This window comes from Pelecanus crispus, chromosome 9, assembly GCF_030463565.1.
Source record: "Pelecanus crispus isolate bPelCri1 chromosome 9, bPelCri1.pri, whole genome shotgun sequence".
Taxonomy (NCBI): Eukaryota; Metazoa; Chordata; class Aves; order Pelecaniformes; family Pelecanidae; genus Pelecanus; species Pelecanus crispus.
Genome location: NC_134651.1, coordinates 32,850,554 through 32,905,351, shown reverse-complemented (window position 1 = coordinate 32,905,351; position 54,798 = coordinate 32,850,554). Strand labels below are relative to the sequence as shown.

The window sequence follows — 54,798 nt, the reverse complement described above, 5'->3', positions numbered from 1 at the left end:
GGTGTCCTCACCTTCCCTCAGCCCCTGAGGGAAGTGGGTGTTGAGCCCCAACACACCCGGCAACGCCCTCTCAGCCAAATCCTCAGCAAGGTCCCTCCCTCTACAGTATACCCACCTCCTGTCCCCAAAGCACCCAGAAGCAGGACCAGCCCCCCCCGCTGGGATCTGCCCCCTCCTCAGGACAGGGCAAGTCCATCACGCCCAGAGCCCCTGAGCCTGCTGTCCCCCATGGAGCCCAGAGCTTTCTCATATTTGCCCTTCCTGCGCCCAAGGCAGGCATGTATGTGGGTGCAGAGGACAAACATGGTTTATTTTAGGCCCCGAGACCGAGCCAGAAAAAAAACCTGGGAGCTACATGCCTGGGTAGAGGGAGGTACCAACATGGGGAAGCAGCTATGTTACCTGCCATGCCTGCTTTTAGAGGGACAAGTTTCAAATCTCAACTCTTGCACCTTAATCCATGCCCAGAGCAAACAGGCACAGCTCATAGCTGGGACTCCTGCTGAGCAGGCACCCTCCTGTATCCACAGAGCCAGCTCAGGAGAGACCAGGCTGCTGCAAAGCCTTGTGAGATGCAAGCTCCCTGAAAGCCCAATGACAAACCACATGCATGGCATCCCTGTGTACATCATGACTAACTTCTGTACTTCAGTTTCTTGCACCAACACTGCAAGGTGACAGCCTCACAGGAGCTGCAGTCACAGCACAAAGGGACTGTCTCCTCCCTTCCCAGGAGAGGGGTTTAATGACAAGAACATTCCCAGAAGAGTTTCTACATCAAATTAGTCCTGATTTGAGTCAGAACTAAGTCAGTTTTCAAGCGCACAGAAATAGATCAAGTTGGACTAAAGTAAAACCCATGCAAGCAAAAAAAACCCACCCATGTTTAATTGCACTTTATTTTTCAAGAAGTGAAATGCAAATCCCTCAGGTTGTCTATCTGTAACAGGAAACATAAGAGGAATTTGTTAGCATTAGCAACGACCTCCACTAGGACACTGCCACAGATGGGGGGTCCAGAGGCCACATCAGGGTACCTACACTCAAACTGGCACAAGGAAGGGGAGCCCCAGAAAATCTGGGTGTCACACACCGTCACATTCAGCACCAAATAACTACTTGGTGCTTTGACTTCCATCACAGCTCCCTGGGAAACCCCAGCTAAGCTCACCCTGCGAGACAAGCATTTGCATGGCAGCAGGTCAGCTATTCACAGGCTTTGGTCTCTTCCACAATTTTAGCTGCATTTGGCAATTTGCCACACTGAGTGTGCAGTGCAGGAGCAGGGATGCTACACTGCCTACACTCCAGAAGAGGAATGCCGAGTGCTCTTTTTTTGTTTTCCTCCCAAGAAATTGCTTTTAGGAGGGCACAGATCAAATTCAGTTCAGAGATGGTAAGAGGCAGTTGTAGAAACTAAACTGTAGTATAATTATTTTAAGCACTTCAAACTTCCATTTTATTAAGTGAAGGGGGGGTTTATTTGTTTTAAAGACATAAAGACTTGCTCATAGTTTTAAGTTGCATTAGTGCCAATGAGTGTAGAAATAAAAGTGCTATGAGAAATCCAACGTGTTTGCCCAGCTGTCTATCCTCACTGCTTTCCCCTCTTGGTCCACTTAGACTGAGAAGTTATAGCCCAAACCCCTGGCTGCCTGGCAGAACCAGGTGAGGTTGGGTTATAGCTTATGTCCCACCATCACTAAGTTTTAACTTGTCACACTTGAAAGAGCAGCAGAGAAAAAGGCACAGGAGATGGGCTTGGCTGCCTATAGTAACTCCCTCCCTCCAGACAAGAAGCACACCACACATCTGTATTGCTGCTTTCACTGCCTGTGAAACACAATGCAGGAAAAAAATCCCCTCACCTCTGCCCACAGAGAAAAGACGAGCTGGATCTACAGTGGATCATTTTTGTGAGGCCCCCATGAGCCTCGGACTCCTCCATAAAACACAGCCAGGGATTTGGCTTCATAACAACAGCAATTACTAGATGCTACATCTGTGCTTGGAGCATTGGTCTAACAGAGCCCCGACTTTCAGTAGCGCTAACAGGTGCCCCTGCCTAGCAGGCTGCAGGTCAGCGAGCACCATGTGTGGCGCAGCTCTGAACATAAAACAGTGCTGACCTGAACCATCTCAGCCCCTGGGGTTTCCACAAGCTGCCTGTGCAGAGCCAGTAGCTCACAGGAAACACCTGCCTGGGGTCTCTCGGCCAACTCTCCCACTGCACATTGCTAATACATGGTGATGAGATGGTGTAGAGTCCCTGGGAGCCACCTTGGGGACTAAGAGAAATATTCCAAGATGATCTTCACTGGGGAAGGAGGAGAGATTTTAGTCTGTTTTTTTAAAAAGTAGTTACCTCCTGCAGAGTCCTGCCAGACTTGTTCTTCTGAAGCACTTTACAGAGTTCACATTTGCATAAAGTTTCAGATTAATGAATCAACAGTTCACAGAAGTAGGACAGCAATACAAACGTGCAGTAAGACTGGTTGGTTCCTTCAGCTCATTCCCAACGTCTGTGCATGTCTGTCAGGTCAGAGCAATGGGTCTGGGTGCCCATGAGTGCAAAAAGACCCACCTGCTCTCAGGCCCCATCAGTCTGCAGTACAAGAGCCTGGGGAGTCCCTGGTTGTTCACAACTGTCCTATGAAGGCAGCTCATTAAGCACTAAGTGCACAGGAAGAGGCCATGCCCAGAGGATAGGGCTCACAGGCTCACCAGCTGGCTCTTCATCCCAGCCAGTCCAGATCATCATCGTCATCATCACCAAAGAGCGGAGCTGGAGGGGGACGCCCCTTCATGCTCTGGAAGTAAAACCAGAGGGCAACCTGTCAGTCTGAACAGCTTCCCAGTATTTAGTAATTGCTACACAGTTCTGGCTCTGAAATCTCCATCAGCTTTAGGGAGATGATATCAAGAAGCCTCATGACTGATGGTTTTGCACTTGTCATATAATGGCTTAATATTCCAGGAGAGATGCTTACAGGCTAAAAGGGATAGGAGAGGGGCAAGACATTAAAACCTTTCAATTAACCTGGCAAGTCTCACTAACTTCATGCCAGCCAGAGTTTGTCATAACTGTCTCACCCCAGACAAGCCCTCCAAGCTCAACAAGAAACAAACCCAGATGCTCTTGATTTATACAGAGAACTTAGGGGAAGCTCTGAGCTTCGCTAGCAGGAGCCGAGCAGTCCCCCACTGCCACAGGAAGGATTTCACAGACAAGCTACAGGTTAACACCTGAACCAGTTTAGGAGGAGTGGAAAGATACACATACATACCACTTCCTCCTCATCCTCCTCTTCAGAGGGAACTCGAGGCTTCAGCGGTTTCTGAGATGCTGTTTCAAAGAAGTTGTCTTCCTCAAAGAGGCTAGAAGAAGATAAAGAATTAACAGTTTGCTTGCAGCTGATGGGATCTTGGTTTTACAAGTTCTATTAAAGAACAATGGAAAAGTTTTGTCGCAGAGGCAAACTTAAGGCACATACTATTCACCAGTGCAGAATGTTTCAGTAATGAGACCTGGCAGCCACCAATATCAGATGCTAGAGAAGCTGCACGCTCCCCTCTGTGCTCAGCTGGGAACCGTTCACCAGGGGTAACCTGTTCTGCAACTGCTCTCCCAGCAGAGCATGCCCTGGACAGCCGAGTCTCTGCCAGCACCTGGCTCATGCTGCCCAGGGCTAGCACCGTGATGGTGCTTCAGCCCGACCACATGTGCTGCCCTGCAGTAGTAGCACAACTGAACCAGCCTCTGGGTGTGTTGCTGTATCAGACTGAGCTGATCAACAGGGAAGTGGGACTGTGGCTCCCCCAGCAGTCACACCTTACCTGCAACCTTTTTGCCTGTGGCTGGAGCCCACTTCCTGCTGTCCTGGGGTTTCTCTGATGATAGCTGAGCTCTGCTCTGCTGTGGCAGATACTGAAGCAGGCTCCTTCTCAGAGCTAGCGCTATCTGATGGGTCTGTGCAGTTCCCTCCCTCACCATTTAAGGGAGGGGGCTCTAAACCTCCAGCAGGCTCCTCTGCCTTCTGCTCCACAGCTGGCTTTTCTAGAGGCACTGCCACATCCGCTTCTCCTGGCTTGGCTTCGAGAACAGAAGGTTCTGCAACTTCTGCCTGCAAAGAGACTCTGGAGGGACTGCGTTCAGTCTCAGCTTTCCTGATGGGACTGCTCTCCTGCCTTTGCTTAGCTGAGACAAAGTCTTCATCCACCTCGGGAACAGGCTGTCCTGCAAGTACAGGCCCCTTATCAGGATCCAGGCAGGATTCAGCTGTGGAAGAGAGATGCTCCCCCTGGACCTTCTCATCTTCTGACACCATGCTGCTCTGTGTCGCCTGCTCCTTCTCAGGAGTTCTGGGCCTGGCAGACAGAGGAGCACACTCGCCTTCCTGGTCAGATACCGTGGAGCCTGTGGTTGCTTCCCCAGGATCAGCTGGGAATGCAACACTCTGTGCTGGGCTGTGCTGCATGGGCTCTTTGTGGTCAGTCTTTGCTCCAGGAGATGCCTCCTGTCTCACTGCTCCTGTTCCAGATTCCTCCTTTTTAGTATCATCATCTGGTCTCTCCTGCTGCCTGTTGAGTAGCTGCAGTGTTACAGTCTAAAAAATTGAGCAGAGAGAATGTCTGTTATACACTAAACATAAACTGTCACAGATCCCTATATCATCTTCTACTACTGGGCTGCTTTGCCACCCACAACAAATTTCTGCTTCATAGTTATTTCAGACTCACAACATAAATTTGTATTTTTAGCCCAAGACTTGTTCTCTCAAATTGAACACCTTTTCTCTCTCATTGCTGTTGTACCTTAATAGTGTTCATGACAACACCCAGAACTGTTCTGCCACTGTATGTCTCTTCCAGCTCAAATTCGCCACGAAGAGATTGAAATACACCATTCATTATCTTCTTTACCTGGAAAAGAGCAGGACAGGAAACAAAGATACAATTCATTAATACGCAAAGCACTGGACTCAGTATCAGATACTCCTCCAGGTGAAGGAACAATAAACCCAAATACACACGTGGTTTTCAAAGAATCCACTTTTCAAATCAGAAATTCCTGTAACAAAGCAGAATACATTATGCCATCTTAATTCAGAACCATTATATATACACCAAACCCATCCCTCCAAAACTGAGGCAGGTTGCACAAACCCAAGGCAGACTGACACTTATTTCTTACTATTCTTTCAATTTTAAAATCTAAACCACAAATCTTAACATTTAAAATAAATAAATTAAAATATCAAGCAACAAAGTGGGCAGCAGGAAGATCACATTCTTTCTTCCTCTATAGACCCTGCTACTAGAAACACAGTCCTTCCGTGAAGGAAATCTTTTTCCTTCTTATCTCTGCTCAAAGAGAAATAATTCAAGGCAAATAGAATAGATTTGCTTAGTAAGGTGAAATACTGGATAGTCAAGCTCACTTCTTCTGTGAAGTCCGCAGGTAAAGATCTGTCCTGATCCTTCTCCAGGTCTCGGATGCGTTCTTCATAGCGAGCCTTCAGCACCACAGTATCAGACTGCAAGGCTGAATACTGCCAAAGGGAGACCAAAAGTTAGAACAGCTTCAGACACCATCACAATGGATCTTGCAATGGATGGGTTATCTGTAAACAGTTTTTTAGTGAGGGGTAAATTGCTGAGTGAAGTTTTAAGCAGGGCTTTGATAGAGAGTTGCAAAAGACTTGGCAGAAATTAAGAGCACCAAACTAAAGATATCCAACCAAGCTAAAACCTTGGAGATCCACAACTGTGTCATTAGCTCTTCAAGTTCAAGTAACACCAAGAATGGGCACAGCATTACTGAGATCCTAATGAAATGAGGGCTGAGTCCATCATAGGACCTGTTCTGGTTTGCTGGAAGCAACATGAAGTTATTCCTCCCCTCCCATATTCTGGAACTCGTGTTCCTGTTATTCTGGACACAGGTAGCCTGAGGCTAGTGATTACTGCACTCCAGTTCATATTCAGCTGCTGTGTTATTCCCTTTACCTTCTCTTTGATAGGCTCTAGTTGCTCCAAACGTTGCTGAAACTCAGACAATTTTTGCTCTTCTGCTTTTTTTGAGTGTTTTAGTGCTGCAAGCTGAAAGACAAAGAACTAGAGCCCATCAGTTTACAGCCCCTTTCAGTGTCACCCACTTCAAAACAGTTTCTGCTCAAAAACAGTCACTCAGAACAGTGCAGATAGGCAGAAGAGATTGTAGCTGTTGCTTTAGTCCAGGACTGACATCATCTTGGCTCTCCCTCATTCAGAGCTGCAGTAGTAAATTCACTAGCCCACCAACCCACTGTAACAGATGCAAGTACGGATGCATTCTGTGGACAAGACCAAATTCCGTAACAGTCAAGAAATTAAAAAGTCAAGCCACAATTAGGCAGGACAGGACTGTTGGTTACAGTTACTGGTTATTTGGAATTACACTTCAGCAATGAAGAACGGCCCTTTACCTTCTCTTCCAGCTGGGACACCTGCTGCTGCAGGGAATCTCTCTGCTCACACACCTCCTGGTACTGTCTAACATGCTGCTCCTTGGCAGAGGCCAGCGTACGTTCACATTTGGCTTCCCACTGGGATTCCAGTTCTGCCTGGATGAGTGACAGCTGCCCATCATGTAAGAGAGATCATTAGGAACACACACACACAATCTGTATTTGCACAACATATGGCTGAAAGCTTGGGGCTGGACAACATCTCCTGTCCTAGGCTGGAATACCTACATGCAGGTGGCAGCCCTGCAGCTGCCTCCAGCTCCTGCCCACACTGCTCAGAGTTCAATTCCGGCCACAATCCCTCAGGCAGGCCTGAAGGTCTGGCTCAGATTTCAGATCTCTCAGCATGTTTCTAAGCAGTCTTTCACTCATCAGCAGTCTTTTATTCTTCTCTCTACTATGAACTCAATTGGGTGCCTCTCCTTTCCTCAATTTGACACACTCTTTTAACAGTCTAAATCTGATGCTGCATGCCAGCCTGCATCAATGCTGCATTAATGCTGCACCAAAACTCTGCAGCCACGTCAGTGGCCTGTGATTTGAGTCAGAGAACAACTGGGACCTAGCAGCCTTCCTGCCTACTCAAATTGTGCACTTCCTTAGAAAGACATCAGTGTAAATCCCGAAGTCAGAAGCACGGCCAGCAAACACCAGCAAAGACATTTAGAAAGACAAAGTGAACTCTGTGTTAAAGTTAACCCCTAAAATCAATTGGATAATTTTTTCATTCTTCCACTACCTGAGCATTTTCACAACTATTTCCTACCTGTAGGTTCCTACAAGCCTTCCAGACATTTGTTGGAGAAGCTCCTGTGACTCCTCACCTGCTCTGCTGCTGCCTGGTCAGTTGAAGTCCGTGCCTTTTTCAGCAACTGTCGAAGCTTGTCCAATTCCTGCTGGTATGATCTGCGTATTTCTTCCATCTCTTCCTCTGCTTGAGCTTTCTCTGAGAGGGATTTCTTCTTCCTCTCTGCAAGATTCTGCAATACAGAACAGTACATAGAATAGGTCAGACTGCACCAAAGTAGCATCTCTTTCTCGTGAGAAAGAGCTTCTTTGAGCAGGGAATCTTATCACTTTAAAATCAAGCTGAGATTATTTTAGAGGTAGGAAGGTTAACATATTACTGGCTAAGACATTTAAAAAAAAAAAATCACATAAGCATAAAGGATCCACCAGCACAGAGAACTTTGCCTGCGGATGAGTCAAGGTTTACCCAACTTGCATATTTACAAGCAAGAATGTTGGGTTAAATTTCAGCAAACAACTGAAACCCTGCATCTCTCTGTAATGCTGGCACTGGACATACCCTTTCAAGAGTCTCCTTTTCCACTTTTAGGTCCGTTAGCTCTTCTTCCAATGCTTTAATCTTCATGTCCAGCTGTTTGCGGCTCTGCTTCTCAGCTTTGAATCTAGTCTGAGTGTCCTCAGAGGCTTCGTGGAGCTCTGCAAGAATACACTTTACTGTGGGTTTCAGTGTTACACATATTTCAGGTTAGCGCATTTGGGGGCTGATGGGAAGGAACACTGTCTCTTGCACAATGAAATCAACAACACAGCTTGCACCTGTAGTGGGAACTACAATTTATCAAGAGCCTCTTCTGTGAAATGGCAATGCTTATACCACAGCTTTTACCTCAACTTTTCAACCACTGGAATATCTCTGGTTCCTCTACAAGACGTTAGACAGTAATGCAAAGAGATTGCTTCTGCAAAAGGCATCCCTGTGCCAGGATGATTTTTTCCAGCCCACTTTTCTTTTAGTAGTAACAAGGATGCATGTACCCCTCACACATTTCAGTGCATCAATATCCTTCTTTGATACCCTTGTGACTGATCCTAGGGAAAGCTGGAATAGATAATCCAGAAGAAAGGAAAAACCTATGACTTATAAAAGAGGAAAAAGAATGACATAAGGAGCTCTCATGGAACAGGTACAAGAAGCCTTACCTGCTAACTGCGCTTGCAGTTTGTTGAGCTGCGTCTCATGTCGCTCTGCCTCCTGCAGGGCAGCAGACAGCTGTTTCCGCAGGTCCATTTCCTTCTTCTGGTGGGCAGTCAACTCCAGCTGCAGTTGGGAAACTTGTGCTGTGGCAGCTGCTAACTCCTCTGCAACTTTGGCCTGTATCACAAGATGGAGCAGGGAAAAGGGAGGAAAAAAAGGATACGTGAGAGTGAGGAGGCACCACAACTGTTCTCACAGGAAGAGCTGATAAGGTACTGGAGACCTTATCAGGGAAGTGCTGGGATCCAGCACCTCAGAGACATCTCCAAATTGAAGAGGTAATGGTAACTTTTTTGCCATGTTACTACGAGTTGTTTGGTTGTAACCTGTCCAGACAGACTAGAAAGTTGCACAAGGCCACCAACAACCTCATCACCACATTAGTTCAACTTGGTGAGTTTTCCTGAAAAGCTTAAATGTGTTTTTAAGACTAGTACCAGCACCTGGTGGTTCTGTTCAGAGTTTTCAGGCTATGACAACACCTATCCAAGTAAAAGCCTGGGCTCCAACATCTTCTCTTCAATAAACTTACAAATCACTGAAAAGCTACACAAAACGTAGGCTTGTTCCAGCCAAAAGAGCACCTTTCCTCCAGAGCACACAGCACATAGTCACCCTGAGGTGCCCGCACAGGCAAGGCCGTCATTTTGGAGCATAGTTCTCACAGTAACTTGTTGACCTGTTCAGATTTAGTATTGCTCAAAGTCAGTGACTCATGTAAAACCAGGTACCAATACAGTTAGACAACTTGTAAACAGTATGTTAGGAGAGGCTCAAGGCATCAAGACAAAGACACAAAGTCAAGTTCCCAATCTTGTTGCATGACACACAAAATTCAGAGGATGCTCTGCAAAGACAGAACTACACCCGTCAGAAGACCTCACTTGCTGCAGGGAATACCTAAACAGCTTCTCTATCTATGCCTACATTCAGGCTCCCAACAGGCTTTCACGTTCTTGTAACTGATAAGTTCAGAAGAACTGGAGTTTCTCTCTGCTTTATCCCCATAAAAGAACTAAAGCGTTTCTCTTCAGACTAAGACCACCACCTTCTGGCTGTGAGAAGAGCTGTGAGCAAAATTGTTCCAACTATGGTGAGGATGAGTATGTGCTGACCTTGAAGGCTGGGATACCACACCATTAATTTTAAAGAGGCGGCAGCATTTCAACAGAGACTGGCTAAACCGGATCTGCTTTCCTATCACGTTTCGATAAATGTCTCACTGCAGTTCAAAATACTAACTCCTAGCATGCTAAAAACAAAACAAAACCCCACACCATATCTAAAGGTTATTTTAACACTTGCCTTTGTCTTTAATGTCAAATAAAGAAAAATAAAAAGGAAATCTTTAGCCAGGAACTGTTACTAGATTTAAGTTTCTGCAGTGAATGCTTCATATCTATACTAGCTCAGCTCCAGCTTCCAGCTTTCAGGTACCAAGAATCTCATGTGATCGGTATCTGCTCTGACAATTACATGTCCTGTTTCTCCCGTGGGGGAGGTGAAATGAGCAGCAATGTGACAAAGTTCTTTGAAAGGGCTCCCCAAGAAAGAGGGGGCCAGTGGCTACACTGCCAGTTATAGAGCCCTTTTCCAAGTTAAGATCCATGCTAATTCAAGATCTGAGGCAATTCTTTTAATGCCAATCATCTTCTAGCTAGTTCAAGACGAAGCTGGGCTGGCACTATCTAGGGCACAATTATCTATCACCTACACAGTCAGCAGACACACTGCCTCACCTGGTCCCAGCCCCGATCCACTGGCAGCATGTGCTAGGAAGAAAAAGCAGTGACAGGAAACAGGAAGAGTTAACACCACAACTTGAAAGGCAGAGGCATTAATCATCATCAGAAAAGCAAAATGCTTCATTACAGGAGCCTAAGGCATGCCAGAGAAGCCATTATTCCAAGAACTGTAAAAGCTTAGACAGAAAAAGGTAGTGAAGCCTGGCTTAAAAAGAAAGAAGCTAAAGGTATGCTTACAGGTACATTACACACCACAGATGTAGGAGCAGTCCTACACGTGACTACCGTTTCAACGCACTGGAGAGTGTGGAGTATCACCTATTATGGTACACAAAGCCTTCATCAAAAGCTGTGACTTGCTCTGCCAGGGTCAAAGATCTACAACCCAAAAGCAGCAAGCTACTAACTAATACCTCTTCTCAGTGATCCTGGGTACAGATGCCTGGCCTGTATCACAAAATAAATGGCGAGTCCCTATTTTTAAGTAAAGAATAGATAAAATAGCTTAAAATTCTCTTCCCTGATTCTGTCTGTCCATAGTAACCTCACAGCAATTGCAGTCACAGAGCAAGCTAGGTTACATAAAAGGAAGAGGAAATAATACCAGCCCTCATTTACAGTCAATACTCTCACAAAACTAGGGGAAATCTTCTCCAGTGCAAGTCATGGCTTTTCTGGTCTTAGCCTGAAGTCTATTCCTGTAGTAGTGTTATCACCTAGGCAGTGACTGCTGAATCAAGTGGAGTCCTGTTGAAGATGAGGCCCAAAAGATTCCTGAAGATCATATCTTGTACTTCCAAAAGATGCTTCCTCCCCAAGGTACTTATCACGCAAGCTGGATGTTGTGCTCACTGACATAAAGGAATTTTATTTATTATTTCAATCTGACTTATTCCTGGTTAGAATCTCTCACACTCCCTACTTATTATGGGTATCTGACCTGGGCACTCAGCAGAAAAATACAGCTCTCCTTCATTGTCTGCTCACACCAGCATACAATTATCAGCTGTATATTGCTCTATTCTTTGGCACACTTGCCAGCATACTTTGGAAAGCTGTACTTTCTGTCATTTTTAGGTGCACTGAGTTACGGTTCTCATACAGAGCAAGCATTTATCATCTCATATTTGAACTGGAGAGATACACAACTGGTGCAAGACTGAATTTGGAGTAATTTAAGAAGCCAGTGCTTGAGAAAGCATAGAAGACACTGCAGTTGCAGACCTCAAAGCTAGCCTACCTGGGCTAGGCTGTCATGAGTGAACATTACAGGATATGCAGCCATGCGTAAGTGCATTTATCTGGTTTGAAAGCTATTTCCCAATAGCCTTCCCACTGTGCTTTCACAAAAGCACAATATGTTATTGGTAGAAACAACCAGCTTTTGATTAGTATATAAAAAAAGTATAAAAAAGTGCAATGAAGAAACTCTAGTAGGAAATAATTTTTCTTATAGCTACATTCACTCTGCATCAGATAAACAGAAGGAATAAAAAAACCTTCTGAAATTGCCAGTGTGACTAAATGAACAAAGTACATTTTCAACCTGACAAAGCCCTGTGATACACACAATTCCTCAACATGTTGGCCATATACTGACAAAATTAACAATAAATCACTTTCCTGTAAGATAAGAATATTCAAGCTACAACAGCATAAAGATCTACATTTATATCCTCTGTGCTGCTATTGTTATGAAAGCCATGAAAATATTCAAATTGTTTCTCAAAACATCTTTCAAAACATAAGTTCAGAACTGCAGTTGTCTTGTAAGAGAACCGACTTCAGACTTTATGAACAAGGCTTCAGCATGTTTTAGTGCAACAAGCAGCCCCTTTTCCTGGCTGCAGCTACAGGTCTATGGCTCTGCTCATTGTCACCATTACCTTCTCCTGTTCTGCATGCAACACTCTTGCCTGTGTGTTTTCATTTGTTGTTTGCAGCGAATGGTTCCTCTGCTCCATCAGCAAGTTACTTTGTTCAACATACCTGTGAACAGGGGAAGACTGCATGAACATTTATGTAAATACATGACTGGGAGCAAAAGGCTCTGATAGAAAAGGTGATTATTTCAAAGCAGTTTTCCTCATGACAAGTCCCAGACAATTTTGCATGATCTCCTGCACTAAAAGCCTGATCTTAAAAGGGTGGAATCGGTATGCCTGGCACAGCAGAGATTTTATCAGTTTGGATAAGTGCTTTACCTCTTCGCAACAAATCTAATGTTCCTATCACACAGTCAAGAGTTTTGATAACCTGATAACCACTGACCTTTGCCATTTCCTTAAACAAGTTATTCCCCCTTCTTAAACTGAATGGAACACACACTCAACAGTGGAACTAGGGACAACACAACCCCCACAATTTCTTCTACCTTACTAAAAAGCTAACAAAAGTAAAGTAACTCCCAGAAGCACAGCAAGCATGCTCAAAGAAGACAGCATGAGCCTCTCCCCCCCACACTCTTCTACACATTAACATTTACAGTAAACCACAGTTTTGGAGATATGCCGGGGGGGGGTGGGGTGGGGGGGGTGGGATGGACACACGACCCCACACTTTTAATGCCTTAAAAAAAAAAAATGATATCAGAACATGTCTCCAACCTAAAGAACACCCCTCCTAGTTATGCCTAACCAAGTGTAAGCTAGAAAGTCTCTGCAGATGCAGAGAAGCTGTACCCTCCCACTCCTTACCTCTGATTCCGCTCAATTAACTCACTGATCTTCTCATTCTGCTCCTCAATCCGACTGCTCTTCTCAAATATCTCTTGCTTCAGTCTCTCATTCTCCTAAAGCATAGCCCAGCATGAACATTCATCTTACTCAGACTTCCTTGCAGCAGTACCTAAACCTTTATTTTGTACAGATGCAATACAGTGGTGAGACTTATCACCTGTGGTAACATCACAGGAAGGTACCGTACTACATTTAGCAGAAACCCTGGCATCGGACAGTGGTTGCCAAACTACATTCTAGAGAATATTTTGCCTGGTTGACTTTTTGACCCACAAACCCCAGGACTGTAAGGCTGCTGCCTAGAAAAACTACAAAACATAAGACTTAAGTAGTGCAAACCAGAAGTAGGTGGTTCTTGTGACACAGTAGTTCAGCTGTGAAACTCTATTCTGCTGGATGCTGTGGGTTAAGTCCATAACAGTTTAAAAGGCTGAATTTCTCTCACGTGAACCTTTTACCAAGGCCTATTAAATACCAGCATATCAACTCTGACTCGGAAAGTACCCAAACCACAAACTGCTTTTTTTGAGGGGCAAGAAGTGGAAATCATTGTATATCTCATGCTCTTACCTAGGCAGCTGTTTTTGGCCACACAAAAACAGAACATATGGGTGGATGGACATTTGGACCAAGCCAGTACAGCTATCCTCACTAGGAATAACACAGTGTGCTCTAGTTCCTTGTGGAAGTAGTCAAATAAGGCTGTCCATGCTCACCTGGATTATGCGCTGGATATTGCTCATGATCATGGAGGCTTCCATAGTAACAGAGGAGATACCAGGCAGTAGTGAGCTGTTACCGGTGTTTTGTTTCTTCAACTCCTCCACCTGCAGGGATAAGCCATTCTTAAGCTAGATGCAATTAATTTATGGGTGTAGGTAAGAGTCAGAGATTTGCAAAGATCCATTTCACTGTTCCATCTGATCAGCTGTAGGGTATATGCTACTGTATCAACCGTGAGACCTTCTGAAGGGCAGTGAATCTCTCCAAACAAAATGCATCGTATGACACTTAAGACAGTAAGAGACAGCACCTTCGCTCAAGCCTAGTCTTAGCTTTTTAATAGTAGCTGAATTGCTGCCACTTCAAGGTCTGATAATACCGGAATTTTCCTTGAGTTGGTACATCACTTCCAAACTTAATGCAGGCATTTAAATAGAGCCAACTCCTCAGACTAGATTTGGAGACCAAATAGCAGTAACATTGTTAACGAACCTGTCTATGTCATACATTACCTTGGCAGCCAGATGATCCATTTTATCTACTACTTTGCTAACAGCCATTCGGATTTCAGTGTTATGCTGCCGAGCTTCTGTCATCAAAAAGGAAGTAACATCCCCGGGTGCTTGAATGGAAAGGAGAGCGAGCTATAGTCACAAGGGGAAAATGCCTGCATACAGACCTATCAAAAGCAATGCTTAGCAGTTCAAAGCTTGCCAGATAGGACAGCCACTCTCTTCCCAGAAATAAAAGTGACATGGTATCTGGAAAACTAATAAAATAGGTATTTTCCAAATAACATGAATAGGCAGGTTTATGACTACAGGAAATTCTTGAGCCACCTGACAGCACTTAGGTCAACAAGAGGGAAGCCCCCAGACACACTAGAACAGTACACAAAGAGGTACAATCAAACAATAGGAATGAAGGATGGCTTTTGAAACTCTGAACTGAAAAAAACGTGCTCCAAGAAAGGTTCAGCTATACTCAAGTCATCACCAACAAGGATTCTTTTTATCTTTTTTAAATGATTCCTTAAATGCCTTTTGCCCTCCTTAGATTGTGCCTTTTTTGGGGGCTACATCCTCCCACTTAGTAAACGCCCCTGTATGTACTCTTAAATTCTTTCCCTGGCTGGTAGAATAGCTATTTACTATTACAGTTATATTTATAACTGGAAGCACCAGCTATAAAATACCTTTAGTAATACACAGCCTTGGGAATACACCTAGAAATTCCCTCCCCTTTCACACAGCATGACGTTCCTTAAGGTAAGAAAAAGATAGATATTTATTGGGAAATGTTTGCCCCTATTTGGTATAAAAAAAAAATAAGAATTTGTGAAACAGCATGACATTACAGACAAAATGAACATGTATGCTACCATTGCTACCTAAATTATCATTATAAACAGTTTACTGCAGGTACTGCAGCCTTCTGAAAAGCGCATACTTTTTTTAAACATACCTTGGTAAGGTGCAGGATACATCTGTCCTACAGGCTGGAGCTGAGAAGCAGATGCAGCAGTTTGGGTGTAAGCAAATGCCATTCCTGGATATGCCTTGCAGAATAAGTTCAATAAATTAGAATAGGTTTTGATATTTCACCCCAACACACACACTTAATTTTCACGTTTTTCAAGCCCCAGAGCAATGATGATATTTGGAAAGAAAAGAAACAGAATTAGGGAGCAGGAAGTCAAATTACAAAACAGTCATAGTAAAGGGAAAAAAACCCAATGCCACTCTTCTTTCAAGGCTTAGATATGTGTTCCAGTTACCACAGCTTAGTAAATTACCTTATTTACCGAAGTATAAGCAAGAGCATATTACCCTACATTTTGAGAGGCAAAGATCAGCATAGGAACAGCTCACTGCAGCTTACTGGATGTGCAGTAATCTGAAGTTATGCTAACTTGAATGCAAGGCTATTGCAAGCAAAGGTTCAAACAGTGCAACGCAACTCTACTGCAACTTTACTGCCCAGTGCTCATCAGAAGCAGCTAAATAGACTGAGGAATGCATTAAATGCTAGGAGTACCTCACTCATATCAATTTACTCTCTCAGGCAAGGAAAAAAAAATTACAACTGGGGCCTAGTTTCTACAAGAATTCAGGACATCAGGGTCAAACTTTCAAAACAATATATCCAAATCACTGTCAGATTAAAACTTCACTTTAATGACTAGTTTCTATTTCATCAAACAGAAGAGCCTATCTTTTTTATCTTGTTACTTGCCACAACTTCCTCATTTTTAACACAAGGAAAATGCAAAGCCAAAGCACTGCACCAGGGTGGGGGGGTTGGTTTGTTGTGGCTTGGTTTAGTTTTGGGGGGGTTTTGTTTTGTGGGGGTTTTTGGGGGGCGGGGGGGCAGGTGGTCAGGTTTTTTTGTTTGGGTTGTTTTGTGTTCTTTTTTTTTTTAAAAAAAAAAAAACACATAGTGTTAGTATTCATTATCAAATACCTTTTTTCCTCTGCCTGGACCCTTTAAAAATAAACAGTGCTTTTACACAGTATAGGCCACTGTTTGATTCCTAAACCCTCCAGAAAATAGGTTAAGTGAAAATAACTACAGAAACCATAGAGCAATAAGCTTGGTTTTAGACTTCATAGAATTGTTTGTACAATAGCTTTGTACTAAGTCTTCACCACCTCATGTGGCAAATATATTGTGTGTTAAGCCCCCAAAGTTTCCTTGTTAGCAAGCGGATTGCATCACTTTACAGCAGCAGCACCACAAGCCTTTTAAAAGGATTATTCTTTTGCTGGATGAAAAAAGATGACCCATAAACATGTTAAGTGTGCAAATGAGCCCTCACAGAAAAACAGACCATGACCAAGAAAAATTTCAACTAAAATGCTTTTGTTTTCACCTGCTCTACAACTACTTGGAAGTTTTTATTTCATCCACCACAAAAGCAGATATTAAACAAACACTGATTAATTCTTAGTTCAACTTTAAGAAGCCATCAGCAGGCAGAAAATTAGCCCTTTTTGACTGAATTCTAAGAGGCATGTGATGGAAACCTGAGAATGCCAAAGCACAGTCACAAGAAGCAGCCTGGGATTCTCATGCTTACATGCTGCTATAGAGTCCTTGCTTCCAGCAATGGAGAAGACAGTAAGACTTATCAGAAAGAACAGAAGTGCCAATATTCTCCTTGATTCCATTTTGGTACCTGAAAACCCTGTGCTCCTCCAGGCAGAGCTGAATGGGGCTGGATCGTTGCAGGTATTAAAGCAGCAGAAGATACCGGGGGTATAGAACCAGATGCTTGAGGTACTGAAAGGGAAGAAAGAAATTCAGCATGCCATAAAGCAGCTAGAAATAATTTAAACTCACCCAGTGTGAAATGGCCAAAAAAGTCACTAAACAGACAAAAATTTAACACAAGCCTGTCTGCAGCCTTGTGAAAATTAAATCCAGTCAAACAAGTGATAAAAGGTCAAGAGTCATTTTCACAGAAATGTCACTTCTAGCTACATTTAGACAACCTCTTTTCATTCAAAGGTGGCTCTGAAGTTTACTGACACAAGATGTTACTCAGACCAACTGTAAAGACTGCTCAGCTGACCAGCAGCTGACATTACTGTTCAATCATGGGAAGACACATCAAGCCCACTCCAGAGCTGCCAGCCCTCTGATGCCCTTCGCTATTATTTCCATCATTTTCAAACAAAAAAAATTTCTGTTCACTAGGAAAAGATTTGTAACAGTTCCATTTACAAATCACATGTCCTAGAAATCTGTGCCACCACAGCACACATGACAGAGCAGCTCATGCACTGCAGCTGTTCTTCCTCAAGCAGTAATGTGTGCACAAGATCACAATGAAGACATACTCCAAGGACTTCAGTCTTGTGCTTTATGAATTGGTCTACCTTTGGATCAGCAAGTGTTATTAGAAGCTATCTGTCAGTTCCTATTTCAGTTCCTGAAAGGAAGCCTCCATTTGTACAGCCCTTGCGCATGAAGCCTGCAAGGAAATGAAATTTCTTATACCAGTCCCAGGCTTACCAGCACATTACCTTGTGTTGACACTGTGGGCAGTACTGCATGAGCTGACTGTGATGGTCTCATGGAAGATGAAGTCACTGGTTGTGCTGTCCCTCTCAGTGTATTTGGATCCTAAAAAAATTTCTGCATATTACAACAAATGCTAAAGAATGAGTGAACAGTTTGAACCCAAGATCACTTGAGACTAGGTATTATCCAGTTAACCCAACTGAACTAGGTAAGAACAGTGGAATCGTTAAACCCTTTTGCCACAGAAACAAGAGTATGCTTTCCCTGTACAAAGGGAGAGCTATTGCTACCGATTCTACTAATGAATTTGCAATGTAGAAAAAGCATCAAAAAAAGTCACACTTATGTGACTGGTGATGTACCTCTATTTCCGAGTCACTGGAGTCAAGTTGACTACCTGCTGTCCCAGCAAGGAAAGGCAGCATGGGCTGTCCCATTTTAGCCATCCGAGAAATTAGCTTTGCCTTTGCTACATCTGGATTCTAGAAGAAATGTTTGCAGTTACTCCTCCTTTGTCTCTCAGCCCAGGCTTTTCAGACATTAGACACATCTATCAGGATTACACTCTTCTAAATCACTGACTTAGTAATTCTGGTTCTTTCAATTTTTCAATGACCGTATGAAAAACTAATTTTCAAGCACACAAGTTAACACTGTGGATTTGTTAATCTGACTTGCTTTATATACTCTCCTTCTGGGATGACACTGCTGTAGTTACATAGAATATCTATCCCTGCACAAAACACAGCAACAGGAAGAAAACATGAATTAAGGAAGCTGCTTAGCAGCTTTTTCTATCCCGAGACACACACAGAGTCTTTTCATGTAGCTATATAAACTTACACTGAATGTCCCAATTACTCTTTGTTATCCATTTCAAATTTATTCATTTATCTGAGATGACAGCTAGCCTTGTGAGTATCCACACAGTCAAGGTAACTTTGCATTTCAGAATAGGAACTGGGACTGAGGTCCCTCATGTTCTGCTAATCCCTTCAAAAACAAGGCCCTAATCTGCTGTTAGTAAGGTGAACATTTGAAAGCGTCTTGCTTGCATGATGTTCACTTTATCTTCAGCAACACTGAATGCAGAGGTGAAACCAACCAAGTTTCCCTACTTAAGGCTTCAAATTAGTCAGGAAAAAACAGAAACACTTACTGCTAGCTGTTCACTGATGGAGTTTGATTTGGCCCGAACAGCTGGCTCCCTGAAAAGCCAAAAGGTGTATGTTGATATTGGAAGTTAACAAAGATGAAATTGAACTCCCTAAAAACTAAGACTGATTCATTTAGTTAATTTAAGCAACAAATGACAATGTAAAATTTGCAATTAAACAAATGAGCCATTACCTAAGACCAACTTATGACTATACTGCCACCTGAGATGAGAAAGCTGTTGTAGCAGTACCCATACAGCTTAATCACACCAGATCTCAGTAATGCTATAGAGGAATGACTTCTTCCATCTGTGCCCATTTCAATTTCTTTAAATCTGAAAGTCAGCATTCAAGCAGAAAGTTTCCTGCAAGTCTTGTTAGCAAGCATTCCTCTGCCACACCGATGGCACTAAGTTGGCACACAGAGGACCCACATTTGCCAAATGATGTGTTAATGCAGCACTGTGCCAGGTGTTTATGAGCATTGCCATCTTTTAATACAGCAAGTTGTGTTACCTGTGCTGCTTCTTACCCAGGCTTTGGAGGTATCGTAGATGGAGGCAATAAACCAGTGTCTGCAGACAAGCCATCTGAATTGGGTACTGGAGAAGGTGCAGGAGAATCCCTGGAACTAACACTCTGCCCATCCGAACCAGAGCATTCCTTTACCAACTTCACCTTAAAAAGCATGTAACAAAAAAAGATGTTTTTTCTGGGTTCCCAAAAGAGTTTTCAGCAACTCACTCACTTTTGATGACTACTCCTTTGTCAAGCTCATGCACTTCAAGTAAAAGCATACAACTGATTCAGAACTAGAGAAGCTGAGTCTTTAGATCCTGTCATCCCTCACTATGAGCATTTTGTTTTCTCAAGTGACTCACAAAGAAGACAATTAAAAGATCCCAAGACAGTTAGAACAGACATGTCTTAGTAAACAGCCTAGAGGGATTTTTTGGGTTTAGGGTTCTGTGGGTTGTTTTTTTTTTTAATTAAAAAGATAGGTATCTTCCTGAGGTATTTGGTTTGTAACAGTTGCTGAGCTGCAGTTCTCATGCCAACAGCAGGTTTTCACCTTGCGGACAGACGCTGCCACCCAAGAGCCACAAAGCAGATGTAAAATAAACGCTTGGCAGGAGACACTCACCCGCCTAACTTCCACCTCAAAAACTAAAGTAGAGTCTGGAGGGACACGGCCAGCCACTCCCTGAGCCCCATAGGCCCATGCTGGAGGAATAATGAGATACCTTCGTCCTCCTTTCTTCATCCCCATCATTCCTTCTTCCCAGCCCTTTGATTTTCAGAGACACAAAAGAGAAAGCAAACAGTTTGATTAGGGACATTAGTTTTTTTTAATTACACTGATTAAGACTGCTTCAGGCCCCAGTTATAGAAGATTCAGAACACATATAGAGAGATTCTTGTAAAATCCTATTCATTTTCACTCTGCAGCACTAAACCTTAGTCTTACAAGTCATAATGGCCAATTATAAATTGCAACATTAACTTAAGAATCAAGATGCAGCTCCCGACATGTTCATAATGAAATCAAACAGATAGAGCAATCTCTAGCATGAAGGCTGCAGGCTTCCAGGTCTCTGTATGGTTACAGACACCTGGCTCAAGTTTTAGATACTGTAACTTAAGCAGCTATCATGGATCACACTGATATCCTGGAGGAAAGAACTGCATGCTGTGCTGCATGCACAAATTCTGCAGCTGCACGTCGCTTGCAGGGCGACCTCTCTCCATGTTCTGGGTAAGAACGGGACTCCATGTCATTGAGAGATCACTTCTGAATTGCTATAGTTAGATTTACAAAGCACCCACAGAAAACAGTTGTAGCAAAGGAGATTTAGAAATCAGAGCAATGCAAACTGTCAAATGGATGCCAGTATTTAACAGGATGACTACTACACCCAGGCAACATTAATAAGAAGATACATGTTAAAAAAATAAAGCAGAAAAATACTGCATCTTCAGTAAAGGAACTTGTAACAGGTCATATATGAATTACTCAGGTAATGGAAGTGACTTAAAAGCATCTCTGATTCACAACCTGATTTTATGGAAGGGAGTACCATGCCACCTGGACTGAAAAACTATTACAGTCAAAATGCTCATGATTTGACTTAGAGGGTAAAACCACTCTAGGCAGTATCTTTTACTAGACCATCCTAAAACTTGTCAGTTGTCTTCGCCCTCCCATGCCCTTCTCCCAGGTGTTGTATCAGAGCTATCTGATGCTCTGCTTCTGAAGCACAATGAGTGAGGAAGAATCATAGAATTGTTTAGGTTGGAAAAGTCCTTTAAGATCATCCAGTCCAACCATTAACCTAACATTACCAAGTCCACCACTAAACCAATTAAGGGTAGAGTAGCAATTTCATGTTTCCTGGCTTGGGGGCTGCATTATTTTTTAATGAAAGTGAAAACTAGGAATCATTAAGATTGGAAAGGATCTCTAAGATCATCAGTCCAACCATCAACCCGACACCACCATGCCTACTAAACCATGTCCTCAAGTGCCACGTCTACCCCTTTTTTGAACACTTCCAGGGATGGTGACTTCACCGCCTCTCTGGGCAGCCTGTTCCAATGCTTGACCACCCTTTCCGGGAAGAAACTTTTCCTAACATCCAATTTAAACCTCCCCGGCACAGCTTGAGCCCATTTCCTCTCGTCCTATCACTAACTACTTGGGAGAAGAGACCAACACCCACCTCACTACCACCTCCTTTCAGGGAGTTGTAGAGAGCGATAAGGTCTCCCCTCAGCCTCCTCTTCTCCAGGCTAAACAACCCCAGTTCCCTCAGCCGCTCCTCATAAGACCTGTGCTCCAGACCCTTCACCAGCTTTGTTGCCCTTCTCTGGACACGCTCCAGCACCTCAATGTCTTTCTTGTATTGAGGGGCCCAAAACTGGACACAGTATTCCAGGTGCAGCCTCACCAGCTCCAAGTACAGGGGGACAATCACCTCCTTGCTCCTGCTGGCCACACCATTCCTGATACAAGCCAGGATGCTGTTGGCTGCCTTGGCCACCTGGGCACACTGCCAGCTCACGTTCAGCCTGGCTGTCAACCAACACCCCCAGGACCTTTTCGGCTAGGCAGCTTTCCAGCCCCTCTTCCCCAAGCCTGTAGCGTTGCATGGGGTTGTTGTGACCCAAGTGCAGGACCCGGCACTTGGCCTTGTTGAACGTCATACAGTTGGCCTTGGCCCATCAGTCCAGATACCTCTGCAGGACCATCCTACCCTCGAGCAGATCGACACTCCCACCCAGTTTGGTGTCCTGTGCACATGCCTGTTGAGCACACTCCATATGAACCGCTCAGGTGAGTTTCCCGTTCCATTCAGCATTCTTCCCTGCCACTGATGGGATAGAGGAAAACACTACCTGTGCTCCTGATCCTGCAGCCAATCACCCCAGTGCCCTGAAGTCCCTTTTGATCACTTTTGGACTTCTCTCCGCAACCTCGTCACTGCCAACCTGTACAACCAGCAGCGGGTAATAATTGGAGGGCCGTACCAGATCGGGAAGTTTCTTAGTAATGTCCCTAACCTGGGCCCCAGGGAAGCAGCAGACTTCCCTGTGGGATGGGTCAGGACAGCATATTGGGCCCTCAGTTCCCCGCAGGAGGGAATCGCCTACGACAATTACCCTCCTTTTTTTCTTAACAGCGGCAGTCGTAATGCATGGGGCTGACTGACTCACCCTCAGCAACCCCCTGGCTGGACCTTCACCTCCCTCCCCACTTGCCTGGTCCTCAACTTCCAGAGCCCCATGTCTGTTATGTGAGGGCAACTGGGAAGGTGAGGGAGGCCAGGAGGGGATTCACCTGCCGCCCTGGGCAGGGACCCGTTTCCATTCCCCCCAGTCTCTTAGGTCCCCTCCTTCTGCTTGCTGGCAAGAGGGTAGGGGATCCTCTGCTCCTTGTGGGGCCTCCATCTGCTGCCTTGGCCCCAGGGATGGTAGGGTGCGGCTCCACCAATCTATCTCCCTCTCGCACTCCCTGATACTCCTTAGCCTTTAGAATCTGAAGTTGTTCTCAAATTGAAATCTTCCTTTAGAGATAGGGTACCCTGAGAACAAGGTAATGGATTAAGTGCCTTCCACAAAAACAAAGACAAAAAACCCAAAAGCCCCAGCTCTTGAAAACGGGAAGCTTCCTTTTTACCAAATAGGACAACTTCTTTCTAACACTGCCATTGAGGAGACTTGGCTATACTGTGCAAACTATGACGACAAAGTTTGAGTGAGTCACTGTTGCAGAGTGTTTTCTATCAAACAAAACATGTAACAGAAACAGCATATATGAATCCTGAAGATCTTCAGTAATTCATAGCTCTGAGACTTCAATTATTAAAGTGTCAGAGGTTCTACCTTGATGACCTTCCCAGATCCCAGCTTTAGCCGCAACAGCTTGTCTTTGTTAACATTTGAGTCAAACACCTAGAGAGTTGAACAAAAACACAAAATACATTAATTTCCCAACTGTTTCAAGATTCTGAATGCTACTTTACACATTCCATGAACTCTTAGAATCTCTTATGTGCTACTTCCAAAATTACTTCTCAACAGATGTAAGACAGAGCATGGCTAGACCTTCTATTCCATTGCACAGTGCAATTTCTTAAAGTGAGTAATAGCTGGAGACTCAGACTTTATAACTGCTTTGAGCTTGATGGTCAGGACAGGATGGGCCAAGTAAAACACTACATAACAGGCTTATATCAAGAAGCAACCAATGGTCTAGAAGTTTTGTATGTTAAACTAAGACATATGCAGTTGAACAAGTCTTTCAGGAGATTAGAAGTAGGCTCTGCTATGTACCATTGGTACATAGAGAGAAGCATGCCAGGCAGGCCAAGAAAAAGAAAAAAATCCCCTAAAGATTAAAAACAGAAAGCCCTTTTTTATAGCAAAAAGATTCAACTGCAGATGGATGCAAATGCAAAACCCTTTGCCATGAATTTTGCCAATAGTAAAACCAGTAGAAGTGTTTTAAAAGTAATGCTTTGAAACATCAAAGCATTTATTTTGCTAATAAGCAACCTGGATTGGACACAGCTATAGATGTAAAACCAATCTCATTCTTTTAACATTTGGAGATGTGCTTTGTGTCAGATAAGGCCTTCTTACCACTTCCCCAAGCCATTTCAAAGGAGCATAGCTAGGCTTCATTGTCCCTTCTCACCATTTTCATTAATGTGTGAGAGTGCCTATGAAAGTTAAAAGCATCTCAATCACCTCCTCCTGAACAGTAACGGAATCCCTTCTACAGGTAACACATGTGACCTCACTTATGGTGCCATCAGTGACTGAAAAAATACCTTTAACATCAGCACCAATACTATGCTAGATGTGGTAGGTTCCTTCCAGGGACTATCACGCTCACTTAATATTAGGAGGTAGCAGAAATGTTTTTACCTGTCCAAGCCCATTGTTCTGGAACAGCCAACCCGTATAGGCAATCTCCAGAGAGTCTCCTCCTTCTACTCCCTGCCCTTCTCCAAGAAGGAGATCCTGGTAGAGGACTGAATCAAGCACTGGGGAGCTGTTGCATTTGGCAATGCATACCTGCAGAAGGAAAGCCTATCAATGTCTCTGGCCATTAAAACAGAGTGGAAGTTCCACTACGATTCATTACAAATCTGATCCATTTCTTACTGTACTGATCAAGCCCAGGTTACAGATGCACTTAAGAGGTGTTCCATGTTTCCTTGTGCTGAATTTTGCTGAGCTATACAAGTAGTGAATACTTTCTGCTCTGCAGAACTGTTGGTCTTAAGGTAGTTGAGAATCTTGATTAAAAATCCCATCAGAAGTAACAGGCTCCCTGCCTCAGAGAGGCCTGTATCTAATGAACAAAACTCAGCCAGGCTCATCACAGATTTGCCTCAATCACAGTCATGCAGATACTCAAAGCAGAACTTCAATGAAAAACTACGACTGACTTACAATCTTTCAGCTATAAGGTGCTCTCAGAGATACACCTTGATTTGCCTATTGTTTTGAACAGGCCAGCAAGTCATACCTCACACAGATTAAGTAGTTACCTGTTTACTGAAATCCATTGCTGCCTTTTCTGAGTCAAACATGATGGACCAGTTTTGTCTCTGATCATCATAGAACGTACTGTAATTGTTGGGTTGAACCTGTGGGAAAGGAAATCAGTCCTATGTTATACATGGAAAGATGCATTCAACTAAAATAAAAAAAAAATCCACATCCAAAAGAAGCTTAAAATAAGAGCTACTGAAATTAAGCAGAGGCAGAGGAAGAATCTTGCTGTATTACCACCCAAGTCCAGAATGCACAGATTAGCTTTTATTTACATGCTCATTATTGTGGAAGAATTATTATAACTCAAAAACTTGAGCAAATATTAAGTTCTTCATAGATGCTGCAGCTTTCACAAGATGGTGAAAGCTTTCACAAGCTTCTTTGAAGCTAGGTTCTATAATATATACTGAGATTTTTAAGTGTAAGTAATCTACTTTTTGTAAGTATTGATTACATTTAGACTTCCAGAATCGATTGGAGGTGTTACTCCTTCCTCACTTCTAAAAATCCATGTCATCACCAGCTGAGTACATAACCCATTAATCTTTCAAAACGTGCTTATAAAACTAAAGCACAAGCTAGCATCCTGGTCAGAAATCTGGACTAAAATTCTACTATTTCAGAGTAGAATATCTATTTATCAAACCAAGAAATTTTATGTCACCTGATGACAAGCTAAGAGTACCAAATCAACACACCAATTTTTGAAAACTGGCAGAAAACATCCCATTTTAGGATTTACAATGCGCCAAATTGTTCTTATAAGCAGGAAAATGCTGAGTGTCAAATTTCTGAGAGAAAACATTTTGTTGCTGCCATTTCCTTCTGCTTGTTCAGGCATATTCTCTCAGTCACTTAACTACAAATTATTCGCAAGAGGAATTTTGTTGTTTCTATCCACTGTAGGACTGCAAAACTCAAAACATCTCCTCTGTGATCCAGAGGTAATAATATACCTCCTACAGTGTACAAACTTGCATTATGAAATCTACTGATGAAGTGCTCTGTGCTGTATTGCACAGTCTCTTGTGCAATACACATTAGGAGGAGGAGCAGAACAGCGCTCCTACTCACTGTGACACCTCTTGCTGTGTCAGTCAGATGTTTGATCTCAAAGGCTATAATCTAAGATTTAAGAAAGCATTTCAGAGTCAACTCCTGTTTGCTGTGAACAATACAGATCATTGGAAGCTTTCTCATCCAGAGTCTTACCGTGAATATGAAGCCTGGATGGATCCTTGCAGTTGCGATCTGTTGCTGCTGACTGATGTAAAGGAGGATCCTGTACTGGATTCCACAAGGAATTGGGCAGGGAAGAACAGCAAATAGCAGAAACTCAAAATATCTTCAATTCTAACGTGCTTTATCAGATTGTGAGCCTGAGGCTACAGTATTTATTTGCCAAATACACCTTGCCGCAGCATTTTTCACAGCAAAAATACTTAACGCAATTTTGTAATCTATTAAAAACCCTTGAAAATAGACAGGCTTTATTTAGCTACAGGAATAGAGCAATTCAAACTACATATTTTGCAGTAAGCAAGATGCTTTAACTATTTCCACATTTTTCACAGCTACTGTGTAAAAAGATGGTGCATTAACCCTTCAATACATAAAACTCATAATACATGGTATACAGACATAAAACAATTTAAAAGATTGAGTAATAGTAAGTTGGAGGGAGCTTTCCAAGTACTAAACAATGCAGATATAACATTATATTGACATATTTGGCTCTACTAGACACAATCTAGTAAGGAAAAGTGCTTTCCTTTATGTACCTATAGCAATGGCTTCTTCACTCAACACAGCTAGGTGGTGAACCGGGAGTAATCTGCTACTGTTCCCAGCTGTGCAGGTTGTGATATTACAAAGGCAGCCTGAGAAAGGCTGTGTGAGCTTCCTTCTGCTAGCCCTATCCTTCCCAGCTCCCCCATGAATGCCACACCTGAACACTGATCAGTGACTCAGGAATTAGTTTACTAAACTACTTTTTTTTTTGTTCTTGCCAAAGCAGAAGCAACTTAGTGAGACAACAAGAACTAAGAACCAGGGGGATACGAACACCATAAATACCAACACCAAGGACAGATCAGAGTATCTTTTAAACACACCAATTTACTGGGCACCCCAGTGCTGTGTTCTTAGATGAGTATTTGGGAAGAGAGATATTTTTGATACCAAAATAACAAAACTTACTAAACAACTTACTTAAACTGTACTACTGGACAAAATTTTGCTTTATATTGATTTCCACATGTACAGACTTGTGATCCGGTTGTCCAAAGACATTCTGACTAAACATCAAAATCACTTCCAGAAACATTAAAAAAGAGGTGCAGTGCCTGAAACATTGCAAAATATTTCAGGCACAAATTGTAAGAGATCTTACAAACTCATGGATTGCAGAAAAGAAAGATGTCACCAAGCTACATGGCTAAGCCATAAGTAAACCCAGGAGGGCAGGAAGGCATAAGCAGCAGTGGAACTAAGAACTCCAACATCAAAAGCAAAGACATTCTGGTGAGCTCAGAGAAACACTGCCTCATACCAGTGCACTTTCAGCATGAAAATGTTAAAGTGAAGTGTTTCTCACCTCTTTAGTAGCATGGTTTCCCACTACAGCTGCTCCATACTTGCCTTGCTTCAAGTACTGCCCATTTGTACTGGAAGACAAGCGAGATATTCAGCTGCAGAACAACCCCTGCCTCAGATTTCTCTCTACTGTTGCTGATCTTTTCTTCTTTAGAGTTCAGGTCCTTTTCCTCATGCCTAAACTGTTAGGCAGTCTTTCTTAGCTTAAAGACACTACAACTTTCTTGCTTGCCCACAGATTACAGGACTGTACATTATAGAGTTTGAGTTGAAAACTGCTCTCTTCCACAGATCCAGGGCAAATGAGTTTTTACATGATGGTGGTGTCAAATGGACGGAGAATTTTACTGCTGTCACTCTATGCCCATGCCTCAGTTCTCCACAAGGGAATGTATGAGACATAAGCATCTGACAGCTGCCTGGAAACAGGGCTAATGTCAGGCCAGCACCCCAGGACGCAATTCCCTGTAATGGCCAAATCCAGAACTTGCTATTTATTTGATAACTGCATAACCCTGAACTGCAGCACAATAACTGAAACTTTTTTTGAGCAGAAACTTGCATTGACTTGCAGCATTTCCACCATGCAGACATGTCTATAAACCAATGGTCTCCCCACTCATCAAAAAATATCTGCCCTCTGTGACTAGGTCTTAATCTCTCGGACACACAGATTCTAAAAGGTCATGCAGAAAACCACCACTGCACTTACTATCGATAAGCATGAACCGCGGTGGCCATGAACACTGATGGTGCTCCTGAAGCTGCTGGGGCCACAGGAGCCTTCTGGGCTGCCTGACCTGCTGAAGAATAAAAAGCAGAAATACCTGTCAGTGATACAGAACTGCCACATTTGCTGGCCAGTGACAATGCCACGACACATTCCTTCCCCCAAGGAAAAAATAACTCCAGAAGAGAGTGAAAACACAAAGAGTGATATTCCAAAGTCACTAAAGGCCTCTAGAGTAACCAGGTGCAGAGAGGGGACTAAAGGAAGAGAATATAATTAAAGAAAAGCTAAGTGAATTATTTGCGCTGCTGTTCTTCACAAAGGCCCTCATTCTCCCAGCAAGACACATGCTGTTAAGTTTTTTCCCCATGCTCAAGCCCAGTTACTTACCAGCTGCTGTTTGACCCTTCTTAGGCTGCTTTGGTGCAGTGTACTGGAAGAATTCATTTCCATGGCTTGAGACTGTTTGATCCAGACCAAAGAGAGAGGCCAATCTAGCACTAGAAAGAAAAGTTAATTAATTCACCTTATTCAACATGGGCTTTATAGGTAAGGAACACCATTAATTATAAGGTACATAAAATATAAAGTGTTTACCATCACTTTAGAGAGAAACAAAGGGATGCATGTTAAGCAGCTCTACACTAATTAGTCATTTAATTTTGACTAAGCAGAACTTGTAGATGAAGAGGCTGGGGTAAGCAGTACAACCATGTTTCATTTCCTCAAAAGCTACTCTAAGGAACAAACAAGTACTGAAGCTACACCAAAAAAGAAGTTACTTTAAAGCAATGACTAGGACTACCCTCATATGAAATAGTTGCTGAAAAAAACATGCAGCAACAGAGAAGCCACCATTCAGCACTAGAATTTTTCTTCTTGAAATGTCCAGGAAACTATTCTTCCATTAAGTTTTACAATGGTAGATGCTTTTCCATCAAAGGGCTGAAGCTTTAATGCTGCAGGCAAGCAGGTTATTCCTACAAGACATGTCATTTGCAGTTTTACTGCTTTAAGCCCATTTAAGCTCACCTACTCCTGGTGTCACGGGACAAGTGAATAATTCAAACTATGAAGCAGAATTCACAAAGGACAACACCACTGTCAGTGGACCTGCAGCACTTCACGTGAGATGCTTTAAAAATAACTATTTACTAAAAAGAGAGAGGATTAATTTACAAGACTTGTTAAACTGAAAATCCTTGAAGAGGGTGAGGAGTGAGCACAGATGAAATTACAAGTGCTGAGGAATCTTCAATTGGCAACAAGTTACACACTGTATGAAAACCTGAATGTGCTACACATTAAAATGATACCAACAAAAGTTGAAAGGTGCTGAACACGCTTGAAATAGCCATCCTTGTTTAAAAATCCCCCAGTCCAGCATTTTCAGGACCTCCCACTTCTACCCTTATTCAAGCAAAACCACCCCGTTTCTCTCACCCATCCTCTCCAGCACAAGCAGCAAGCCCCGAGCAGCCGCTCCTTCTCCTTCTGGAGGGCTCACGAAGGAAACCCTGCCCGGGTCTCCAGGCTGGCGGACTCAGGCCCCGGAGACCCCCGGGCCCAGGCTGCCGCACGCCTGCCTGCCTCCCGCCCCGCCGGCCAGACGGCGGGGCCCGCACGGAGCCCCCTCTGGCAAGCAGCCCCTTCCCGGGGGCACCGGGCTCCCCCTCCGCCCCCACCGAAGCGGGACAGGAGAGGGGGACACAGACGCGGCGCTAAATCCAGCCACGGAAGGACGGATCCTCGCCGTGGGCCCGACCCCGCCGGGTGCTTTTCGCCGACCGGAGAAGACCCCGCGGAGCCGGCAGCGGGGAGGGCTGGGGAGGGCTCCGCAGGGCCCCGCAGGGCCCGGGCCCGGCCGCCGCTCACCGGGCCCGGCAGGAGCGAGGCCCGGCCGTGGGCTGCGCAGAGAGCGGGAGGCCCGCCCGCGCGGGGCCCGACGCTCACCGCAAAGGGGCTTCGCCGGGGCCGCCGCCCCGCGGCCTGCCCGGGCCGCCGCCCCCTCGCAGCGGCGGGGAGAGAGTGGTAGCCCGGCTGCGCCCCGCCGGCCGCTCACCCGCTGGCAGGGGACAGGAAGTCCGCGTCGTCCTCCTCCGCCGCCGCCGCCCCGAACATGGTCACGGACCTGCCGCCGCCCCGCTATGTCGTGAACGCGGTGCCCGGCAGCGGAGCGCTTTCCGGCCGCGGCGGGACGGGAGCGGCGCGGGGCGGGGAGGGGGAAGGCGGGCAGGGGAAGGCGGAAGGAGGAAGCCGCGCGGGGGCGGGGCCTAGCGGACACGTCGGAGGGGGCGGGGCCTAGCGGCGCGACGGAGGGGGCGGGGCTGGCAGCGCGCGGTTGGCGGGGTTGGCGGGGCAGAGGAGCCGGGGCTCGTGGCGGTCGCGTGGTGAGTGACGTCCCGGGGTCAGGGGGGCCTCCTGCCCCGCCACCCCCGCGTCCCCCGCCGCCGCCCGAGGGGGCCCGCGGCCGCCGCCCCCCGGGCGCCCTTGGCGGGGCGCGGGGGCCTCGGGCCGGGCGGGGGGCGGCGGGGGGCGGCCTGTCAGCGGCGGGGTCGCCTGAGGGGGACGGGCAGCCCCGGGCCGGCCCACGACCTGGGGGAGCAGCGGGCCGCGGCCTCGCCGGGGCCTCTCCGGGGCCGGGGGGGGGCGGCCTGCCGAGCTGGCCGACCTCGCTGAGGTGCGGAGGGAGCCCGGCGGCCGCGCGGAAAGCGCCCCCGCAGCGGCTCCCCGGGGCGCAGGGGGAGGCTCCCGGTGGAGCTGCCGGCCTGGCTTTGCGAGCAGGAGCGTGTTTGTTCCCAAGGTGACAGCTGGGCGCCCTGCGTCGCCGTGTGCTGTCCTTGCTGGGAACGCATGCCGCCGTTCTGCCCCGGGCCCGAGGGGAAGCCGTGACCCCTCCGGGACTCGGTGACCGGCCCGTCTCCAGGGCGTGGTTTGGCTTTGCCAGAGGGTGGTTTCATTGCTCTGCTTGTGCCGCTTGGTAGCGACCCTGCAGATCTGTGGTACGCTCTCGGTACGGGAAGGTTAGGGACACACGGGCACCGTCGTGCTCCGGATTTGGTTCTCATACTTCTAGCTTACCGAGGGGCGTCAGCTGCTCTGTAATACACTTTCTTCTTAGCATCACAATAGTTTTCTTGGTTTTAAAAACATCTGAGCTGGCCGTCGTTAAGCAATTTTCCACCTTTGCCTCGTAGCTTGAGAAATATGCCTCTTTCGTGGTTGGTTGTTTTTGGGTTTTTTTTTTTTTCTTCCCTCTTGAAAAGCTGGTATCTCTAGGTGCTTTGTGAGACCCACTGCCTTGTCTTTAAATTCAGTACTAAAGAACCGGATGATGTTGAAATGCAGCAAAACTGAAGGCAGGGGAGGCCAGGACAGCAATAAGGGTTGAATAATTTCCTGGCCTTAGATATTTTCTGGCACTGATTGGAAATTTGTAATAATAGTTGCTTTTAGGCTGTTTGAGCACAAAGTTGCCAGGTCTGTTGTAGCACTGCGTTTGCAGTAATTTGGGGGTTTTATTGCAATGAAAATACAACATGACTGGGGTATCAGTGATTTCGCTTCTAAAGGGCAAAGGCGTGGGGAAGTATTAAGTAGCTTTTTCATTGCAGAATGTGTGATTGTTTTAGAATGGAATGTGCAAAGGGTCAAGAGCCTTGTTTCTGTTTAAAAAAAACCCACAAAAACGCACACACACAATAGTTATGCAATAGTCTGATGTAAATTCCTAATGGGAGCAGATTGTTCCTATCTTGATATGGCAGGTGGACATGAACTTCAAATAGGAGATGTGGTTCCTGTGTTCCTTAGATGAAGAGATAGTTTATTGCTTTGCCTCCTTCTGTATTTTTATCACGTTAGCACTCAAAATATATTTTTTTAAACAGTGAAGACCTATGTGGCTAAGTCCTAGTGTTGCACTTGATTTGAGTTTTTTTAGTTACAGGTAATTTTAATGTCTGTACCCAACTCTTTTTTTTTTTTTTTTTTTTTTAAGTACAAAGTTTAACTTGGACTGTTGGAAGCAGAAACATGACAGTTCTGGTACAATCAAGGATTCCCATCCTGTGAACAACCTCTTAGCTGAGAACCTGATACGCTTTCCCATACTGGGGCTGGCAAGTCTTAATGTCAGTGAAGTGGGTAGGTAGCTGGTAGGGGTATGTACTGCAGCACTACGGCAAGCATCACACATCTAAGCCCTGTCTTAGCCACTTCTCACTTTTTTTTATTTAAGCTTTGTTCATAGCCCTCTTCTGCATTTGAGTTTGCAGTGGGCTTGTGGCTGCGTATGAGTTGATAGTCATAGACCAATTTTTCCTGTTTGTGCTCAAATTCCAAGCTTCAGAATGCTTAATAGTGTGGCATTTTGTGCAAAGGTGGATTAAACTCTCTTCATACGTATTTATTAAATTTGCTTTTAATCCATTTGATCTTAACTTGCCTCTGCTTGAGCCTGAGGTAAATAAAGCTTTTGCAGTATTTTTCATGAGTAACAATATGTGATCTTCTAGGGTAAGTTAGCATTCAATTTAATGGTCCCAATTCATATAATTTATGATGTAATATTTCCTGAGGCTTTCATCAAGCTTTGAATTATGCATTACTTTTTTCCCATCCTTCATTAAAAAGGGGGCACTGGAAACAATATGTAAATATTGCTATTTAAATGCATGTTGGCTTTGTAACTGTGGATGTGTTGGTGAAGCTGACTGTGACTGGCCCGCTGCACAATACAAAATTAAAGTGATGCTTTTCGCTACAAACACAAAAACTTTTTCAGTAAGCAGTTTTTTTCTTCTTCCACTCAATCTCCCCCACCAGAAAAAAAAAAAAAAAAAAAAAAAGGATTGAAAAGAATACAACTAGCAGGAGTTGCAGGGTCCCACATAACTTTGTATTGGGAACTGAGAAATTTTGTATGGCTGTTTTCTACTGCGATTTTGCTGCTTGTTGGAAGTTACAGAGGGTTATTTTAATTTCATATCAGATTTCTAATCTAGAGCAGCTTTTTAACCAGGCTGAGAATTAGAATAATTTCTGCCAGGAGAGAGGAAGAATTAAATAAGCTTTCCAAGTTACTTTTGCATGTTTGCTTTAAAAGGTATAGTCCCTGCCACTTACTCTGACTTGAAGTGGTGCAAGGACAAGAAGGTTTGTGTTTTCTCTTTTTTTTCTTTTTAGAAAAGAGGTTTGGGAGGATTCTTCTCTCACCCCTTTACAGTGTAACTTCAGGTTTTGGATTAGTGAGACACTCTATCACTGAACAGAAGCTTAATGCTTGAGAAGGGAAGGCATTAAGAATACTAATCTTTAACACTCTTCTAGTACAAATAGATGAGAAGATCTACTGTATTCACATGGTGAGTTTTGAGTCAGGGCCCTAAGGAGCTTCCTTTCAGCTGTCTTGTTTTCCAGTTAGACATTAGGTCAGAGAGAAGACAGAATTTTTTGTTCTTTGAACTAAAATGCAATATTTTCTCCTTTCCTTTTTGGTTTCTGTGTTTGCTATAAAGACCCCTCTACCCAACAGAAGACTTTCATGCCTCTGCAGACCTGCCTTCTCCACACTTGACTGAAGGTCACCCTGAAAGTTAGCAATAATCTGCATCAGAATTTTGTGAAGTTGAGCTGAAGCAAACTGCCAGCACGAACTTCTCCAGAAGTCTGCCAGGAAATCACTGGGCAGGTTGGCAATTTTTTCTTAGGGAAGGATGAAAAAGACTCAATCTAGTTTATGTTGCTTTTCACTGGGAAATCCAATCTTAGTTAATCTACTCCATTGCCTTTTGTTTCAATCTAATTTTCTGGAAATGTTCCCAATCAAGTCCCAGGGGACTGGAGACCCATGATTTTTTCATTAACCTTTTTTTCAGCTGAAAGCTGGAAGCTGCTAATACAAGAATAATGGGACTAGTTATTGTAAATAAATTAAACTCCTGTTTTGCTGCACTACAAATTAACTTTCTAAAAGCTTTCATTTGTTGGTCCTGGAAATAGACTTTTCTGGTTTAGAAGCCAATCTAGAAGCAGGAGTCTGTGATGAAATAATTCCTTTTTGTCCTCCTTCTCTGTTTCTACAGTCATCTTCTCAACGTAGCTTTCGCAACATGTCATTTCTTCTGTCTGTCTCACCAGTTCATATCTGCAAGGGTCCTGTTGATTTCCAGTGGCACTCAAGCACCTGTGATTGCTAGCTAGAACGATTGCTTCTGTGGAAAATATTTTAAAATTTTCTTTTTGCTCTTTCACTTTGCACGTATATAGTAGTAGAAAATCCCACAGTCGTACCACAGATGCGAATGTCATTTATAATCCATTTAAAAAGTTGTACATGCATATAATCTGTTCAGTCTAGTGTTTATCTAAATTAATATAGCAGACCATGGTAGCTCTAGATCACAGGCCAAAATGTTGTACGTGATTGGGCACCTTCTATTCTCACTGCATGCTCAGCACATCGTGATATCAAGCCTAAGAAGCTGGGAGGAAACTAGGAAAAGAATACAGCTGTTCTACCATGAAACAAACAGCAAGTGCACCAAGTTCTCTCCTGAGACTTTGTGAGTGCTACTTCACTTTAATAAAGCCTCCTTTTCCCACACATGCTCATTAGTTATCAAGGATTCAAATCTCATTCCTCTGATGAAGGTACATGATCTTGGAATATGAGCTTTGTGATATATTTAGCTCATCTTTTGGCTAACCTGGACAAGAGAAATCCCGACAGTCTTGGCTTTTTTTCTTTTTTAAACACTTAATGCGTCTCTTCCTGGGGTAAAGAGTGTGTATGGTAAATACACTTTCAGGCTTTTTTTCACATTAGAGATAATTTAATTGGACTTGGATTTGTAGGATTAAAAAGTACTTTCAGGCCGTCTCCAAGATGTTGTGCACTTACTGAGCTTACAGGCTTACACTTGTTAGCCAACCGGCTAGCCTGCTCCTTTGTGAGCTTGGAAAAGCAGCTATTTGAAAGGTATATGGCTTCAGCCTCCTGATGGAGATACTCATCCCTGTGACACCACCTGCTTCTTGTCTGATTTCTTTCAAATGGTAAATGTACTCTGTATGGGAAAATTGGAGCAGCTCTGTGCCATCCCGGTGCGGGCTGAGTGCCTGGCCCCAGTGTGCTGTGCAGTTCAGCAGCTCCCTGCAGCTCCTGGCTGGGTTCTTCCATATTGTGTCTGGACGGAGGCTGCACGGAGAGCCAAGGGATCCGATTAATCAGTTACTGCCTCAGTTAACTTTTCCTGCTCTGAAAGGCATTGTACTAAAGAGACTTGACGACGTATTGTCACAGCTTGACTGCATTTTCAAGCTTGCATCCTTTACTTGGGAAAGAAAAACACTAACAAACATGGAGCAGACTCAAAGCCAATGCTCCCAGCAGGCAGGCGATCCCAGTTCATTCTCCTCCAGCCCTCGGGAAGTGACCACAGCGGCTGCTGTCAGTGTAGCACTCCGTGGGAGGGCAGCGGAATACCATATGCATTTCCGATATGGTAAGTCAACTGTTGTACATCAAAGTGATAAGGGAAGTTGAAGCTCAAGCTCCTGAGGAACACACCCAGCCTTGGAATACTGTGGAAGTGAAATGCAACCCACAGCATTGGTCTGGTTTTCTCAGTTGCTCTTCTATGGTTCCCTTGTTTGTCTGAGTTCCAGGTCTAATGGATTTGACAAGAGACTGAGTCATGATTTCTGGGTTCTCTGCCAGGAGAGTTTTATACAAATCAAGTTACCATTGGGTTTGGCACCTTTCATTTACTTGGGATAAGACATTATCTCACACGGACATACTGAACGTTAATGTTTAAGGTCATGTCAGGTGAGACTGAAGGATGCTGGAGGAAAATGTTACGGGTACTGTCAAATTGAAGCCTAAACAATTTAAAAGAAAAATACTTGGGAATTTTACAGCTGCCTTGTGTTCCTGCTACAGGTTTGGCTATACTTGTAAAGCCATTTTTGTGCTGTTCTCTTCATAAAGGGTGTAAACAGAGAATGGTGTCTTTGGCTATAAGATGTCCTGCTATATGGACAGTAAAGCCTAATATGCTTTATTCTGACTGGTTTGCTTCTTTGTTAAGACACACTAGTTTAAAACACCTTTTGGCAGTAGCATGACTTTTCTTAATTTGCTGAATTACTTAAGTAAAACCCTCCAGTAACCACGATAGTAGGATCGGATCATGTGCCCTGCTTGTCAGTTGATCCCTTTTTGTGGAACTCTTGCTTTTGATCTTGCTTGAAACCACTGCCCCTACAATAAGGGCACTTGTATTGCAGAGCACAGTACAGCTGTACTTCTTGCACTTTTTCTTCTTTGTCACATTTTTTCTTCCATAGCAATTGCTGATGCCAGAGAGGTCAGAGAGCCAGCTACCTTGACAGAATTTATCTTATACACATCGTTGAAGAATTTCTGCACAATTTATGATGTATCTGCCTTACTATTTTTTACTGCTCCTCCAAGCTCCTAAAAACTGGCCTGTAGCTTTGAAAATGTCACGTTTCTTCATTATGAGGTAGATGCTAAAGGAAACTAAGCTTGCTTTGTTACAATATCCAAAAGCAAGCAAAACACTCATTTCTCTGACAGAGAAATTAATGTTTGAAATGTGTTTTGTGTAATGTGTTTGAAAGTCATCTCTGCAACACATTTAATCTGGTCAGGGAGTTCTAAAATCTCTTTGCATTTTTGCAAAGATCTCATGAGGAAGACTCAGGAGTTATTTTCGCTATTATGTGCAGCTTTATGTGAGCATCCCAGTCCTTGGTCTGGTCCTAACATGATTGGCTTATGCCTTCAGTGGGCTGCATAGTCTGAGTAGTAAATATTTATCTTGGGTCATATGAAATCTTTGGCTGTAACAATAGGGATTGTCAATATTTTGTGAGGGATGGTTTCACCTCAAGTAGAATGTAGCAGAAATCCCTGCTACTTCAGCCTTTACCCCTGTTTCGTACAGCTAGGAGAGGCTGAATATAAATATTTCCCACTGACTATATTGCAGATAATGGGTCTGGTTTGAAATAGGCTGCAGGTTGGGCAATAAATAGGCTTAAAGCGGAGTAAAAGTGATCATAGCTAAATCCGAGCAGTAGTTAATGATTAGCCTTTGATATAGATAATGATATGCGTTCTGCTTGTCAGCATTATCTGAAAGTTTAGAAACTTTGGTCCATCTCAGACTTGTTGCCTATTTGGAGAAGACTCTTCTCCTGGAGGCAGTAGGTGGAAACCCTGTTTCTAGAATAGTAAGTACTCAGCTTTTTTTAGCTCTGATTCATTTCTGCTTTGGATTAAACAGCTCTGTGGCAGTCTGAGGGTTTGAAAGCTAGATGAAAAAGGCAGTGGTCAAAGCTTAATTAACAAGGAGTTCTGAAGGGTGGTTTTCTTCTTGTCCAGATTCTCAAAACATACCTGAAAGCCAGTTCAGAATTTGTACAAATGTTGTCTTTTCTGGGCTAAGTCTGGTTATGGTGTTGAAAAACAGCCAGAGGGGAAAAATGTTATTTTCTGCATGTGCAGGTTTGAGTAAATGGCTAGGTTGTTATCAGCTGACCCGTTAACTTAAAACTATCTTTGTTACCACTGCACTGTAGTGCCTCGGGCACCGAGTTCAGTGGAGGGAAGATTTCTCTGCCAAAGGATTCACAGGATGTTCAAGGACAGGAGCTTTTTAGTTCAACTACAGGATCTGTATCTGGGTCCATAAATGATGGCCTTGCTCTCCAGAGCACAGAGCAGCTCCTCACCATCTCTGCAAGAACTGACAAGTCCGTGACGTGTACAGGTTATCAAACTACGTATGCAGTTGTCATGCTCAGAGAGTAATAGGGTGCTGACTGGGCAACCTGCTCCAGCTGAGCCTGCTTGAGCAGGGAGTTGGACTAGATGACCTCAGGAGGTATCCTAAACCTCAACGGTTCTATGACTGAAAATCTTAACTGCAAGTCCTCCTGCAGTGACATGTAGAACAAGGGCGAGTAGGATAAGACCTGGGAATCTTCTGTGAGTCTTCTGAATTGTCTGCGTTGATGGACTTTAGGCTCCCTTTTATGAGGCCTGTAATAAACCAGTGCCATCCACTTTATTACCATCAGCATTAGTTTTATCTACATGAGACAAAGGTATTTATGATGTTGCTAGATAGCGTCTGTGATCTTGCACCTGTATTAAAGGCCAGGTAATGCACTTTTAGGGCACACTGAATCACATTGCATTTTTGCAGCTGAGGAAACTTTTGCTTGCTTACTTGGGAATGCACTTGTTGACTCCTGGTTTCATTTTGTGTTTCCTGAGATTACAGTTTTACAGGGCTTAAGGCTAGAAGGCACCGTTTTAAATAAATCTGGTCAGAGCTGTTTATACTGTTTAGCCTGGTATGTGTCCTTCCCACTTCAGCAAACCGTGTAGCAATGGTTTATCAGGTATTAACTTGCAAGTAGTACCCTGTCTCGCATCCTGACATATCTAACGTTCCTCATAGATTGAATGCTTCTGCATGTGGCCACTGAATGGTCACAAACAATAATACAACGCCTTACCCTCTGGACAGAGACACCCTTTTTGTGGGAGACAGGATGGCTCCTTTTCATACATACCGATGCTGCAGGTGGCGTGAACCCGCAGGAATCTGGATGATGAATTAGTGAGCATGATGGTGAATCTTGTGCACAACAGGGGTTTTTTTTTCATTTGAAGATTTAAGTTTTCCCTTCATTTAAAAAAAGTCTGTTGCAGGTAGAAGAATGCATGCTAGAAGCTGTTCTTGATTAGGGCGTATAAAATAGGAAGAGAAATTCTTCACTAGGCCTGGGTTTTCTAAGGAAGCAGAAGTTGTCTAAGATACAGTTCCAAATACTAATTTTTTTTAGATTAAAAAGTTTTTGAAGAGTATTGCAAGGTTCAGGACTCTGCCCCGCTTGTTCCTTAGTGTGCGGTGAGGCAGCAGGATGTTTCCTGCTCTCTGGCCACATGGATCAGATCTCCCTGGTCACCCGTTCCAGTGCTTGGTTGTGTAACGTCTCTGCAGAAACCACGGCAGAGGATAAGGAAGTATCTATTTATTCAGGAAGTTACATAATCCTGGAAAATACAGGTCACATGGCAGTTCTTTTCTGCCTTCTCTTCCCTGCTGCTGTCCTCTTTCTCTCCACTGTTAAGAAAGAGGGTTAGGCAGCTTCCTTCAGCTGACAAGTGAGTGCCAAGTGGTTTTATAGTGAGAGGGTCCTTGGGTGATTTCTGACCAAAAATTGTGCAGGGTAAGCAGACTGCACTCAGCTATTCTGGCATCCCAGCAAGGCCTGTGAGCCACTGGGATTTAAGCCATTCTGCCTTACCTCTGCTTAAACACAGCATGGTCCCTGAGGGGAAGGGGAGGCCTTCAAGTTTCTCCTCTCTGGATGCTGAATACTGGGTATTTTGTGACATGGGTACATATTACTGTGTTACTGTTTCATACCTTTGATGATCTGAGGAAGAGAGGTGAAGCTACGATAAAGTGGCCTGCCAGGCTGCGGTCCTGGGTTAATTGCTTCAGAAGTCTTTGACATGCATAGGGAGTGCTGAAGAGGTTCTTACTGTAGATGCCTTCCGGGAATTGCCTTTGATGGAAACTTGTTAGTACTAGCTCTGAATTCACGCTGGCGTTGGCTATGAGAAATTTTGGTCTCTGACATGCTTTTGCAGGAGCCCTTTAGCCTGGATGTTTTATAAAGAAACTGTGATGTAACATCCTCTGTCAGTTTTGGCATCTCTAATACCATGCTTTTCTCTCCAGATGAGTAGTTGAGTCAGCTTTCGTATGGCATCGTATGGCATCTTCTCTGCTTTGGGAGCTGTGGGACTGGCATTCATTCTTCAGGTCTTGCATGTTCTGAGGTGCCTCAGTTCTGCTGCTCTCCATAAACTTCTGTGCTTCTTTGGGTGTCAAAAAAAGGGGATGACTGCCTCATCAGCTAGACAGAAAGGAGAACAATAAGCAGTGCAGAGCAAATACAGGATCCAAAAGGCTAGTCGTGGAAAAAATAGAGAAGTGAAAACAGGGAGGGGGGGAATACTGCACATGTACAAAATGGAAGAAACTGTGCTTGTGATGGGCTTGAGCATGGCTAGTCGCTCCTTCTGAGTGCAGAAGTCAGAAGTGCTGCAGAACTGATCTGCTCTGGCTTTGGCACCGAATATGACACTTGCAGGTCCTTGTTTTCTGTGCCCAGCGAGAAGTGCTGGCTGGAGGTGGGTGCTGTTCTATGGGAGCTGGAGCAGTAATGTGAAAAAGGGGAAAGTTTTGTGACACTCAGAGATGAACAGGTAAACTTTGAACTACTGAAGAGATCCTAATTGCCTTTTAATTGGTACCACCTTTGTCACTCTTCGAGTTCACTGTCTGCTGATGTAGCATCTTACCTTTCTTTATTGCTGTTTGTTAGCAGGAAAAAAGAAACAACTTGTGGTTGACATGTCTGTTCCTGGCCTTCTGCTTCTGGTCAGTGGGTGGGCAGGCGGCTCTGGGCCAAGCGAGCTGTGCTTTGTTCCCTGAACTGCGCTTTTGATTTGCTCAGCTTATAATAGTCCCTCTGGCTGGGGTTGTTAAAGATGACCAAGGGTGGAATATGCTCAGATCCTTTGAAAGTGTCCCACTGGGGATTTCAGGTTAATTTGGGCTCACTCGGGTTGAAAGTACTTGTGTTTTATCAGAATGGTAGCAGGTTATTGCTGGTGTAGTAGAATACTTCCGTTCATGTCATTTCTGACATCTGTTTCTCCAAAACTTGTTTGTTGTGTCCTGCCTGGTTGTCCTTTGCGTGGATAAGAGCCATGCACGCACAGTTCACCAACTATCCTCAGCCTCGTGACAGCTTTCAGCATCTGTTCATCACCCGAAAATAACTCCCTTGAGCCATGCTTCTGTGACAGATGTGCGCTCAGCAATGTCTGCAAAACAGACAAGCACCAGGCTGCATTTTGCAAACCTGTACCCTGTGGTGTTCATGGGAGCTGCCAGATCCAATTCCAGTGTCATTCCTAGTATCATGCCCTTCCTACCATTTTGCATTTGTCAGGGCAAGGACTGCGTTGTATTTGCAACGGCATGAAAATGATCTAGTCAGATGTACCCACTGCTTTATTCTGAGCCCAAAAGCTTATTGCGCACCTTCAAAAATGTTTTCACTTTTAGCACTGTATAGGGGATGGTAAGAAGCAGCTTGCTGCTGCTGTGCTGAAGAGATGGTGTTATTGTCTCACGTCTTGCCAAGAGTGGGGGCAGCCTGGAGAGCATGTGTAGGTGGTGACCCCAAGATTTGGCCCAACAGTTGGAGGCATGGATCAGTCTCTAAGGTTGTAGTTCCCTCTTGATGTTCACTAGTCTGTGTGGGAGTGTGTCCAGGATTCTCTTGTAGATGAGGGGAGTTTCTACTGATTCCTGTGCTGATGTAGTCCCCCCTGCATTGGTGACCTAGAATTTGTGAGAAAAAGAGCCAAACCGAGGAGTGACGGCATTGTTTCTGTCACCTCTTGCTAAAGGTCGATGTGGTCACTGTGGAAGTAATCTTACCTGCTCTACTGAGGCAAGGATTGAGAAGTGGCCAGCACAAGTGGAGGAGCTGTTGTGGAATGGAATAGAAAAGAATGGGATAGTTAACTTGGAAGGGACCTACAATAATCATCTAGTCTAACTGCCAGGTTGTAGCTTGATGGAGTTTGGGACCCTTTGTGAGACAGCAGAGGATCACTCTTGGATCTTGATGCAAAGCTTTGTGTGCATTCCAGGTGCTTGAACCTGGGCTGTAAGTGTGAGACTTCTCTAGCAGAAATTCGGTTAAAGCCAGGAAACATTGGCAAGGACTCCTCAGTTTTGCCATGCTTCTCGGGAGTATCCTTCATTTATTGCTTTTCCATCTCCTGTAGTTTCAGTATGGCTGAGCAAAAAGCTTGTCTGGAGAAAAGTCTGTTGCTCAGCCCACCTAACTCGCCATTATTTTCTCCATACGTACACACCTCTTGCCAACATTTCTCAGCCTTTCCTCTGATGTTATCAGTCTTACAATCTTAGGTTTTCTGCTCTGCAGGATTGTTTTCTGCTGCCTTTCACTTCATTGGGCCTGTTAGTAATGACATGGGCTGGTATGATGCTCCGCTTCATGAAGTTCAGTGCATTGTCCTGTAAAGAACAGTCTGTCCTTAGTTTTTGGGGGCTTTTTGTTCAAAGATGTAGAGATTTCCTGAGGAGTCTGCAGAAGCTGGAGGATTAGGAATGACCATCCTCTTCTAGGGAAGCAGATCAAGCAGGTTCTCTAACAGAAGGTGACCAGACAAGTTTGCTATGAAAATAAACTCCATCAAACGGATGTGATTGTAGCCATGCTGAGAGGAAGAGCTCTGGCCCCTCTCCTAGTAATGGGGATTGTGCTAAGTGAACGTGACCAGCTTTGCCTTAGTTGTATAGCTGAGTGTTGCTTTAGTTCAAAGCAAAGGACAGGACCTTAAGGGTTGAACCATGCTGATACTTTATCAACTTCTTTTAATCTTCATTTTAATTAAAAGTTGATTAATGTGTATAACTGTGCCAAGCTGCCAAATAATGTGCAACTCCAGGAAGCCTGTGTGAGCCAGCATCTCAACTAGAATCTGTAGTCTGAAATTGGACCACCTTTTTTTTTTTTCTTTTTTTTTTTTTTTTTTTTGCTATGTCCATGAGCGCTATTGTGATAGTTACATGTGGAGGGTGCAGCCTGTCTCTTGGGGACAGAGCAGCCCTATAATGAGAGGGACGAACATGTATTGGTATAAGTGTGGAATGTGGGAAAGAAACACAAGGATCTGGTAAGAATAAAAGCAGCAAATGGTGGCAGCCAGGAGCCCTGAAGGATAGAGGTTTGCAGCTCAGATAAGTGTGAGAAAACAGCAAAATGACTCCACTTGGCAGGGCTCTCTTGTGATCTTTGCAAAGACCTGCAGACCCACCGTGAGTTCCCCCAGGCACCAAGGAAGGGGCATGTACTCTCAGAGCGTGATTATTGGCCCCAACCATGTGATCTGGCTGTACTGCCAGAGAACCTGAACTGAATTCTGGCTTAATCCTTCACCCCCAAACCTCCCTGCATGGGTGGCATGAGGCTTTGCTCCACTCTCTCTCCCTGTCCTGTCTCTAGGGTTTGTCACCTTAAGAAGGGGTCGCCTTAAGAAAGGATCTGTCTCAGCCTGGGCAAATACTGTTAAGTCATGGGCATGGCTCATGAACAGTGGAGCGTTTTTGATATGCCGTATTCTCTGCCATCACCTTCAGCATCCATGACTGTGCTGTAATGGTTCCAGCCTGGGATCCTTGACGGAGGTGATGACAGAGGATCAGTTCTCCTGCGTGGCTTTCTCGGGAAAAACTAACAGTCCTGTAGGTTATTTTTAAAAGCCCATTCTTCTGCTTGTATTGTGTATGATAGCTGCCAAAGAGCTGGTCTCCATGTGCTACCAGCTTGGCTGCATCTCCCTTCTAACGTCCTTGCTGACTGCTTCCATCTCTGCATCTCACAGTCTGCCCGGACATCATCCCAGTTCAAAGCTGAATACAAGATGTTGTCTGTAGCCCTGCTCAGCATTCTTTTTGCCCATCATTCTCCTCTCCCTGCACTCTACCCTCTGGCATCTCAAGGTGGACATCCTCCAGAGTACCTGTGTTCTCCCTTCAAAAGCTTTTGAAACCCATCTGTATAAATAGCTCAGCTGTATCCCTTCCATTTACAGGTGTAGAGGGAGAATGTGCCCTCTGTCACACAGTGTGTTTTTCTGCTTGACTCCGCTGATCTGGCTTGAATCAATTTGCAAGCTTCTCTGGTCATGGACAAAACCCATGAAATACAAACTAATGCAGCCTGACAACCTAACCCTCAAAATGTATCGGAGCTCCTCTCCCGAGCTGTTCCCTTCCCTTTCTTGCTCTTTATCTGAACCTCTTCTAGTGTGTTGAGCTTTTAGGAAGCCTTAAACTTCTGGTAAAGGCTTTTGGTTTGGACTCTAAGGTGGTGACGCAGTAGCAGGCCAAGCCATGCAGTTCTGCTGTGACCTTGCAAACATCCCTTAAATTCTTAATATAGCACTAAGAACTCCTTCTTCAGGAGTTGCGCAAGGGAAAAAAAGAGGCGTGCAATTAAGAGGTGTGCTGGGCACAGCACAGTCCTTCCTTGTGTGTCTGAGTTCCAGCCTGGGTTGCTGAAGTTGTTTGGGAGAGCTCCAAGGGGAATTTTGGCACTGGAGAACAACAATGTGTATCTGTAAAACGTTATATTACATTACTGAAGAATGATCTATTTGTTCCTGTATCTTTAAAGTGTCTATATAGCGTGACCCAGGAGGGCTCTGGCTGCCGTTGCTGGATACCCCTACAATATGGACAGGCAGAATTGGTCTGTCCCTCAGCTGTGCCTTTAAGCAGCTCTGGAGCTAAGCTGGGATCCTGGAGGAGTCACAGCAAGTCCACCCATTTGGAAGGGAAGCAGTTAAAGTTGTCAAGTTTGCCAGGAAATTGAATAAACTAGAAGCAGTGCTTAAGTCTCATGATGACAAGCTCAGACCATTCAGTGGAGATCACGGTTAGAGCCAGTGAACAGTGCTGTAGTGTCTGCAGACTCCCTGCTTCCCCTCCCACCTCCATTTACAGCATTTTAAACAAAAAAAAAAAAAAAAAAAAAAGGATTGGGATTGAGACCACAAGCTCAGAGCCAGTGGAGCTCAAATAGTCTGCCAGCTGGAATGCTGTAAGTAGAGCACTAGTAACTTTTGGTTGTCTTTTCCATTACTTATGTGTTTTATGTGTAGCATTCCTTTGTGTCATGCAGGACTGAGACGTACGTGATGTGTAAGCAAGAGATCTTTGCCTTTCCAACTTGCTATTTTTAATCTTCTTCCCTTGGATTTCTCTCAGGAGCTTATATTTTAATTCTTAGTAAACTTTACCGGGTCTTTTTCACTTCTTCAGGAGAAGAGAGGGACCTCCTGACCCTGCTTGCTACCAAAAGTGTTGATGGAGAGACCCTAGGTGAGAATCACTCCAGCTGTGTTGAGACAGAAGTCTGGAGGCTTCTTTGCAGGAGCCAGCCCCGTCAGCTTGGCTGGTGTGCTTGCTGCTGCTCTGCATTGGGCCACTGCAGCAAGCACCATCTCTGTTGAACAAGTAACTAGTGTAAAGGGGACTGAAGAGGTGGGTTTTGGGCAGAGCCAGTGGAATTAGTTTTATTTCTTGCTTTTTCAGAACTGGCATGGGAAAGATGAGGTACTGTTTTGAACGGAAGAGTTTGCTACTCTAATGGACATGGATTTAGGGCTCCATTGTTAATCCTGTTAAGACTTCTGATTTGGAAAGGGGCTTTGTTCCTTTTGAATGTGATTTTAAGGAAGCTCTGTTTACACGCCGTGTTTCAGAACGAGCTGATTTGTAAAGTACTGTCTGGGAGCTTGGGAGATCCTTCCCATAGTCTGTCCTGTTTCTGCATGTTCTGTGTTTCTGCATTAAAAGGTTTATCTCCCTTGGGTGTCTGGAAGGCTGTTTGCCACAGGAGAAACTCTGTGATTTACTGTGGAGTGGCAGGATTCTGGATTAACAGGGCACAGGCAATAGATTGGGAAACTGTGGTGGTGGTGATGTATAATGGCAGTCATCTTACGGCTGAGACCTGCTTGAGAAGACTGCTTTGTGTTTGGTGTCTCACCAGGTCCAGCTTGTTTACCCGTTGTTTCTGTTGTGCACTGGTATATGATACCTGTCTTTCCTCCCAGTCTGTGCCTTGGAGTTGTGAACACAGCTTCCTTATATGTGTGAGATGAGGCAGCACTGGTTAAGTGTTGGTGGAGGGTGAAAGTAAGTCCTAATGCTGAACTTGAGCTAACTGTTGTCAGATCCTACTTCTGGCTGCACATCTCCCTGAAACAGCTTGGTTTGCTGAGCTGCCAAGGTGGCATTGCAGCGGAGGGATAGAAACCTCTATCTGAACAGAGCCTACCTGTGTGCTGAGGTCAGTCATGCTCCAAGATGATGGCTTAAAGTAAGAGAAGCCCTGTGAGTAGCTCTGAGTCTTGCTGTTTTCCTTAAGAATTTGAGGTGCCGTGAAATGGAGACTGTGGCTCCTCTGACCAGGGGTGACAGCACTGAGAAGGGAAGAAACAAGCCCTAGAGACAATTTCCTCATTCCTCTCTCCTGTCCCACTCTGTTTGTTTTCTTATGGGTAGGCTACTGCAGAGTACAAGAAATTTCTTGTGTGTGTGCATCCCTGGTAACAATGCAGCATCGATGCAGGTGCACCAGGATGTCTGTGCCCTTCAGGTGTGTAAATGCTTCGAAATACCTGAGCCTGCTGCAGCCACAGTCTGTTCAGACCCCCTCTCCAGGGCGTGCTCAGGAATCCAATCCAATGCCTCTCTCTCTGTGCAAACATGTGGAGCAAGCAGCAGTTGAGAGATCAAGTCGCCCATTCAGACAAAAATACCTGCTGCTGAAGTGCTAGGTTTGTACAAGACTAAACCTATTTAAAGAATTTGCAATAATGGAAACTTCTGTGTGTGGATTTTTTCCTCCAGGTATGGAGTCAGACTTGTTAAAAACAGCACCCTTCTTTTCGTGATATGCACAGCTCCATGTCAGTCAGCTTGTCTCTTAAGAGTCTGTGCAAGCAAACCAGAGATTTGCAGCTTGAAATATTGCACAGCCATTAACCTGTTGCTGCTGCTGCCCTAGGTGTTGTTTTTTACCCCAAGGCACAGGTAGAGACCTCCTAAATTGTAACTCAGAGACTGATTGTACTGGGGTGTTCCACTGGAAGCGATTTATCCACAGACATTTATCCACATGTTGGTTGTGTTGGTTACCTTTAGTAACACAAAAGACAGCTGAAGGGGTTCAGTCTAGGTTCTTTCCTCTTATGCTACTTAATATCCCATCCTTTTCAGGATCTCATAAAATGTCTTTCAGTGTTGGGTAACTGCAGTGGGGGGTTGGATGTGGCATTGGAGCACTAGTATAGCAGGGCAGGAAGGAGCTACACAGGTGAGCATCAAGCATGCTCTTTGTACCCTGTACCAAGACCCTGCCCATCCACATGCAGCCACTTGTGGATACTTGACCTTCTTGTTTGTTAATACACTGTAAATATCTAGAGAACTCATCCGCTATTTCTCCCTTTCTGAAGACCAGTGATGGTAAATTAGTGAGAAGTTGGACACAACCCAACCATGAAGGGAGGTTTTTTTATCTGGTAAACAGCCAGGGCTTCTGTGGAGCATGTCGGAACCTGCAGAGTTTCGTGGGAACATGAAATCCTAAAATGAATAAATAATCAAATTGGACAGTAGTCACTAGCGAGAATGTTGCATCCAAAGCAAAAGCAATGTACCAGTCAACTGAAAGAAGAAGAGGGAGGAGATGAGATTTTGGCTGGGGGAGAGGGGCGGTTCTTAGGTTACTTCTTTCCTCTTGCAGCACACTTATCTTTGATCCCATGGTGTAAAGCACTTTGGCTGTTCTTCTTCCTTCCCTGCTGCAAAAGACGATTTGAACTTTGTGTGTCTTGGCAGAGGATTCCTTTCCCAAGTGTTTGTATTTTGGGACTTCAGTTCTAGCGCTTGAACTTTGCATCTCTGGAACTATATAATCTTCAAAGCTGTGCTGTATGAAAATCACACCATTTGTTCTGCAGGAATCCTTTGGTAATGCTTTTCTGTGTCAGGTAAGCTGCTTCTTGCATTAGTCTCTGTCTTTTTTTCCTCCCCCTGAACATTTTTCTGAGCTGTTTTTCTGGTCTTAATATTTAAGCACAAGTCGGTGGCAGAGTGAGCTAAAAAATATTAGCTGACATATGGACAGGGAATACATTCTGCTTTTAGCCAGTGCCATTAGATTATATTACAAATTAACTTTCCAGGGGAGTTATTGTGAAGATGCCTAATGCAATAAGAGATTGGCTACAAACTTCATCTGCACAGAGATACAGAAAATACCTGAGCTGTGTATTGCTGGTGTAGCTTATACCAGCTGACTTGGGTGCATACAGGTGCTTACTTGCATTATTGAATTTCAGTGTTTGCAGAGTGTATTAATTCTTTCTCTTGAGTTCTTCCCCAGCACTGCTTAGTTTCCTTATTTTCCCCAAATCTTTAACTTCTCTCATTGCTCTTTTTAATTTAACTCCAAAGCCTTTTGAGATCACCCCCTGTCACTGATGCTCTGCAAGGCTGCACTGGCAGTCGTGTTCTGGGCCACCGGTGATTCCTGCACCACTGTGTCATAAGGTCACTGTCACAAACTGAACCAGCTCCATCATCAGCTGGTTGCCATTTGGGGTTTTGTTTGCTAGTGCTGCTTTCACTTTAGAAAGCTCTTCTAGAGTTTCATTTCCCCTTTCCAATCTAAATATATTCATACCTATCTATTCAAACACCATACTGTCTTTTAGTTTAAAAAGCTCTTTCTTCCCAATTGTAAACACTCCTGATGATTTATCTGGAAGGAAGTACATCTCCTCTCTTTTTTTTTTCTTTTTTTATACTTTAATTTCATAAAGTGTCTGTGCTTTGTTTTTTATTTCACTTGGTTTTACTTGAGTGCTGGACTAGACTAGAAGGGTACACAGTATTCCAGACAGGGTCTAGTACAGCAGTGTCGGTACTCACTTATCTTTAGTGGTATCTCACCTGGACTATGCTAGGGTTGCCTTTGCCTGGCTGTCATGCTGACAGATGCTGTCGTTTCAGGACTGACTGGTATTCCCAGGTTGTTTTATCTCCTGTTGCTGTTTCCACCTGGTGACTTTTCATTTCACACCAGAAATTGTCCCTGGTTCCATCCCAAGTTGTGCTGGGGTGCAGAGTGCAGAAGCCATGTCTGCATCTAAACACGAGGTGTATTTTTATTTTTAACATAGTGTGTCCAGACATACCTGATTTGCAGTAACCAGATTAGGGATTTGGACTGGCAGCCTTTTGAGTGTTTCTCTTATTGTGTGTAATGTGATTAGATGGGAGATGTGACAATGTAAAGCTCATGGAAATGAAATTGGATTGCCTGTGGCTATTGCAGACCTTTGCCTGGTAATAGCAAAGGAACCACCTAACATAATTGCTTTGTTAAACATGTTCCCAGCAAAATGTGTAACTGTCAATTAAGAGAAATATTGTAATCTGATCCTTTAGTATATGCAATTTAAAATGGGGCTTGAGATATTTTTGCCTCTTGCATGACTGCTGTTGAGAAGAGACCTTGTGTTTTTTCCTCTTACAGATAAGAAATGTTCCTTTATGCTGAGCACTTGTCCCTGTGTGCTACCTCAATCAGATTAGGCTGCCTGTCTGGCTAGAATGTTTAGGGTGGTGCAGCAATATGATGATGTAAAGCTCAGAGGGACACACCTCCTTTAAATTGTCCTCCTTGCTTTGCTGTGTGTTCTCTGTAGTCAGAGTGCAGGACTGTGAGGATGCTTCAGAAGTTTATCCAGAGGCAGTAGTTCTCAGTGACTTAGAGTATTTTCTCTTGCAGTAGCGGTAAAGAAACCATATTCTGTTTAGAAAAGTGCTGCTTATTATATTTTTTTGTTGGTTTTCAGGGTCCCGCTTTTCTACGTGCCTTTTTGAATATCTCTGTCATAAAGATGTCTCACGATCACCACATGAACAGCTCCATGTTGCCAACCACGCATCCTCCTGAACATCACCACTCAATGGCAGCCCCAGGAATTCATCATGGATCTCACATGATGATGGTAAGTGGAAAAGTCATAATTAACCAGAGAGCTTTTCCTTGTCTGTGGTTCAGAGTAACTTGTCATCTTAAAGACTGTGCTCTTGAGAATTGGAAATTAAACTTAGCTTTGGAAGGCATGAATTGGTCCAGTTAAAACACAGACCCCATTGTGGCTCTTCTGGAATGAAGGAGTGGCATGAGGTGATATGCAACATGAAATGTATTTTAGAGCTGGAGATCCTTTGGCAAATGGTCTTTTCTTGCAAAAACCTTTCTAGCAGCCAGCCTGGTGCCTGCTCTCTAGCCAGCTAAAGGCAGAAATGCAAAGTAAGCATTTTCCTGTAAGAAATGAAGATGGATGGAGTTCTCCAGGCTGTTAGGGTTAGCAAAAGCCTTAACTGGCACTGAAAGGATTGCACACTAGTATGATGGATTGTGCTGACCTGCAGGTGACCAACCTCTGTGCCCTTTTCCTCCTGAACTTTAAGTATGCACTCAGTTTGGGGAGCAGTGTGCTACCAGGGCTCTTAGCCATGTTGGCGTTAAGGCTGTGTTGGTCCTGAGTCCTGCTGCTCTAGCTAACTTTGATTTAAACAAGTACAGACTTGTGCATACTGGCATCACTGAAGCTTTGCAGAGATCCTGGCCAGAGTTTCCATGGAGATGACCGTAGGCTCTGTGTGTAGCCAGTTCTAGGGACTTTTTCAGCTTTTTCTCCCTTTTCTAAATACTTTCAGAGTGAGTTTCAGATTATTAAAACATGACTCTTTATGGTTAAACATTGAAAGGAGGGGAGAGAGCATGCATTGCCATTCCAAGTGAGAATATACTCAGGACTGTATTTTGCAAGCCTTGAGTTAAAGTTTACCTGCAAGCTGTGTGCCCCGAAGAAGGAATCAAGAATCACTGCTTCTACTTATATTGCAAACAGTATCATAGCAGGAGAAGAGAGCACTAGAACAGCCTTCCCCTTTGTGAACATGGCCAGTACAAAGCCCAGTAGTGCTGGTGGAACTTGCAGTCCAGCATTGTCACTGATGTCCTTGTGAAGCTCTTCATATAATCTAACAACTAAGTATTGGTATTCTCTGATCCGTTACTTTCCATATACATGCTGTTTCTTTGCAAGTGTCAAGTGCTCTTATCTTCAATGGATAGTTACAGGACCCTTCCTTACCCTGCAACTGAAAACTGTGATCAATTGTGCAAGATTTTGAATGAACATTGCATGTAAAACTGTCAGGGAAGGAAGTAAATAGGTACAGCATCCTAGATAATAGACTGAACACATTCTAATATATGCATATTCTCATTCCTCACTTGCACCAAGTAACAGGCTGTGTTTCAGCTGTGGTTTATGGAACTAGGCTGTAACACTCTTTGGTTTGTGTGGGTTTTGTTTTAAACATAAAAATGTTAAATTCATTAAAGAAATGGAAGTACTCTGTAAAAGGTGCTTTATAGTAATTCCTGCTCTGGGGTAATGAATGTCTGCTGATTCTTACGGATGCTGAAATTAATCATAATTCTGATCTTCAGCAAATAACCTTAATTAAGCAATGAGGGGAGTTCAAAGAGAAGTTGCTCTAGCTTAGTGAGTACTTCACATGTGAAAACACTGTATGCAGCATGTGGTCAAAACATCCATTTACCTGGATGGGAAGATTATATGAACTCCAGCTGGCCGGGGGGATCTTTGATGTCTCCTCTTCCACAGCATTCAGCATGCAGGTTCAGGAGCCCTTATTTTCACCCAGGGGAAGCTGTGGTCCTGCTTTATATATAATATTCCTTGTTGTACCTGTATTAAACAGGCCTCTATTTCCCATAGGATATTAGGAGGTTCTGCAGGGAGACAACAGTATGCTGACACAGTGCAGGATGGGACCAGAGGATTCAGCTATACAAGCCCTTATCCGTATGAGCTCGTATGAGTTCAAGGTGGGGAGAAGAAAGTGCCATGTACCCCAGCCCATGAGTAGTCATGAGGAGGCAAGGATGAGCTCCACAGAGACATCCCCAATCCCTGACTACTTCTGGTGCTGAGGAGAAAAGGAGCTCCAAAGGCAAGGAGAAGGCACTTCTCTGTAGCAGGTACTGCCTAAAAGAGCTGCCTACTAGAATTGGAACCTGGAGCATCTTTAGCCATGTCTCATTTGTGTGTGTTACACTAGATTTACTGAAGAGTTTCTGTGAGTCTATCTGGTGACCAACTGAAATGATCTAAGTTCTTGTCATAATACAAAAACCTTTGGCTAAATCTTCTTGTGAGCTCCATCTCGGGATGAGCTTTTCGCACTCATCTTGATGTTGTCTATGTTTTGGGCAGGCAATGACTTTCCACTTCAGCTATGAGAATGTGCCATTGCTGTTTTCTGGACTTACAATCAATACTCCTGGAGGTTAGTAAAACTGTCTTGTCCAGTCCAAACAAAAACTTTGCAATTGATTAATGTTTCAGGAATTACCTTGCTATTTATGCCAAAAATATGCAGGCACACTGCGTTGAGTCTGTTTTAAATGGCATCCGTGGGGTGAAAGAAAAAGGGAGATGTTTGTATAGTTCGAGAATTTGACTGGTCTTATTAGCAAAAGCGATTGCTGGTTTCACTTCATAGGTGAAATTCCAGTTATTGTATGGATGAAATTCACATTTACCATCTGTACATGTGTGCACACAGTGCCCAGCCATGGCCTGTGCAGTGTGACGTGGTTGTTGAATCACACAGTGTCTCTTCTGACATGTTTTGAAGCAAACATCTGTTGTTGCACAGATACAGTAATGTTTCCTCTTTTGTCAGAAATGGCTGGTGCTTTTGTGGCTGTCTTCTTCCTGGCCATGTTTTATGAAGGCCTTAAGATTGCCCGAGAGTGTCTGCTCCGTAAATCCCAAGTCAGCATTCGCTACAACTCCATGCCCGTGCCAGGTCCCAATGGCACTATCTTGATGGAGACGCACAAAACCGTTGGGTAAGAATTTCACTTCATTCTAAGACAAATTTATTCAGCAGCTGACAAGGCAAAAACTGGGACAGAAAAAACTTTATGCAGCCAGTATAATTCTCCGCAAAATATATTGACTCCAGATTGGGATACTGCTTGACACTGGAGGACACTGTGCTTCAGTCATTTGGCCACCCTTTAGGATGGGGGACAAAAGGAGGAAAGCAGGAAGGAGTCAGATAAGCTTGGATATTTCCAGATCTGTAACAAACACATTTGAGGAGTTCCCAGGAACAGAATTTGGGTGTTATAGCCAGCATCCCTGACAGAAAATACGTAGGATCCTTCTGTTGACAGGTAGTCAAAGCCTCTACTCAGAAAAGAAGCCATTCTGCTTATTGAATGTGCGCGTAAAATAAGCTTGTAGAAGTCTGTTTCTCAGCTAAAAGTTTTGTCTTCCAGTAAGTACAACACGTTTGTTATCAGTCAGCTCTATGGGGAAAAACACAATTACAAGTGACAGACGCATGCAGAAGTCTATGTTCAGCCTGCTTTGTGCCATTTCATGCCCACCTTGGCATCCTGTCAGCCTAAGAGCTAAGTTTCCTCTTTGGGGATGTGCATTTTCCTGCCTGTGTCTCATGGATGATGACTGTTCTTTGGGTTTTGTGTTCTCAGACAGCAGATGCTGAGCCTCCCTCATCTCCTGCAGACTGTACTGCACATCATTCAAGTTGTGGTCAGTTACTTCCTCATGCTTATCTTCATGACATACAACGGATACCTCTGCATAGCCGTGGCGGCAGGGGCAGGGATGGGCTATTTCTTCTTCAGCTGGAAAAAGGCAGTTGTTGTGGATATCACGGAGCATTGCCATTAACACCGGATGCTGCCCAGAAGCCTCTCCACCCCACTGCTCTCTTGAAGTGCAGCCATCACGAGGACTGGATCATTCCTAAGCTGAAAGAGAAACAATATAAAGAAAATCAACTGGAGTTCACCACAAGTTCCTAGCTGGGTTGTAGGGATGTGAGGAGCTGGGATATGCTGCTCCCCTTGCTGCAGACTGGCAGCAGGGTTGACTCTTGAGGGTCCTGTGGTAGCCATTCTTGGCTAGGATTTGCTTTATTCTTAGATTATGCCATGATTGAAATTAGTTGGCTGACAGAAATGTAGAAATTATTCTTTTAAAAAAAAAAAATCAAAACATTTTACTTTTAAATTTAAAAGCTCATCTGTGAGGGGTTTATGAACCATAGGTAAAGATCAAAGTTGCCAATGGAGCCTATGTGTGTGAATGGCTATTTTAATTTTACTTTTTTTCAATATGTACATAATGCCAGGGGAGATCTCCCTGGCATTGTGGCTTTTGGGGCCAATGGCACCTTCTGTTGCAGAAGGATTCAGTCTCTGAGGAAGACTTGGTGCTGCACATCAGACACGCTCAGGTGTGTCCTGGCAAGGGAGTACTTTGACATAAGTGTGTGACTCATGTGCTTCAGGGGGGTCTAAATGAGTCTGTCTTCCAAGCCCATCAGAGTATGATGAGTGTTGTTAATCTTCTGATGTATCCAGTAGCTTTACTCAAGTGGTAACATTTGAATTTGGCTGCTTTCACTTCCAAATCATGGAAATATACGGAGTAGATGCAAGACAACAATTGCATATTTAGAGGGAAAAAAAATTTTAAATAAACCATTGAACCTGCATTTACTTCATGTTGAATTGCACCTGGGTGGATCTAGAGATAGACTTTTGGTTTACTAAAACTAGTTCTGTAAATGAGGCAAGAGCTAAATAATGATTTCATGACACTAAAGGTT

At 44.1% G+C, this 54,798-nt stretch overlaps 2 protein-coding genes across 3 annotated transcripts; one reads left to right on the top strand and one right to left on the bottom strand.

The window, feature by feature from the left end:
• Positions 1-526: 526 nt before the first annotated feature.
• Positions 527-30,415, bottom strand: FKBP15 (FKBP prolyl isomerase family member 15). Of its 2 annotated transcripts, XM_075716384.1 has the most exons (29): positions 30,357-30,415; positions 28,685-28,794; positions 28,277-28,367; positions 27,566-27,635; positions 26,182-26,256; positions 24,963-25,061; positions 24,334-24,483; positions 23,287-23,355; positions 20,048-20,191; positions 19,436-19,581; positions 18,906-18,954; positions 18,109-18,228; positions 17,749-17,848; positions 16,899-17,002; positions 15,185-15,278; positions 14,233-14,342; positions 13,714-13,824; positions 12,956-13,050; positions 12,146-12,248; positions 8,460-8,631; positions 7,819-7,955; positions 7,334-7,489; positions 6,468-6,620; positions 6,010-6,102; positions 5,442-5,552; positions 4,816-4,923; positions 3,838-4,607; positions 3,288-3,378; positions 527-2,810 (listed from the first exon to the last, which is right to left on the bottom strand). In XM_075716384.1, exons 1-29 carry the CDS (start codon positions 30,413-30,415, stop codon positions 2,736-2,738), a joined length of 3,765 nt encoding a protein of 1,254 aa, XP_075572499.1. In that variant the 3' UTR covers positions 527-2,735. The 2 variants fall into 2 exon arrangements, with proteins under 2 accessions (XP_075572499.1, XP_075572501.1); XM_075716386.1 differs by lacking the exons at positions 28,277-28,367; positions 30,357-30,415 and having other exon boundaries at positions 26,182-26,251; positions 28,685-28,724.
• A 254-nt stretch (positions 30,416-30,669) lies between these two features.
• On the top strand, positions 30,670-54,114 carry SLC31A1 (solute carrier family 31 member 1). The gene is made up of 5 exons (XM_075716663.1): positions 30,670-30,684; positions 49,896-50,051; positions 52,362-52,434; positions 52,834-53,002; positions 53,654-54,114. Exons 2-5 carry the CDS (start codon positions 49,941-49,943, stop codon positions 53,853-53,855), a joined length of 555 nt encoding a protein of 184 aa, XP_075572778.1. The 5' UTR covers positions 30,670-30,684; positions 49,896-49,940; the 3' UTR covers positions 53,856-54,114.
• The last annotated feature ends 684 nt before the right edge of the window (positions 54,115-54,798 follow it).

Excerpts from the sequence above, each read along its gene's own strand:
- FKBP15 (XM_075716384.1), bottom strand. The coding sequence starts at position 30,415 with ATGTTCGGGGCGGCGGCGGCGGAGGAGGACGACGCGGACTTCCTGTCC. Across the intron at positions 27,636-28,276 it reads GCGGTTCATGCTTATCGATA|TACAAATGGGCAGTACTTGA; the intron begins GTAAGTGCAGTG and ends CTTGTCTTCCAG. Across the intron at positions 15,279-16,898 it reads GAGGAGCACAGGGTTTTCAG|GCATATCCAGGAATGGCATT; the intron begins GTACCAAAATGG and ends TTATTCTGCAAG.
- SLC31A1 (XM_075716663.1), top strand. The coding sequence starts at position 49,941 with ATGTCTCACGATCACCACATGAACAGCTCCATGTTGCCAACCACGCAT. Across the intron at positions 50,052-52,361 it reads ATGGATCTCACATGATGATG|GCAATGACTTTCCACTTCAG; the intron begins GTAAGTGGAAAA and ends TGTTTTGGGCAG. Across the intron at positions 53,003-53,653 it reads GAGACGCACAAAACCGTTGG|ACAGCAGATGCTGAGCCTCC; the intron begins GTAAGAATTTCA and ends TTGTGTTCTCAG.